The sequence below is a fragment of the Oncorhynchus gorbuscha genome, linkage group LG07, assembly GCF_021184085.1.
Source record: "Oncorhynchus gorbuscha isolate QuinsamMale2020 ecotype Even-year linkage group LG07, OgorEven_v1.0, whole genome shotgun sequence".
In the NCBI taxonomy this organism is placed as follows: Eukaryota; Metazoa; Chordata; class Actinopteri; order Salmoniformes; family Salmonidae; genus Oncorhynchus; species Oncorhynchus gorbuscha.
This window is the reverse complement of record NC_060179.1, coordinates 78,137,526-78,209,614: the sequence shown is the minus strand read 5'-3', so window position 1 is coordinate 78,209,614 and position 72,089 is coordinate 78,137,526. Positions and strand designations below refer to the sequence as shown.

At 44.4% G+C, this 72,089-nt stretch overlaps 1 protein-coding gene, 3 non-coding genes and 1 pseudogene across 4 annotated transcripts; 3 read left to right on the top strand and 2 right to left on the bottom strand.

The window, feature by feature from the left end:
- Nucleotides 1-2,239: 2,239 nt before the first annotated feature.
- On the top strand, nucleotides 2,240-2,355 carry LOC124040517. The gene has a single exon (XR_006839750.1). It is a non-coding gene; the product is annotated as a U5 spliceosomal RNA (small nuclear RNA).
- Nucleotides 2,356-16,337: 13,982 nt separating this feature from the next.
- Nucleotides 16,338-28,322, top strand: LOC124040405 (annotated as a pseudogene).
- Nucleotides 28,323-30,225: 1,903 nt separating this feature from the next.
- LOC124040516 lies at nucleotides 30,226-30,341 on the bottom strand. The gene has a single exon (XR_006839749.1). It is a non-coding gene; the product is annotated as a U5 spliceosomal RNA (small nuclear RNA).
- A 5,682-nt stretch (nucleotides 30,342-36,023) lies between these two features.
- LOC124040518 lies at nucleotides 36,024-36,139 on the bottom strand. The gene has a single exon (XR_006839751.1). It is a non-coding gene; the product is annotated as a U5 spliceosomal RNA (small nuclear RNA).
- Nucleotides 36,140-39,437: 3,298 nt separating this feature from the next.
- Nucleotides 39,438-44,133, top strand: LOC124039374 (chromobox protein homolog 2-like). Its single transcript, XM_046355337.1, has 6 exons — nucleotides 39,438-39,552; nucleotides 39,783-39,990; nucleotides 40,076-40,119; nucleotides 40,811-40,876; nucleotides 41,212-41,281; nucleotides 41,493-44,133. The coding sequence occupies exon 6, from the start codon at nucleotides 42,013-42,015 to the stop codon at nucleotides 43,138-43,140; it is 1,128 nt and encodes a 375-aa protein (XP_046211293.1). The 5' UTR covers nucleotides 39,438-39,552; nucleotides 39,783-39,990; nucleotides 40,076-40,119; nucleotides 40,811-40,876; nucleotides 41,212-41,281; nucleotides 41,493-42,012; the 3' UTR covers nucleotides 43,141-44,133.
- The last annotated feature ends 27,956 nt before the right edge of the window (nucleotides 44,134-72,089 follow it).

Below are 72,089 nucleotides of genomic sequence, written 5' to 3'. Positions count from 1 at the left end.
ACTCCCTGGTGATGGCCAATGTGTTTGTGTCAAAAACATCTCTCTGTCTCTCTCTATTTGTAAAACAATATTTGGAAATTGATCAAATATTTTGGTAGGCTACATACAGTCTTCACTTTTCATCAGGAGCCATTTGCTTTCCAACCTGTGTTTTCCATCGGTTGTATTTGAAATATTGCAAAAGGCCTGTTTTGTCTGCATGCTGTTTTTCACCCACAGATTTGTTCCCGACTGTATGCTATTCCTTGTTATTTGGCTACACTCCACAACTGGGCTTTTTAAAACGTATTTTAAGAAGCAATTGATCCTCTGTGGCTAAATTATAGTCCTTCTCATGGTGTAGTGGTCTCTTCTGAATTATTTATTTGATTTCTGAACAGACAGTAGTAATTCTATAATTTTGTCTGATGTATTTCAATTTATCAGGGGTGCTGCAGGTCCTTCAGAACCCTTCGCACGGCTATGATTATAAGCTATAAATTATGAAGTGCAACGCTGGAGAGATGACAGTTGCAAGCTCATGTCTATCAGAACAGAGAGGGAGAGATATCAGAGAAAGTGAATCTCATTCTAGTTATGTGAGAGATACTGGCACGTTTCTCACACAGACACGGACAGGCTTTGGTCTCAAACATAGGTTACAATGTTGTACAAACCATAAACCTAGGAAGGCTCAACCCAAATCAACTCTTATAATAATGGGGCCGAGCTGAAAATGTTTTTTGTTTTTTCAAATAATGTTTTTTTGTGGGGGCAGGAGAATAAACAAAGAGGCAACTCGAGTGAACTTTGGTCGCTTTTATTATAGTTGTTGCATCGCAAAAAGTGAGAGAAAAAAATGTCATGCCAGTGGTAACGAGGTAACAGATCCGGCCGAAATAGGTTCCGGAAAAAAACAGTCCAAAACGAAGAGGTGACAGATCCTGTTCCAGCAGCATCCGGCTGAAATGACGAGTTGGTGGACTGCTGTGTGAGGCGATCAGTGTGGTGAACTGCGCCTCCTACTGGCTATCCCCGCTACTACAGACAGGGCTGGAGCCCTCCGTACTGCTGAATCCAAAATCTACATGATCCACCAAAATACCAAAGAAAATGTCTCATTTGTGTAACATGTCATCCCAGTCTTTAATTTTTTTCTTTTGGAAAAGTTTTATTTTCACAATTGCTTTTAAAAAACAGCTCATACATTCATTTAATCATTTATACTGTAATGACCCGACTAGATCATAAATGAACAATTGTCCAGACAGAGGCTTGAGTTTACGAATTGACGGTTTATTACACCAACTTTACACAGGCTACTGTTTGGGCCGTAGCACACGCCAAATAGATGACACAAGCCAATCGTGACCTTCTCTTGTGAAGCCCAGACGTAAGAGAGAGAGAACAAAAGCTGAACCTGGTCTTAACTTCCAATGCTCCACCCCCTGCCCAACCCACCTCCACGCCACTCCGCCAACCACCAGGATGCCCGGCATCAGAACATTCCAGGCATTCCCGTGATTGGCAGATAGCAGGTTGATTGACATGTCGGACCCCGCGAACACCGGGTACTGGTCAGTACAACACAACCACCTCCTAGCCTAACACATAACACACAGCTGTCTGTGCGGGTCGCTACAATACATATAAAAACGGCAACAAGGCATAAAACACAGCATTCGAATTTACATTTAAATTTGTTAAAAGTACGTGTTGTTAAGACCAATGACAACAACTATAGATAAAAGTACTTTCTTTGTAAAAACATCAAATCTGTAAAAGCCATTTGAAACATGTTAAAAAGTCACTTTGTTAATGCTGTAGTTTAACGACGTGGAATGAAAACAATCAGGAAGTAGTTGATTCCACTAGTTACCACAGCCACAAAGTAAACACGTGTGGTCTTCATTCAAGGTTAGGGTTAGGCATACATGTATCCGTGTGGTAAAGGTTGGAGCTAGGCTAAACATTACATTTCTAGAAGCGAAATTGTATAAATGGGCGGGGCTTGTGACTTTGTGACCCAGGGTCCCTTTCGCGTTGTCTATATACACTTTATAGAAACGATATTTTAATATTTGCCGTAATTCCACCAAAAACACTCACATATAAAGCGAAAGGAACATGGTCGTGAAAACCTTACTTATGCGGCTCTGAACAGACCATATTATTGGGCACAAAAATATTTAGTTTATGCCCGTTACCGAGATTTATAGTGCTGTGAATGTGGTGGGTGTCGACCCCTCCAATCGGTAGTACACTCTGGTTTCTCTTCAGATCGCATAAATCTTTCGCCTTTTACTAAAGATTTCCGTGGAGAGGAACATTATGAGTATCAACTAATTTTTTGATGCCCGGCCTCAAGGCTGGGCTTCCTACACTTGTGGAAAGTAAGTAATGTTAATGCAGCACATATCTGTCTGGCATTGTCCATTTTGAAACATCTAATTTGCTTGTGATTTAGACCTATGCAGCATTGATACAGTATCTTGTGGATGAAAATAGAGGGAGTGCTCAAACAGCACCTTTAGTTTCCAAATCCAGAGTGTACAAATCAAGTGGATCGTTCTGCAGCCCATCAATTTCAACTCCTCTGCCCCTCTGCCTCCATCTAAGCAAGCTTTCAACCTTGAAGAGTACAACTTTTCACAATCTACCTTAGAGCAGGTGAGCACTCACTTGTGAACCTTACCTTGAACCTCGTGATGTTACACTTCCTGTTTGAACCTTACCTTGAACCTTGTGATGTTACACTTCCTGTTTGAACCTTACCTTGAACGTCATGTGATGTTACACTTCCTGTTTGAACCTTACCTTGAATGTCATGTGATGTTACACTTCCTGTTTGAACCTTACCTTGAATCTCATGTGATGTTACACTTCCTGTTTGAACCTTACCTTGAACCTCATGTGATGTTGCACTTCCTGTTTGAACCTTACCTTGAACCTCATGTGATGTTGCACTTCCTGTTTGAACCTTACCTTGAACCTCATGTGATGTTACATCAACTGCAATGCGAACCCCATCAACTTCCTAGTTCTCTAAAGTAGTTCTCCTTTCTGTTCATGGAGTTTGCTAAGGAGCATGAGAAAGAGGAGGAGGAAGTGGGTTCCCTCAGCACCACGTTTCAGTGGCAGCGTCTCCGCCAGGGAGGCCCTGCGCCTGTCGACCAAACAGACAGCATTGTGCACCAGCTCTGAGTTCTGCTGGGGGGGACGGGGGGGGGGCTGACTGTCTGTGGGGCACAGTGTCTAGGCACCCAGGCTGCCTGACTACATGGCACTAACCTCATCCCCAGTGGCTGGGAACATTTGACTAGTGCACTCAACCCTCGCCTCACCAGCTCAAACCCCCACCTGTCACCAGCCCAAACTAGTGAGACGAGATGGTTGTCACAGGACGGATAGACACCTCTATGGGAATTGCCCTGGAAGGGTGGAAGCCTTGCACTCACACTGAAAGTCTGTGTGTGGGATGGTTCTTCCCCTCTCTTTGAGTTGTGTGTTTTCTGACTTGCGTTGGTATATATTGATATACAGTATATAGTATTTCTTGATTTCTTATCCTTTCCATCCATTTCTCTTTATGGGGTAACCTTGTCCCACCCTGGGGTAGCCTTGTCCCTCCTTGGGGTAACCTTGTCCCACCCTGGGAGAAAGAAAGAAAGAAATAATTAGACAGAGCATACTTAAGTTTGCACAGGACACCGGATAAGACAGGAGAAGTACTCCAGTTATAACAGACTGACCCTAGCCCCCCGACACATAAACTACTGCAGAGCCTTCTCTCTCTGTCTGTAGCCTTCTCTCTGCCTGAAGCCTTCTCTCTGCCTGTAGCCTTCTCTCTGCCTGTAGCCTTCTCTCTGCCTGAAGCCTTCTCTCTGCCTGTAGCCTTCTCTCTGCCTGAAGCCTTCTCTCTGCCTGTAGCCTTCTCTCTGCCTGAAGCCTTCTCTCTGCCTGTAGCCTTCTCTCTGCCTGAAGCCTTCTCTCTGCCTGTAGCCTTCTCTCTGCCTGTAGCATTCTCTCTGCCTGAAGCCTTCTCTCTGCCTGTAGCCTTCTCTCTGCCTGAAGCCTTCTCTCTGCCTGAAGCCTTCTCTCTGCCTGAAGCCTTATCTGCCCCTAGCCTGCCCCTAGCCTTCTCTCTGCCCGTAGCCTTCTCTCTGCCCCTAGCCTTCTCTCTGCCTGTAGCCTTCTCTCTGCCTGAAGCATTCTCTCTGCCCCTAGCCTTCTCTCTGCCTGTAGCCTTCTCTCTGCCTGAAGCCTTATCTCTGTCTGTAGCCTTCTCTCTGCCTGAAGCCTTCTCTCTGCCTGTAGCCTTCTCTCTGCCTGAAGCCTTCTCTCTGCCTGTAGCCTTCTCTCTGCCTGTAGCCTTCTCTCTGCCTGTAGCCTTCTCTCTGCATGTAGCCTTCTCTCTGCCTGTAGCCTTCTCTCTGCCTGAAGCCTTCTCTCTGCCTGAAGCCTTCTCTCTGCCTGAAGCCTTCTCTCTGCCTGTAGCCTTCTCTCTGCCTGAAGCCTTCTCTCTGCCTGAAGCCTTCTCTCTGCCTGTAGCCTTCTCTCTGCCTGTAGCCTTCTCTCTGCCTGTAGCCTTCTCTCTGCCTGTAGCCTTCTCTCTGCCTGTAGCCTTCTCTCTGCCTGAATCCTTCTCTCTGCCTGTAGCCTTCTCTCTGCCTGAAGCCTTCTCTCTGCCTGTAGCCTTCTCTCTGCCTGAAGCCTTCTCTCTGCCTGTAGCCTTCTCTCTGCCTGTAGCCTTCTCTCTGCCTGTAGCCTTCTCTCTGCCTGAATCCTTCTCTCTGCCTGTAGCCTTCTCTCTGCCTGTAGCCTTCTCTCTGCCTGAAGCCTTCTCTCTGCCTGTAGCCTATTATTCCTTCCGGCGACGTTTCACACTCCCCAGTCCGGGGTCTCCAGCGACGGTCCCCAGTCCGGGGTCTACAAAGATGGTTCAGAGTCCGGGGCCTCCGGCGATGATCAACGGTCCGGTTCTACAAAGGCGGAGGGATCAGCGTGAAGAGGCGGGGCGGTGTCCAGAACCAGAGCCGCCACCGAGGGTAGATGCCCAACCATAATCTCCCCTATAGGTACAGGTTTGCGGCCGGGAGTCCGCACCTTTTGGGGGGGTACTGTCTCGCCCTTACCTGAGATATCTCTGTTTTCTTTATATTTTGGTTAGGTCAGGGTGTGACTAGGGTGGATACGCTAGTTTTTATATTGTCTAGGGGTTTTGTATGTCTAGGGTTTTTGTATGTCTAGGGTTTCGTAGGTCTAGGTATGTTTATGGTGGCCTGATATGGTTCCCAATCAGAGGCAGCTGTTTATCGTTGTCTCTGATTGGGGATCATATTTAGGTAGCCATTTCCCTTTGGTGTTTGTGGGATCTTATTCTATGTTTAGTTGCCTGTCTGCACTATTCGTATAACTTCACGTTTCGTTAGTTTTGTTGTTTTGTTAGTTTGTTCAGTGTTATTTGTTTAAGAATGTACGCATACCACGCTGCACCTTGGTCCCATTCGTATAACGAACGTGACACGGGGCAGGGTTGTCCCACTCAGGGCGTGTTCCATCTGGCGTAGCACCAGCCGTATCTTAAGCCATTCTCTCATCCGCGGAGCAGGAGAAAAACTCCCGGCTTTTGTTTTGAAAAAGGGTGCTGTGGCCATTGTTTGTGATAATCTTCACAGTTGAATCGTCCGGTTGGAAAACATAACCCATATTGCCGTCACTTATATGCAGCACTCCTTTAAAACAATCAGGGACTTCCCAAAGAATGTCTTCGATGGTTTTGTCATTGTGTTCTTGACACGAAGGACACCGTACACCTACAATTTGTCAAGGAGACATGTTTATTTTCCTCTTTAGTGTTCTGGGTTTATTTCAATTTTGTATTTAGTGTTCTGGGGTTTATCGAGATTGCTTGTAGTGTTAACAGCGCTTACTTATACCCCTGGACATGACTGTTTTCATATACAACAGCCAGGCCCGAAGTTCACTACAGCAGGGGGAGGACTCTTTGAAATGTTCAAACACATTCCACAGTTAAACGAGGTCACTACACATCAATCATCATGACAGCTTTAAGCTTTAACATAAACAGATGCAATATCTGGTTCAATAAACACTCACTCGAGAGCACGAGAACTGAAGGACAGGATGTACATACAGTGGGGAGAACAATTAGTTGATACACTGCACGATTTTGCAGGTTTTCCTACTTACAAAGCATGTAGAGGTCTGTAATTTTTATCATAGATACACTTCAACTGTGAGAGACGGAATCTAATACAAAAATCCAGAAAATCACATTGTATGATTTTTAAGTAATTAATTTGCATTTTATTGCATGACATAAGTATTTGATCACCTACCAACCAGTAAGAATTCCGGCTCTCACAGACCTAGTTAGTTTTTCTTTAAGAAGCCCTCCTGTTCTCTACTCATTACCTGTCTTAACTGCACCTGTTTGAACTCGTTAGCTGTATAAAAGACACCTGTCCACACACTCAATCAAACAGACTCCAACCTCTCCTCAATGACCAAGACCAGAGAGCTGTGTAAGGACATCAGGGTTAAAATTGTAGACCTGAACAAGGCTGGGATGGGCTACAGGACAATAGGCAAGCAGCTTGGTGAAAAGGCAACAACCGTTGGCGCAATTATTAGAAAATTGAAGAAGTTCAAGATGACGGTCAATCACCCTCGGTCTGGGGCTCCATGCAAGATCTCACCTCGTGGGGCATCAATGATCATGAGGAAGGTGAGGGATCAGCCCAGAACTACACGGCAGGACCTGGTCAATGACCTGAAGAGAGCTGGGACCACAGTCTCAAAGAAAACCATTAGTAACACACTACGCCGTCATGGATTAAAATCCTGCAGCACACGCAAGGTCCCCCTGCTCAAGCCAGCACATGTCCAGGCCCATCTAAAGTTTGCCAATGACCATCTGGATTATCCAGAGGAGGAATGGGAGAAGGTTATGTGGTCTGGTGAGGTAAAAATATAGCTTTTTGGTCAAAACTCCACTCTCTGTGTTTGGAGGAAGAAGGATGAGTACAACCCCAAGAACACCATCCCAACCGTGAAGCATGGAGGTGGAAACATCATTATTTGGGGATGCAAAGGGGACAGGATGACTGCACTGTATTGAGGGGAGGATGGATGGGGCCATGTATCGCGAGATCTTGGCCAACAACTTCCTTCCCTCAGTAAGAGCAATGAAGATGGGTCGTGGCTGGGTTTTCCAGCATGACAACGACCCGAAACACACAGCCAGGGCAACTAGGAGTGGCTCCGTAAGAAGCATCTCAAGGTCCTGGAGTGGCCTAGTAAGTCTCCAGATCTGAACCCAATAGAAAATCTTTGGAGGGAGCAGAAAGTCCGTATTGCCCAGCGACAGCTCCAAAACCTGAAGGATCTGGAGAAGGTCTGTATGAAGGAGTGGGCCAAAATCCCTGCTGCAGTGTGTGCAAACCTGGTCAAGAACTACAGGAAATGTATGATCTCTGTAATTGCAAACAAAGGTTTCTGTACCAAATATTAAGTTCTGCTTTTCTGATGTATCAAATACTTATGTCATGCAATAAAGTGCAAATTAAATACTTAAAAATCATACAATGTGATTTTCTGGATTTTTGTTTTAGATTCTCCCCACTGTATATGGGCATAAGCACTTACTCATACCGTGAGAATGGAAGGACGGGATGTACATATATGGGCGTAACCACGTGACCCATAAAATAGGTCATAAATCCCTTGTTTGGTGGATGCCGTCTACTGTATTCTCTCTGTGGCATTTGATAGCCCACGAGTTTGGACTTGGTTATGCAGCTGTAAAGAAAATAAGCAAAGTCATAGTGATTCCTTCCTTATCTCAGCTCATATCTGTAATGCTCCGGGTGTCGTGGGTGTGGAGTCAAATGCAGGAGACAGAGTTCAATGCTGTGCGTCTTTTAATAGCACCAACAGGGTGCTCACAAAAGTTACGTTCCCAATCACAGGGAATCAAAAAATACAATGGAAAAAATCATGACCAGGCACTAACACGTACCTCTATAACAGAGCCGAAGGTTACATAGAAATAATCCTGCACAACAACCAGGCGGGCCGGCTGTCTAATAAAGACAAACTAATCAACATAAACAGGTGCTACCAATAAACATACAAGGAGGGGGAGGAAAACAATCAGTGGCAGCTAATAGGCCGGTGACGACGACCGCCGAGCTCCACCCGCCCGGGAAGGGAAGGACTCGTGACAATATCAGAGACATGAGAGGAGAATGACAGGTAAATTAAAAGGGAGAGTAGCCCATTAATGCCAGGTGACTTGCTGTGTATAAATAATATGTATTTCCTTGCTCCAGCAAATGTATTCAAAGTTAATAAAACAGAGTGATAGGAAAACATACAATAAGATTGTCACATAGGCCTACAGTGTCATAGGGCTGTAGCCTAATGTGATTAGTGGGAAATTAGCTTTACGTAAAGTAAATACATGCTGATGTGCTAATATTTTGTCCTGCAGTTATGTCATAGACCCAGTACTTTTCCCCCCCACTTTAGTTTCAGAGATTGCTGTCAAGGAGAGACACAAAGATATAGAGCAGGACACAGATATAGACCCAGACATAGCAGAGATGCTGAAGGAGGACACAGATATAGACCCAGACATAGCAGAGATGCTGAAGGAGAACACAGATATAGACCCAGACATAGCAGAGATGCTGAAGGAGGACACAGATATAGACCCAGACATAGCAGAGATGCTGAAGGGAGGACACAGACATAGCAGAGATGCTGAAGGAGGATACAGATATAGACCCAGACATAGCAGAGATGCTGAAGGAGGATACAGATATAGACCCAGACATAGCAGAGATGCTGAAGGAGGATACAGATATAGACCCAGACATAGCAGAGATGCTGAAGGAGGATACAGATATAGACCCAGACATAGCAGAGATGCTGAAGGAGGACACAGATATAGACCCAGACATAGCAGAGATGCTGAAGGAGGATACAGATATAGACCCAGACATAGCAGAGATGCTGAAGGAGGATACAGATATAGACCCAGACATAGCAGAGATGCTGAAGGAGGATACAGATATAGACCCAGACATAGCAGAGATGCTGAAGGAGGATACAGATATAGACCCAGACATAGCAGAGATGCTGAAGGAGGACACAGATATAGACCCAGACATAGCAGAGATGCTGAAGGAGGACACAGATATAGACCCAGACATAGCAGAGATGCTGAAGGAGGACACAGATATAGACCCAGACATAGCGAGATGCAGAGATGCTGAAGGAGGACACAGATACACAGATATAGACCCAGACATAGCAGAGATGCTGAAGGAGGACACAGATATAGACCCAGACATAGCAGAGATGCTGAAGGAGGACACAGATATAGACCCAGACATAGCAGAGATGCTGAAGGAGGACACAGATATAGACCCAGACCTAGCAGAGATGCTGAAGGAGGACACAGATATAGACCCAGACATAGCAGAGATGCTGAAGGAGGACACAGATATAGACCCAGACATAGCAGAGATGCTGAAGGAGGACACAGATATAGACCCAGACATAGCAGAGATGCTGAAGGAGGACACAGATACACAGATATAGACCCAGACATAGCAGAGATGCTGAAGGAGGACACAGATATAGACCCAGACATAGCAGAGATGCTGAAGGAGGACACAGATATAGACCCAGACATAGCAGAGATGCTGAAGGAGGATACAGATATAGACCCAGACATAGCAGAGATGCTGAAGGAGGACACAGATATAGACCCAGACATAGCAGAGATGCTGAAGGAGGATACAGATATAGACCCAGACATAGCAGAGATGCTGAAGGAGGACACAGATATAGACCCAGACATAGCAGAGATGCTGAAGGAGGACACAGATATAGACCCAGACATAGCAGAGATGCTGAAGGAGGATACAGATATAGACCCAGACATAGCAGAGATGCTGAAGGAGGATACAGATATAGACCCAGACATAGCAGAGATGCTGAAGGAGGATACAGATATAGACCCAGACATAGCAGAGATGCTGAAGGAGGATACAGATATAGAACCAGACATAGCAGAGATGCTGAAGGAGGACACAGATATAGACCCAGACATAGCAGAGATGCTGAAGGAGGACACAGATATAGACCCAGACATAGCAGAGATGCTGAAGGAGGACACAGATATAGACCCAGACATAGCAGAGATGCTGAAGGAGGACACAGATATAGACCCAGACATAGCAGAGATGCTGAAGGAGGACACAGATATAGACCCAGACATAGCAGAGATGCTGAAGGAGGATACAGATATAGACCCAGACATAGCAGAGATGCTGAAGGAGGACACAGATATAGACCCAGACATAGCAGAGATGCTGAAGGAGGATACAGATATAGACCCAGACATAGCAGAGATGCTGAAGGAGGACACAGATATAGACCCAGACATAGCAGAGATGCTGAAGGAGGACACAGGTATAGACCCAGACATAGCAGAGATGCTGAAGGAGGATACAGATATAGACCCAGACACAGCAGAGATGCTGAAGGAGGACACAGATATAGACCCAGACATAGCAGAGATGCTGAAGGAGGATACATATATAGACCCAGACATAGCAGAGATACTGAAGGAGGACACAGATATAGACCCAGACATAGCAGAGATGCTGAAGGAGGATACAGATATAGACCCAGACATAGCAGAGATACTGAAGGAGGATACAGATATAGACCCAGACATAGCAGAGATGCTGAAGGAGGACACAGATATAGACCCAGACATAGCAGAGATGCTGAAGGAGGATACAGATATAGACCCAGACATAGCAGAGATGCTGAAGGAGTACACAGATATAGACCCAGACATAGCAGAGATGCTGAAGGAGGACACAGATATAGACCCAGACATAGCAGAGATGCTGAAGGAGGACACAGATATAGACCCAGACATAGCAGAGATGCTGAAGGAGGATACAGATATAGACCCAGACATAGCAGAGATGCTGAAGGAGGATACAGATATAGACCCAGACATAGCAGAGATGCTGAAGGAGGACACAGATATAGAACCAGACATAGCAGAGATACTGAAGGAGGATACAGATATAGAACCAGACATAGCAGAGATGCTGAAGGAGGATGATGCACAGATATAGAACCAGACATAGCAGAGATGCTGAAGGAGGACACAGATATAGACCCAGACATAGCAGAGATGCTGAAGGAGGAAACAGATATAGAACCAGACATAGCAGAGATGCTGAAGGAGGATGATGCACAGATATAGAACCAGACATAGCAGAGATGCTGAAGGAGGACACATATATAGACCCACACATAGCAGAGATGCTGAAGTATGAAACAGATATAGAACCAGACATAGCAGAGATGCTGAAGGAGGATGATGCACAGATATAGAACCAGACATAGCAGGGATGCTGAAGGAGGACACAGATATAGACCCAGACATAGCAGAGATGCTGAAGGAGGACACAGATATAGACCCAGACATAGCAGAGATGCTGAAGGAGGATACAGATATAGACCCAGACATAGCAGAGATGCTGAAGGAGGATACAGATATAGACCCAGACATAGCAGAGATGCTGAAGAAGGATACAGATATAGACCCAGACATAGCAGAGATGCTGAAGGAGGATACAGATATAGACCCAGACATAGCAGAGATGCTGAAGGAGGACACAGATATAGACCCAGACATAGCAGAGATGCTGAAGGAGGATACAGATATAGACCCAGACATAGCAGAGATACTGAAGGAGGATACAGATATAGACCCAGACAGAACAGAGATGCTGAAGGAGGACACAGATATAGACCCAGACATAGCAGAGATGCTGAAGGAGGATACAGATATAGACCCAGACATAGCAGAGATGCTGAAGGAGGATACAGATATAGACCCAGACATAGCAGAGATACTGAAGGAGGATACAGATATAGACCCAGACATAGCAGAGATGCTGAAGGAGGACACAGATATAGACCCAGACATAGCAGAGATGCTGAAGGAGGATACAGATATAGACCCAGACATAGCAGAGATGCTGAAGGAGGACACAGATATAGACCCAGACATAGCAGAGATGCTGAAGGAGGACACAGATATAGACCCAGACATAGCAGAGATGCTGAAGGAGGACACAGATATAGACCCAGACATAGCAGAGATGCTGAAGGAGGATACAGATATAGACCCAGACATAGCAGAGATGCTGAAGGAGGACACAGATATGGACCCAGACATAGCAGAGATGCTGAAGGAGGAAACAGATATAGAACCAGACATAGCAGAGATGCTGAAGGAGGATGATGCACAGATATAGAACCAGACATAGCAGAGATGCTGAAGGAGGACACAGATATAGACCCAGACATAGCAGAGATGCTGAAGGAGGAAACAGATATAGAACCAGACATAGCAGAAATGCTGAAGGAGGATGATGCACAGATATAGAACCAGACATAGCAGAGATGCTGAAGGAGGACACAGATATAGACCCAGACATAGCAGAGATGCTGAAGGAGGAAACAGATATAGAACCAGACATAGCAGAGATGCTGAAGGAGGATGATGCACAGATATAGACCCAGACACAGCAGAGATGCTGAAGGAGGACACAGATATAGAACCAGACACAGCAGAGATGCTGAAGGAGGACACAGATATAGAACCAGACACATCAGAGATGCTGAAGGAGGAAACAGATATAGACGCAGACATAGCAGAGATGCTGAAGGAGGAAACAGATATAGACCCAGACATAGCAGAGATGCTGAAGGAGGATACAGATATAGAACCAGACATAGCAGAGATGCTGAAGGAGGATACAGATATAGAACCAGACATAGCAGAGATGCTGAAGGAGGAAACAGATATAGACCCAGACATAGCAGAGATGCTGAAGGAGGATACAGATATAGACCCAGACATAGCAGAGATGCTGAAGGAGGATACAGATATAGACCCAAACATAGCAGAGATGCTGAAGGAGGATACAGATATAGACCCAGACATAGCAGAGATGCTGAAGGAGGACACAGATATAGACCCAGACATAGCAGAGATGCTGAAGGAGGAAACAGATATAGACCCAGACATAGCAGAGATGCTGAAGGAGGACACAGATATAGATCCAGACATAGCAGAGATGCTGAAGGAGGACACAGATATAGACCCAGACATAGCAGAGATGCTGAAGAAGGACACGGATATAGACCCAGACATAGCAGAGATGCTGAAGGAGGAAACAGATATAGAACCAGACATAGCAGAGATGCTAAAGGAGGATACAGATATAGACCCAGACATAGCAGAGATGCTGAAGGAAGAAACAGATATAGAACCAGACATAGCAGAGATGCTGAAGGAGGAAACAGATATAGAACCAGACATAGCAGAGATGCTGAAGGAGGATGATGCACAGATATAGAACCAGACATAGCAGAGATGCTGAAGGAGGATGATGCACAGATATAGAACCAGACATAGCAGAGATGCTGAAGGAGGACACAGATATAGACCCAGACATAGCAGAGATGCTGAAGGAGGAAACAGATATAGAACCAGACATAGCAGAGATGCTGAAGGAGGAAACAGATATAGAACCAGACATAGCAGAGATGCTGAAGGAGGATGATGACACAGATATAGACCCAGACACAGCAGAGATGCTGAAGGAGGACACAGATATAGACCCAGACACAGCAGAGATGCTGAAGGAGGAAACAGATATAGAACCAGACATATCAGAGATGCTGAAGGAGGAAACAGATATAGACCCAGACATAGCAGAGATGCTGAAGGAGGATGCAGATATAGACCCAGACAGAACAGAGATGCTGAAGGAGGAAACAGATATAGACCCAGACATAGCAGAGATGCTGAAGGAGGACACAGATATAGAACCAGACATAGCAGAGATGCTGAAGGAGGATACAGATATAGACCCAGACAGAGCAGAGATGCTGAAGGAGGATGAGGATGTCATCATAGACATTAATGTATCCTTCGATGGCACAAGAGAGGATTCACTCCAGCTACGGGATAGGTTTGTGCATTGGTGCTGGTACCAGCTACCCATAGAAAATCCACCTTGTCACCAGAACCTTAGAGGCCATTCATTTTTTTCATAGAGGTTGCACAGAAAATGGAATCTGTACATTTGAGGATGTCAAATGTTAACGTTGTCAAAAGAATGTATCACGGAGGAACCCAGAATGCAAATGAATGTCTGAACTCTGTAATATGGTCGTGATGCCCCAAAACTGTCTTCACGGGCAAAAGCTACATTGACAACTCAAAGGGCCGTACATATGGAGCTGATTCATGTTCTGCACATTTCAACTGCCGTACAAAATCCTTGTATGTGACAAATTGAGCATGAGAATTTACCCAAAACTGCATATTTGTCCAACAGACCAGTATTCAAAGCATATGCTCTATTGCAAATGTATTAAACGTGCTAATGTATTTATAAAAGGTATATTTTATGTGTATTTTTCAGTTCAGAAGTGATATATGAATAAGAGTTAATTTAATGTGACATGGTCATATTTATGGAAAGTACATTTGCATTGCATTAGCCTCTCTTTCTCAAAATGACATGTTCCCTGTGCGCCAATTCATTTTTCTCAGTCTTCAAAGGACGTAGATTCTCTTTATTCCACACACAGGTTCCCAGGTCTTATAGTCAGACTTTTACAGAGGCTTTTCTTTTATATCTTGTGTTGTTTTGATTTTAAGTGTCATTGTACGTGTAAATAAATGCTAAATGTGTATCCGTCATACATAGTGAATAGTGTTTTTTAAATAATTCCATGAAATGACAATATTTAGATAAACTGATCTGTAAAAGTCTGACCATGGAGTCTCATCACAATGAAACAAAAAACAAAAACATTCTTCCTTGAAGCAATTTGTTGAAAAACAGATTCTCGTCATATGCAAATTATCACACATTTAAGAATGGTGTGCCTCATTTGCATATTTTAATTGTAAAATAAATCAAACTTGTAATAAAATAATATCTTGTATTTATGTATACTTTCAACTGGTAAAGGGGGAAAAAAGTCCCTACTAGCCTGTGATGCCTGGAATGAGGATACAGAGCTTTATTTATTTAGAACAGCCACACCTTTTTCTTCAAAACAACCCAGGAGGAAGAGAGATCACTATCATATTAACTTCGTGAAAAAATACCACACAATAAAATCTTGCTTACGGACTGCCATTCCACACCCTGTTGTGTTTGGGTTTTTGATAAGAAGTATGCTTTGGACAACCCAACGATGACCCAACGATGACATCATCCAATTGAAGTTGACATTTAAAACAGTTAACCCATAATAGTCTAAGCCCTGTGCGTGTTCCTTTCCACAGAGGGGTCATATTAGTGTGTCACCCAAACTGTTTAGAGGCTACAGACAGAAGTTGGCAAATCGTCTGTACCGACTTCAGACTAGTCCCAAGATGCTTGTTGGGGGTCACAGATCAAACCGTTCCGACGCTACAGGCGATTTTGTGAGAAGACCAATTTTCAGGATGTCTCATGGTCTGACAACCACCGCTCTCGCTCTGTCACCTTCCACAGCAGATGAGGAAGTGAGGCATCGGCGGAATGAGACTCATCCAATACGAACATCCAGATCTGTCTAGTTTAAACTAACAGGTGTTTATTAGATTATCATGGAGGCCCAGACGTCGACTTTAGGGGGTTCTAAGGTAAGGGTTAGGATTAGGGTTTAGTGTAGGTTCTTGTCTTGTGCCTCGGTGGCAAAACTTAGTCAGTGCTCCTAGACATGGAAAACTTAGTCAGTGCTCCTAGACATGGAAAACTTAGTCAGTGCTCCTAGACATGGAACACTTAGTCAGTGCTCCTAGACATGGGAAACTCACAGTAAGTATTTGGTGTGTTGATTTTAGTCTCATGATCATAAAGAATTCCAGACACAGGAACTCGCTCTCTCCTTCACAATTTCATGCACTGCTTTGTTGTCGGGCAATGAAAGATAGCACTGTTAACATCTACACGTAACATTTATAAGATAAAGTTGTAAAATTACAACTAAATCACAGAAGTAAAATGATTCTAAGTTGTCAATGATGTGATAAAAATAGTGCCAACATTCTAACTCTGTAATGGAAACCAAAGAGCTAGGATTAGATTACAGCATTAGTTATGCATGCTTAGAAGGAAGTGGGGATTTTGTTTAAGGAAAGGTATGTAAGAGACTTATCACGTGTGTAACTAGCAGGTAATGTGGTGTGTGGAAGGGAGGAGCTGAGAAAAGACAACAGAAGAGAGGGATGCTTAGGAAGGAAGATTGACTCCAGGGTACCAACAAGAAAGCATGGCCTTCCTCAGCACTCTTTGCGTGGTGACCATAATGGTGACATTCCTGTCAAACGGTAAGTAAATACAATTCTCAATGTATCGTTCTCCATTTATACTCACCTGGTTTAAAGAAGTTCGCCACTAAGTTCATTTCAACTTGTATAAAAAAAGAAATTTGGACTGAATGAATTAACTGAACTCAAATCGATTTAAAACTGCAATATGTCACTTCTTGGGCGACCCCGAACAAATTCACATAGAAATCTGAGTTATATATATCTCATTCTCTTTGAAAGTAGGTCTAAGAAGCGTTTTGGAGTCTTTTACTTTCGGGTTTATACACCAACATCAAACCGCTGAAAATATTATAGTTTGGGTTATGGTTATGGAAAAGCTATTCACAGCAGTTTAGATGGTACAATGATTCTCCACACATTGTCTGCTTGTTTTGTCAAATAAACTGAAATAAGGTGAACTACAAGAATTTTTGCAACCAGGAAATGTTGGAGCGATTTCTGAGAAATATAAGAGTTACTGGGTAGGAAGATATGTTTCCGTTGTCCTGTAAGTAGTTGGTGACAGGAAAGCATACCTAGCAGGCTCAACTTTCAAGTTCTTCTAGTTAATTAGCCACGTTTGCATGCGGACAGGTATGTGTTTTCAAAAGTATTGAGTGAAGCAGAAATACTAATTGATGACATTGAGGAAAGAAGAAAGGTAACAAGTCCCACATCTAGATTCTAGTTTACAGGTAGGCCTATGCGTTTTCAAAAGTATCGAGTGAAGCAGAAATACTAATTGATGACATTGAGGAAAGAAGAAAGGTAACAAGTCCCACATCTAGATTCTAGTTTACAGGTAGGCCTATGCGTTTTCAAAAGTATCGAGTGAAGCAGAAATACTAATTGATGACATTGAGGAAAGAAGAAAGGTAACAAGTCCCACATCTAGATTCTAGTTTACAGGTAGGCCTATGCGTTTTCAAAAGTATCGAGTGAAGCAGAAATACTAATTGATGACATTGAGGAAAGAAGAAAGGTAACAAGTCCCACATCTAGATTCTAGTTTACAGGTAGGCCTATGCGTTTTCAAAAGTATCGAGTGAAGCAGAAATACTAATTGATGACATTGAGGAAAGAAGAAAGGTAACAAGTCCCACATCTAGATTCTAGTTTACAGGTAGGCCTATGCGTTTTCAAAAGTATCGAGTGAAGCAGAAATACTAATTGATGACATTGAGGAAAGAAGAAAGGTAACAAGTCCCACATCTAGATTCTAGTTTACAGGTAGGCCTATGCGTTTTCAAAAGTATCGAGTGAAGCAGAAATACTAATTGATGACATTGAGGAAAGAAGAAAGGTAACAAGTCCCACATCTAGATTCTAGTTTACAGGTAGGCCTATGCGTTTTCAAAAGTATCGAGTGAAGCAGAAATACTAATTGATGACATTGAGGAAAGAAGAAAGGTAACAAGTCCCACATCTAGATTCTAGTTTACAGGTAGGCCTATGCGTTTTCAAAAGTATCGAGTGAAGCAGAAATACTAATTGATGACATTGAGGAAAGAAGAAAGGTAACAAGTCCCACATCTAGATTCTAGTTTACAGGTAGGCCTATGCGTTTTCAAAAGTATCGAGTGAAGCAGAAATACTAATTGATGACATTGAGGAAAGAAGAAAGGTAACAAGTCCCACATCTAGATTCTAGTTTACAGGTAGGCCTATGCGTTTTCAAAAGTATCGAGTGAAGCAGAAATACTAATTGATGACATTGAGGAAAGAAGAAAGGTGACAAGCACTGATACATCTAGATTCTAGTTTACAGGTAGGCCTATGTGTTTTCAAAAGAGTTGAGTAAATTGGAGCCGAGGAGATCTTTGTCAAGTAATTCAGCATCTAGCTAAGATGTTTGGTGCAGTATTTCTCAAGTGGAAAAATGTGCATGACAACTAGTCATTTATCATTCAATGACAGCAAACACTTCCCACTGGGCAAAAACTGGTTGAATCAACATTGTTTTCATGTCATTTCAGCTCAAACTGCCAAAGTGATGTTGATCAATGTAAAAAAGTAAGCAACATTAAGGGAATTTCATATTTTTTTTCACCCAACTTCGAACCTTAGTCCAATGACATGGTGATGTTTTTGTTGATTTCACGTTGTATTCACGTTAGTTGACAGTTCAACCAAAGTAAATCCAAACTAGACATTGATCTGACATCTGTGCCCAGTGGGTTCAGGTTTCCACTCCTACTAGGAGGAGTACGTTTTACCAGTCACCGACAAAAAGGGCGTAGACTTCAACTACCGAACTTCGACTTGCCTCAATCATTTTTTGGTGTGCCGAAAAAAGAATGCCAAACACCAAAACAAAAACGTCATAATATATGCGCAAACTGTTTTGGCTGGGAAGCATACGGTAAGCAAACCTCTATGGGATTGGTGTGCCCCCCACGGGACGGTTGAGCTAACGTGCACTAATGTGATTAGCATGACGTTGTAAGTAACAAGAACATTTCCCAGAACATAGACATGTCTGATATGGGAAGAAAACTTACATTCTTGTTAATCTAACTGCACTGTCGAATTTACAGTAGCTATCACAGTGAAAGAATACCATGCTATTGTTTGAGAAGAGTGCACAGTTATGTACTTGAAAATGTATCATTAAACTAATTAGGCACATTTGGGCAGACTTGATACAACATTTTGAACAGGAATACAATGGTTCATTAGATCAGTCTAAAACGTTGCACATACACTGCTGCCATCTAGTGGCCAAAATCGAAATTGAGCCTAAACTGCAATAATACATTGTGGCCTTTCTCTTGCATTTCAAAGATGCATGTTTTTTTCTTTGTATTATCTTTAACCAGATCTATTGTGTTATATTATCCTAGATTTATTTCACACACAAACTTCAAACTGTTTCCTTTCAAACGGTATCAAGAATATGCATATCCTTGCTTCAAATCAAAGTTTATATGTCACATGTGCCGAATACAACAGGTTGAGTACAACATGAAATGCATACTTACGAGTCCTGACCAACTGTGTAATTTTTAAGTTAAAAAAATGGTATTTGATAAACGATAGATAAGTAAAGAAATAAATTGACAGTGAAAATAACAGTAGCGAGGCCATATACAGGGGGTACAGCTACAGAGTCAATGTGCGGGGGCACCGGTTAGTCTGGCTAATTGAGGTAATATGTATATGTAGGCATAGTTAAAGTGACTATGCGTAGATAATAAACAGAGAGTAGCAGCAGCGTAAAAGAGGGGTTGGCGGGTGGGATGGCAGGACACAATACAATGTGCGGGGGCACCGGTTAGTTAGGCTATGACAGGGATTTTGGCCTTGTCGGGTGCCTGAAGTACATACTGTGTGTCCAAGTTGTTGAAGAAAAAACCCTTGTCTAATCCGAGGTGAGTGATCACTGTCCTGATATCCAGAAGCTCTTTGTCTAATACGAGGTGAGTGATCACTGTCCTGATATCCAGAAGCTCTTTGTCTAATCTGAGGTGAGTGATCGCTGTCCTGATATCCAGAAGCTCTTAGTCTAATACGAGGTGAGTGATCACTGTCCTGATATCCAGAAGCTCTTTGTCTAATCCGAGGTGCTTCTGGGACAGTATGTTCACTCTGATCAGTATGGGACAGTATGTACACTCTGATCAGTATGGGACAGTATGTTCACTCTGATCAGTATGGGACAGTATGTTCACTCTGATCAGTATGGGACAGTATGTATACTCTGATCAGTATGGGACAGTATGTTCACTCTGATCAGTATGGGACAGTATGTTCACTCTGATCAGTATGGGACAGTATGTTCACTCTGATCAGTATGGGACAGTATGTTCACTCTGATCAGTATGGGACAGTATGTACACTCTGATCAGTATGGGACAGTATGTTCACTCTGATCAGTATGGGACAGTATGTTCACTCTGATCAGTATGGGACAGTATGTACACTCTGATCAGTATGGGACAGTATGTACACTCTGATCAGTATGGGACAGTATGTACACTCTGATCAGTACGGGACAGTATGTACACTCTGATCAGCATGGGACAGTATGTATACTCTGATCAGTATGGGACAGTATGTTCACTCTGATCAGTATGGGACAGTATGTACACTCTGATCAGTATGGGACAGTATGTACACTCTGATCAGTATGGGACAGTATGTACACTCTGATCAGTATGGGACAGTATGTTCACTCTGATCAGTATGGGACAGTATGTTCACTCTGATCAGTATGGGACAGTATGTACACTCTGATCAGTATGGGACAGTATGTTCACTCTGATCAGTATGGGACAGTATGTACACTCTGATCAGTATGGGACAGTATGTTCACTCTGATCAGTATGGGACAGTATGTATACTCTGATCAGTATGGGACAGTATGTTCACTCTGATCAGTATGGGACTGTATGTACACTCTTAGAAAACAATTGTTCCAAAAGGGTTCTTTGGCTGTCCCCATGGCAGACCCTCTGAAGAACCCTTTTAGGTTCCAGAGAGAACCCTCTTGGGTACCATATAGAACTGTCTGTGGAAGGGTTCTACCTGGAATCCAAAAGGGTTCTTCAAAGAGTTCTGGTGTGGGGACAGGCTAAGAAATCCTTTTAGGTTCTAGATAGAACCAAGTGTACCCAGTGAAAATGCCAGGGTTTGGATACAGAGAGTAAGGGAAGGATTAAGGGATTTCCTTTTCTTTCTGTCTTGTATTTCAGGCTCTCATTCACAGCTGAGTGGTAAGTCCTTTTCACCACTTACAGATATTCTCTAAATCTTAACATTTAAACCTTTTATCATGCACTGTCACACCAATGTGACCTCTTCGACACGAACTTTCCAAATAACCCATCATTCTCTATCGCTGTTAGTGTGCGGAACCCCTCCTCTTAACACTAGGATCGTGGGGGGTCAGGATGCTCCTGCAGGGAGTTGGCCATGGCAGGCCAGTCTTCACAGTTCAGGCAGCCATTTTTGTGGGGGATCCCTCATCAACAAAGAGTGGGTGCTGACTGCTGCTCACTGCTTTTCCAGGTGAGGATTTGCAGGATTGTGGGACACATTTAACCCGAATGTCAAACCGAATCGAGACTAAACTGTTCCACTCTTTAAAAAACAATACTGTTACCTTTTTATATATTTATTCTCTCAGTATCAGTACATCAAATTTGTTGGTCTACATGGGTCGTCTGAGCCAGCAGGGCTCCAACCCCAACGAGGTGACACGGACAGTCACTCAGATCATCCTCCACCCCAACTACACCAGAAGTACCAGTGACAACGACATGTGTCTGCTGAAGCTCTCCTCCGCTGTGACTTTTACAAACTTCATTCGGCCAGTCTGCCTAGCTGCACCAGGCAGCTCCTTCCATGATGGGGCTACTAGCTGGGTCACCGGCTGGGGCAGAATCAGCAGTGGAGGTGAGTGTTGTAGCTTGCTTTAAGTACTGCTGATGATGGATCAGAATTCTGATAGGTATTATGTATGTTGAGGAATACCTGTTTTGTTGCTCCTCAGTGTCCCTGCCCTCACCACAGACCCTACAGGAGGTGGATGTGCCAGTAGTGGGGAACAGGCAGTGTAACTGTAACTATGGAGTTGGTTCCATCACCGACAACATGATCTGTGCTGGTCTATCAGCAGGAGGAAAGGATTCCTGTCAGGTAAAATCTCTTGGTTATCTTCTTTGTTTATTACAATGTGGGCTAATGACACATTCGTAATCTGTGTCTGGTTTCTCAGACCCAGATTATACCTAGCCTGGTCCTAAATTGGAAAGCACTTTCAATACAGATTATCCATTAAAAGTACTTTTTAGTCCAAAACTTTTTGAAATTGGTGACTGAAAAACTGACCCATTATGTTTCATAAGAAAATCTAATCTCGGTGTCTGTAAATCTGTCGATGGATAGGGGGACTCGGGAGGTCCAATGGTGAGCAAACAGGGTATTCGCTGGATCCAGTCTGGGGTTGTGAGTTTCGGCAACGGGTGTGCCCAGGCAAATTTCCCAGGAGTGTACGCAAGAGTGTCTCAGTACCAGACCTGGATCAACACCCAGATCACCAGTGACCAGCCAGGATACGTCACCTTCTCCTCCAGTGGGACTGATTCTGACCTCAGTGTCTCCTGTAATGGTCTTCCAGCCCCAGCCACCACCACAACTGCCCCTACGACCACCACTACCACCACAACTGCCCCTACAACCACTACCACCACAGCTGCCCCTACAACCACTACCACCACAACTGCCCCTACAACCACTACCACCACAGCTGCCCCTACAACCACTACCACCACAGCCGCCCCTACAACCACTACCACCACAGCTGCCCCTACGACCACCACTACCACCACAACTGCCCCTACAACCACTACCACCACAGCTGCCCCTACGACCACCACTACCACCACAGCTGCCCCTACAACCACCACTACCACCAAAGCTGTCCCTACAACCACTACCACCACAGCTGCCCCTACGACCACTACCACCAAAGCTGCCCCTACAACCACTACCACCACAGCTGCCCCTACGACAACCACTACCACCAAAGCTGTCCCTGGGGCCACAACTACAACCAAAACTACCCTTGTGACCAAAGCTGCCTCTACGACCACCACAACTGCTCCATCCATTACCACCACAGTTTCCCCTACCACCACAACTATGACCTCAACTGCCCATACGACCACCACTAGCACCATAACCACAACTACTCCTAAAACCACCACTACAATTGCCCCTAAAACCACTCCTGAACGTAAGTGGATTTACTTCCTTCTGTGAAAATTGCTGCCCCTCCTGGAGCCACACCCATCTGTTACTCCTGTTGTAGCTTTAGCCACACCCATCTGTTACTCCTGTTGTAGCTTTAGCCACACCCATCTGTTACTCCTGTTGTAGCTTTAGCCACACCCATCTGTTACTCCTGTTGTAGCTTTAGCCACACCCATCTGTTACTCCTGTTGTAGCTTTAGCCACACCCATCTGTTACTCCTGTTGTAGCTTTAGCCAACCCATCTGTTACTCCTGTTGTAGCTTTAGCCAACCCATCTGTTACTCCTGTTGTAGCTTTAGCCACACCCATCTGTTACTCCTGTTGTAGCTTTAGCCACACCCATCTGTTACTCCTGTTGTAGCTTTAGCCACACCCATCTGTTACTCCTGTTGTAGCTTTAGCCAACCCATCTGTTACTCCTGTTGTAGCTTTAGCCAACCCATCTGTTACTCCTGTTGTAGCTTTAGCCAACGTATCTGTAAATCTGCATTTGACCACATCCAAACTTTAGTGTTTATCCCTCTCTTTCAATCTACACTCAGCCAAAAGTCAGCCCTGACTTCTGTAGTGCTTCTGCTCCCTGTTTCTGCAGCCGTGGTGTGTGGCAGTGCCTCTTTGAACTCCCTTCCTGATGGGGCTTGGCCTCGGGGGATCCTGGCCCTGGATAGCCAGTCTACAGACAAACGGAACACACGTCTGCGGGGGAACAATGGTGGCAGAGGACTATGTCATGAGCGATGCTGGGTGCTTCTCCAGGTAACACACTCCACTTGTATGTAAACGGGTGAGTTGGTCAGATGCATATGGTCAGATCTCCATCCCTTGGTGCTCAAGTTGAACCAAGGACCTATTACATAGAAGGTATTTGCAATGCCAAGCTATAAAGTTCCCCAACTTCACTATTCCCACGTCCCAGTCAGTCCGACGCCTCTCAGTGGACCGTGATCATGGGTCGTCTGAAGCAGAACGGCTCCAACCCCAACGAGGTAACCCTTAAAGTCATCAACATCACCATGAGCAACTTGACGGCGAACAACGTGGCCATCCTCCGACTGGCCAGCCAACCCAAGTTATCTAACTACATCCAGCCTATCTGTGTGGACCAGGGAAGCAACACCTTCAGCATTGGGACTCAGTGCTGGGTGGCTGGCTGGGACAAGGACCAGGGTGGAGGTGAGTCAGTGTGTAATACTGGAACAGACTAACACTGCCTCCTAAACTAAGCAGGGTTGGTCCTGGTTGTTCCCTGGATGGGAGACCAGATGCTGCTGGAAGTGGTGTTGGAGGGCCAGTAGGAGGCACTCTTTCCTCTGGTCAAAAAAAGAATATCCCCAATGCCCCAGGGCAGTGATTGGGGACATTGCCCTGTGTAGAGTGTTGTCTCTTGGATGGGACGTTAAAGTCTCTATAGTCATTAAAGATCCAATGGTACTTATCGTAAGAGTAGGGGTGTTAATCCTGGTGTCCTGACTAAATTCCCAATCTGACCATCATGGCCACCTAATCATCCCCAGCTTCCAATTGGCTCATTCATCCCCTCTCCCCTGTAACTATTCCACAGGGCATTGCTGTATATGAGAATGTGTTTTCAAATCAAATCAAATCAAATTTATTTATATAGCCCTTCGTACATCAGCTGATATCTCAAAGTGCTGTACAGAAACCCAGCCTAAAACCCCAAACAGCAAACAATGCAGGTGTAAAAGCACGGTGGCTAGGAAAAACTCCCTAGAAAGGCCAAAACCTAGGAAGAAACCTAGAGAGGAACCGGGCTATGTGGGGTGGCCAGTCCTCTTCTGGCTGTGCCGGGTAGAGATTATAACAGAACATGACCAAGATGTTCAAATGTTCATAAATGACCAGCATGGTCAAATAATAATAAGGCAGAACAGTTGAAACTGGAGCAGCAGCACAGTCAGGTGGACTGGGGACAGCAAGGAGCCATCATGTCAGGTAGTCCTGGGGCACGGTCCTAGGGCTCAGGTCCTCCGAGAGAGAGAAAGAAAGAGAGAATTAGAGAGAGCATATGTGGGGTGGCCAGTCCTCTTCTGGCTGTGCCGGGTGGAGATTATAACAGAACGTGGCCAAGATGTTCAAATGTTCATAAATGACCAGCATGGTTGAATAATAGTAAGGCAGAACAGTTGAAACTGGAGCAGGAGCATGGCCAGGTGGACTGGGGACAGCAAGGAGTCCTCATGTCAGGTAGTCCTGGGACATGGTCCTAGGGCCCAGGCCAGTTGAAACTGGAGCAGCAGCATGGCCAGGTGGACTGGGGACAGCAAGGAGTCATCATGTCAGGTAGTCCTGGGGCATGGTTCTAGGGCTCAGGTCCTCCGAGAGAGAGAGAAAGAAAGAGAGAAGGAGAGAATTAGAGAACGCACACTTAGATTTACACAGGACACCGAATAGGACAGGAGAAGTACTCCAGATAAACAAACTGACCCTAGCCCCCGACACATAAACTACTGCAGCATAAATACTGGAGGCTGAGACAGGAGGGGTCAGGAGACACTGTGGCCCCATCCGAGGACACCCCGGACAGGGCCAAACAGGAAGGATATAACCCCACCCACTTTGCCAAAGCACAGCCCCCCACCACTAGAGGGAAATCTTCAACCACCAACTTACCATCCTGAGACAAGGCCGAGTATAGCCCACAAAGATCTCCGACACGGTACAACCCAAGGGGGGAAACCCAGACAGGCCGACCACAACAGTGAATCAACCCACCCAGGTGACGCACCCCCCAGGGACGGCACGAGAGAGCCCCAGCAAGCCAGTGACTCAGCCCCGTAACAGGGTTAGAGGCAGAGAATCCCAGTGGAAAAAGGGGAACCGGCCAGGCAGAGACAGCAAGGGCGGTTCGTTGCTCCAGAGCCTTTCCGTTCACCTTCCCACTCCTGGGCCAGACTACACTCAATCATATGACCCACTGAAGAGATGAGTCTTCAGTAAAGACTTAAAGGTTGAGACCGAGTTTGCGTCTCTGACATGGGTAGGCAGACCGTTCCATAAAAATGGAGCTCTATAGGAGAAAGCCCTGCCTCCAGCTGTTTGCTTAGAAATTCTAGGGACAATTAGGAGGCCTGCGTCTTGTGACCGTAGCGTATGTATAGGTATGTACGGCAGGACCAAATCAGAGAGGTAGGTAGGAGCAAGCCCATGTAATGCTTTGTAGGTTAGCAGTAAAACCTTGAAATCAGCCCTTGCTTTGACAGGAAGCCAGTGTAGAGAGGCTAGCACTGGAGTAATATGATCAAATTTTTTGGTTCTAGTCAGGATTCTAGCAGCCGTATTTAGCACTAACTGAAGTTTATTTAGTGCTTTATCCGGGTAGCCGGAAAATAGAGCATTGCAGTAGTCTAACCTAGAAGTGACAAAAGCATGGATTAATTTTTCTGCATCATTTTTGGACAGAAAGTTTCTGATTTTTGCAATGTTACGTAGATGGAAAAAAGCTGTCCTCGAAATGGTCTTGATATGTTCTTCAAAAGAGAGATCAGGGTCCAGAGTAACGCCGAGGTCCTTCACAGTTTTATTTGAGACGACTGTACAACCATTAAGATTAATTGTCAGATTACCTGATAAAATAAATGTGTTCTTTCTGTTTTGGTCAACTTGTGATTTTCTTCCTCTATTTCTCTATTCTGTCTCATTCCTCAGCCGAACAGAACTTGCAGCAGTCCCAGACCTCTGTGGTAGATTGTGAGAGCTCTGGCTCCTCTGATAACATCTGCACGGCTGCCTTGGACCTTCGACAGGTACCGATTGGTCCGACAAAAAAAGCAATAATGGGTTTCAAATGTCGACTCAGAAGTGTCAACTGGTGTACAGCAAGGATGGTTGCATTATGTCTGTTTAGTTATTGAGGATATCTCTGCAACTGTTGGGATGTGATCTATTTGACTTTGGCATCTCCAGAATTGGCGTCAGCAGAGCCTGTCTGATAGTAGGACATTTAAATCCACCTAGTGAGGACAGTCCCAAGTTTCATCATGATCTTCCAGTTAAGGAGCTTGGTTGGCAACCAGTCTGTCTGCCTGCCTGACATGACAGCCCCCCGTGTGTTCATTCTTCTCTCTCCCCACAGGGTGAAGGAGGTGGTCCTCTGATGTGTAAGCAGGGTGATGCATGGTACCAAGCTGCTGTGTTGACTGTCGACAGCAGCAACAAGACCAGCTCCAGCAAAACACGATGGAGCCGGAGTCCTCGCTCCTCCAGCATCCAGGTCTTCACCAAAACCGCTCGCTTCCAGAGCTTCATTCAGACCACTGTGGGCCCACTCCCTTTACCTGTCACAGCCAGAACCCCAGTCAATGACACCAACACTGCCAACGGCACAACTGTCAGCGCAACTACCGCTGTCGTGACTCCTGGCAGTGGGGCAACTCTGGCCCACTCATCCCTGGTCCTACTCTTCTTGTCTCTCCTCTCTCTCCTACTGTCTCTCTGTCAAGCCTGATGACGCTGAGGAGTCACCTTTATGTAAACCTCTGGCAATAGGGTCTAAATGTGCTCTGTTTGAAGTATGTACCCCTGCACTTAATATCTTGCTGCTCTAGAATATTTTGGTGAGTTTAATATTGGTTAACCCAGAACTAAAATCTTGCATAATTTGGTCAGCTGTGTGATTTAGTTCTGGGTCAATGTGTTTCAAATTGAGAGTTTGGGTCTGCGAAGTCTCCACCCTTTTGCAAAAGGAAACTCTCAGCCAAAGCACTGACATTTAAGCACTGCCTTCATCCAATCCCGACACGTCCAAATGATCAGTGAGAAAAAGCTAAACATTGTAGCTACTGCTGCTCGTTATCCTATGCATCCCATTCCGTCTCAACAGATGATTCGGTTTAGGTGCAAGGACTTGTCCACAAACAATGCCTGGTCTAACGCTGTCAGCCACAGTCTACTAAAAACAGAAGGTTTATCTCATCTAATTGTTTATTTATTCTGACTGGATTGAAATATGAAACTGTCATTGTAATCAGTTTAAGCTCACAAGTATTCTCTCTTTGTAGTCTATTATCAAATCTATGCAGGTCAGTATTTCATGTTATGAGACAGATCAGGAAATGATTTATTTAAATTTAATGACTTGATCTACTGTTGCATCTGGAAATTAAAATGATGAATGAATTGTCTAGTTCATTTTTTTCTTCTTCCAATAAACAGCAGAATTTATATAGACTAGACACCACACAGCGTTTGTGTAAATGTTGTAGTCTGGCCAAACGCTGTTGTACAATCTGAGTGATTACTATAGGTATATTCAACTTGAAAATGTCATCTTTAATTCCATACTTAGAGTTACATTACAGTATATACTTTATATAAACAAAAATCCTAAATCATTTTAACAATTGAAGTGAAAAATCTGTCTCGGTCATATCCTTTATCTGTCTCGGTCATATCCTTTATCTGTCTCGGTAATGTCCTTTATCTGTCTCGGTAATGTCCTTTATCTGTCTCGGTAATGTCCTTTATCTGTCTCTGTAATGTCCTTTATCTGTCTCTGTAATGTCCTTTATCTGTCTCGGTCATATCCTTTATCTGTCTCGGTAATGTCCTTTATCTGTCTCGGTAATGTTCTTTATCTGTCTCGGTAATGTCCATTATCTGTCTCAGTAATGTCCTTTGACAGCTGTCTCAGTAATGTCCTTTATCTGTCTCGGTCATATCCTTTATCTGTCTCAGTAATGTCCTTTATCTGTCTCGGTAATGTCCATTATCTGTCTCAGTAATGTCCTTTGACAGCTGTCTCAGTAATGTCCTTTATCTGTCTCAGTAATGTCCTTTATCTGTCTCAGTAATGTCCTTTGATAGCTGTCTCTGTAATGTCCTTTGATAGCTGTCTCGGTAATGTCCTTTGATAGCTGTCTCGGTAATGTCCTTTGATAGCTGTCTCGGTAATGTCCTTTGATGAGCTCCAGCCTGTGTCGGATCCATGGTCGTTCCAGTCAAAGGAAGAGAAGTCTCCACACTGTAGGAGCTAAGTGTGGGAAATGTCCACCTCTTCCACACACACACACACACACACAAAATAAGAGAAACACACAGAACACAAATAAGAAAGACAGACACACACACAATATATGATAAAAGTGTGCAGGCACACACACACACACACACACACACACACACACACACACACACACACACACACACACACACACACACACACACACACACACACACACACACACACACACACACACACACACACACACACACACACACACACACAAACGTTGCCTCACATGTTCAGTGTTGCAGCCTATTGCTTTGATCCTATTGCTCTGAAAGTCATCAACTAAAACAAAAAAAACAATGTACTTCTATCGATTTCAAAATGTATATAATTACTCTACCACTATTAGTCAGTATCATCTTCTAATATACAGATGTAAGTCCCTTTCTTTCCAATATATTTATCCCTCTCATTGATTATTAAAGCATTAAGGCATGAGAACCTGGGGATTACCGTGTGATAACTCGATTTCACCTTGGGCCTAAGAACAGCCTTTATTGGGGAGTTATCGCACGATAATCCCCGGATTTGAGGGCATTATTGCTTTATAAAGGGGTTGGCAACATAAAGTGAGCTCCAACAGTATTGGAACAGTGACAAATATTTAGTTTTGGCTCTGTACTCCAGCACTTTGGATTTTAAAATGATGTAAAGTACAGACTGTCAGCTTTAATTTAAGGGTATTTGCAGAGCTTTTTGTACATAGTGTGTGCTGTTTGTTTTGGTTGCATCTCCAAATAATTTTGTGCCCAATAGAAATTAATGGTAAATAATGTATTGTGTTACAGTAACTGAAAAAGTTTGGGAACCAGTGGGCCCACACCTACCACACATTTTCAAACCAAATTAGATTTCGATGCAACTGCTTTCAACTGAGAGTAAACCCCTTTCGACTATTTTTCTCCAAATATATAAATACTGGAAATGTCTATATACAAGGAAATGTCTATATACAAGGTACCACAATCCTCTACCATATCTGTTTCAATTTTTTTCTATACAAGTGTAGGAAGCCCAGCCGTGAAGCCGGGCATCAAAAAATTAGTTGATACTCATAATGTTCCTCTCCACGGAAATCTTTAGTAAAAGGCGAAAGATTTATGCGATCTGAAGAGAAACCAGAGTGTACTACCGCTTTAACGAAACCATTCCGACCGAGTTTTCTGCCTTACTCTTCACAGTCGTGGTTGAATTAAAAACAAAGCAAAGCTATATACTGCGGATATATCACACTCATACATTACAGTTCACCACTGCAAATAAATAGTGACGTTTGACAAGTTTCAATGCTTTGTAACTTCATGAATTCTTCACAGAAACGAAATGCACGCTGGGCATTATTGATATAATTTCCTGGTTTGATCCATTAATTCGTAAAACGTATTTCATCTGCAACGCCAGTGGAATTTCAGCAACTAAGAAGAGCAATGTTGGCGTAACAGTTTAGCCACCATCAAAAGTCTACTATCAAAATTGGAAACGATGTTACATTTATTTATATTTACCGACGGGACTAAGTACAAGGCTTCTACGTGGAGCATGCGCCGTCGAGACCAGCAAGCAATTTCTTCACAAGCCAGGCGAGAAGCAAGGAGCAGGGGTGGCAAAAATGATATTCAAATCGGCATTTAATCGCTGGACTTTACACAATTGTATGTAACCACTGTCTGCAACAATGTATCAACCTAGAAGTCTACAAGTAACTCCACGTTTTGGTGTAAAATATTCTAGCAACATGGCTTAACATTTGCTTGACTTCTGGATTGCTCTGCTACTGGTGATCAGTGGCGATTTTAGCATGCAAATCTTAGTTGGGCAAAAATAACAATTTTTTTATAGATACAAAGCCACTACACACCATTTTATTAGGACTATGTGGTCGAAAAAGGAAGGGAAAATCCACTTTTATTGACAATATACCGACGCACGGACAGCGCATTGAGCAAAAACAAAACAATCCAATATCAACTGAAATTACATGGGTCTATTACTGAACTTTTTGTTGAAAACAAAAATATTTGAATGGGAAGAGACTGTCACTGGCAAACATGGTTACAGACCCAAAACATTATATAGTATCTCCTCCTCGTGGAGAAAAGCACATGATATGATTATAATACACAAAGTAAGCAATATAACAAACTATGGCACAAGGGAACGATGAGTGGATGAGAGTGATGCCGTCATTTTGATAAAGACATGAGTTAGTAGTCGATATAACTATTTGTTCAGCACTTTTGAAATGTACAGCGGCAGAATTCAGAACATGGACTGTTTTTACAGTGTTCTCCCTGTTACGTCAAGTCAGAAACATAGGATAAATAACGGGGGGCATATAAGCAGACAATGAAAGAACTTACAATATTTGTTGATGACATCTCTCTTAAACAGGCAGTAAAAAAGTTTCTCAACTTTATGCAAATCACCACCGGTGAACGCTGGGTGACCAATCACATTGACATATGAACCTCCGCTATCATAGCTGGTTGTATTGACTTCAATACACAGAATGGCATCAATGAAGCCTATGGATTGATTAGAATATAACTTTATTGTTCCAAGGATGCAAGTGGTATATACATGTAGTTATTACCACGCATGAGATGCCCACAGTGTAGCCTGTACATTGAATATATTCACTGATCATGTACTCTTCCTTGGCAAATAAAGGTGCAGTTCAGGTATGAATCTCTGAGACATTCTTTTTCAGTCATATCCATTACCAGGTGTATCAAACTCCATTCTTTGAATGATGCCATGACTGCATGTATGTATTACAGATATACACTTCAACAGTGTTTACCACTCCTGGTACTAGGACATCAATGGTTACACATTGTAACTCTGCAGTAGACTAGAACACATTATTTAACTAGTTAAAGGCTGATTTGTAATTCATATATACGGGACCAGCTTTTTTTTAAACAGTACACTACACTTCCTTTGCGTCATTAAATACTCAAAAACAGGTTAATCTCACTTCCTTCAGCTGAACTCATCTGAGGACACAGGAGTGTTTGTGTTTCATCAAATGAGAGACTTCAATTTCAACCAGTAGAGAATGTGAAAAGTTTTATTGAAAGTTCATTATCCAAGTGTTATGAATACATAATACATGCATTATAAATATTATAATCTGTACTTCAATGCACATCTGGTCTGCATTATAAAAATAGGGAGGAAGAAAGATGAGGTGGGGAGAGGTGTTTATTTATTTTACCTTTATTTAACTAGGCAAGTCAGTTAAGAACAAATTCTTATTTTCAATGACGGCCGAGGAACAGTGGGTTAACTGCATGTTCAGGGGCAGAACGACAGATTTGTACCTTGTCAGTTCGGGGATTTTGAACTTGCAACGTTTCAGTTACTAGTCCAACACTCTAACCACTAGACTACACTGCCTATAGCAGCAATCTACCTCACCAAGCAAAGTAAGAAGAATAAAAGCACCACATTGAAGCTGCCCAGCAACACCCGTTGGGGTGGTGTTGTCATCATGTTTGACAGTCTCCTGGAGGGGAAGGAGTCTCTCCAAGAAATGGCCAATCATAGTCTGCTGATATGGACAGCCCCATCAAGAGGATCCTCCTGGATGATGTATTTTGGGAGAGAGTGGTAAGCAGCCTTAAACTCCTGAAACCTATAACAGTAGTCATTGCACGGATTGAGTGAGACAATACCATCCTGTCTGATGTTCCGACTCTGCTTGCAGATGTAAAAGAAGAGATGCGTACTGCCTTGCCCACTTCACTGTTGCTCCAAGCAGAGGAAACTGCAGTTCTGAAATACATCAAAAAGCGCAAAGACTTCTGCCTGAAGCCCATACACGCCCCAGCGTACATGTTGGACCCAAAGTACGCTGGCAAGAGCATCCTGTCTGGTGCAGAGATCAACAAGGCCTATGGTGTCATCACTACCATGTCTTGCCACCTTGGCCTGGGTGGGGGCAAGGTTCTTGGCACTTTGGTAAAGTACACTTCCAAGAAAGGGCTTTGGGATGGAGATGCAATATGGCAGTCGTGCCAACATTATCTCATCAGCCAGCTGGCGGAAGGGACTTTCTGGATCTGAGTATCTTTCCCCTGTTATCTCCATCATCCTCCAAATCCCACCAACATCAGCCGCCTCAAGAGTGCAACTGGTCCTTGTTTAGGAACACACACCAAAGCACGCAACAGGCTGACCAATACAAGGGTTGAAAAATGGGTGGTATCTGGGCAAATTTGAGGCTTTTTGAGCCTGACAACAAGCCATCCTCAACAAGGTTGGAACATGACAGTGAAGATGAGGCCTCAGAGTCTGATGTTCAAGAGGTGGACATTGAGGTCACGGGAGAAGACATGGAAGCCTGAGAGGAAGACACCCAAAGCTTTAGTTCCTAGACTATCATTGAAATAGCCTGGCCTATTTATTGGTAAAATTACTTCACCACCAGAGCACTACACAGATGATTTTAAAAAAACTCATCAGAAAACTTTGATTATTTGAATCAGCTGTGTAGTACCAGGTAAAAAACCTAAACATGCACCCAGACGGGGCCCCTGAACCGAGTTTGGGAAACCCTGTTCTAGAGCGTGTGTTATGTGATAATGCCCGAGAAGCCGGTGTTGAGGAAATATTGTTATGCCCAAGACGAAGTCCAAACACTGGCTTCGAGGGCTAAATGTTATTCGAAAAGAAATGTGAGATAATGTCTAGATGCTTTTTATAGTGGAGATCAAGTTCATAAATTGCCTGGCCGGGCTGTTGAGACAGTGAATTGCACAATCAGAGTAAATGGGCATTTTAACGTCATAAATTTAGCCAGTAGTAACTTAAATCCCTGTGCGATTCCGGTATCTTGGAGATCTCAGAAAACTGCACTGCAAGTGTAACTAATGATACTTATGTAACATTTCATTATGTTTCTCCATGAAAACACAAATCCAAAATTATGTAGGCCTATGCCATTGCGAAATCAAATGCTTCTAACCGCAAGACTCATGTAATTAGTGTTGGATTGATTGAATACGCATTTGTGTCTAGCTGTAGGACAGTTGTCTAGTGATATTGGTGTCCTGGGGACAGTAAGACAGAGACTGGGTTTCTGGGGACTACGACAGCTGACTTTTTAGGGCAATGTTTTAATCATTAAAGCTGTGATTTTACCTGTGCTTTTATTAATCAGTTCTGTTTTTATCCCCCCTCAAAGGAGTATTTTTAGACCTGGAGCGGATGCTTTTTTACTTCCTGTGGGGAGGCAAGTGGGAGAGGCTGAGGAGGGAGGTGGTCAAGAGGCCCAGGTCCAAGGGGGGGAAAGGCTTGCCTGACCTCTACTTGTTCCTGGGCAGCCGCTACACAGCGCTACATCTGACTCTTGCCACCTCCCCGGTCAACAACAAGACTCAGGCCCTCGCACGGTTCTGGCTGGGATCTTACCTCAGGACTCTGAGGCTGATCCCAGTCGACCTGCAAGCCCCAGTGTCCTTCCTGCTCCCCACACACTACGTCCAGCTCCAAAAGTTTTTAAGACATTTTAAACTGGAAAAAGAAACAGTTACAGTTTTAACTAAACACCGCTCTCTTCTCTCTCTTGTGCAGGATCGGGAACCAGTGCGTGGAACGGTCTGGCGCAACGTGACCCATCCTGCTCTCCTGAATCGGCATCGGGACCTGTCCTGGATGGTCGCCCACGAGATCCTCCCGGTCAGGGCCGTTATGCACTCACGGGGCATGGCGAGGACATCCGCGTGCCCCCGACCAGGCTGCGGCCAAGAAGAGTCGGTGAGGCACATGCTCTGGGAGTGCAGAGCCGCCAGGGACCTGTGGAAGGAAGCAGGCCCCCTGATCACCACGTGTCTGCCAGCAGGGGAGGACCTAACACCTCAGCTCGTGCTGTATTGGGTGGGCCGGAGGCCTATTCCATCGAAGGCCTTCACCAAGTTCTGGCCCACCCTGCTTGAAGGAAGCACTGTGGTCCTCCTGCAACCTGCTGGTAGGGAAAAGCGTAGAGACCACCCCCCAGGGAGTGGCCATGGTAGCCACGGAAGCCCTGAAGTTCAGATACGCCCCAAAAAATTATAGAAGTAGTACTGTAAAGTATTTTTTACAACACTGTAAATTAGCGTCACTTAGAGCCGGGGGCTTTACAAGTAGGCCATCAATGTAAGTAAGAATGTGTACTTAACTGACTTGCCTAAACAAATGTTGGCCTTACTAGATAGCCTGCAGGGATGAAAATAGATATCTTCCTGGTATGGCGAATGCACCTTTAAAAAGTATGGGCATAACAGGCCAGCCATGGACCTTCAGCTGCCCTATGGAGGCAATAAATTGCCACCCCTCCTATTTGCCTAAACTAGAATAGTGGTTGGCAATAGGTTACTCAGCTAATAGTCGGCAGAACAGAACATAATAGCAGCCCAATTCATAGGCCTAAGGTACAAATTAAACACAATGTTTAACACATCTGGTTAGTATACTATATAATCAGTGCAATGTCAATAACCAACACAATAACATATCCTAAAATGTAAAATGTAAATACACTGATAAAATCAACAATGTCTATTAAATTTGTTTGTTCTTATGTGTCTGCCACTGCCGCACGCAAAAAGGTAACTTTATCCACACCCTAAATAAATATAATTCACCACCTACCAATCATTTTCAAACCACGTTAGGAAAAGCAGCCCGTTTTCAACACCAACCCAACCATAACAACTTGACTACTCTATTTTCCTCCCGGTCTAAGAGGGATCCAATAGATCAAGCCGCCCAATTCTACACAATTCTCTGCCATATGAAATTGACTTTAAACAAGTGTAGGAAGCCCAGCCGTGAGGCCGGGCATCAAAAAATTAGTTGATACTCATAATGTTCCTCTCCACGGAAATCTTTAGTAAAAGGCGAAAGATTTATGCGATCTGAAGAGAAACCAGAGTGTACTACCGATTGCTGAACACAGTTCAGTCCCAGTTCTCGGCCTTACTCTTCACATTCATGGTTAAATGAAGAACAAACCCTACGTAAAATCGCCGATACAACACAAACACACATTACAGTCCACCGATGCAGAGAAATAAATACATTTTACTAAGTTTCAATGCTTTGTAATTTAATTCAGTCTTCACACGAACGAAATGCACGCTGGGTATTATATAAATAACTTCCTGTTTGACCCATTCATTCGTAAACATTATTTAATCTGCAACGACAGTGTAATTTCAGAAACTAAGAAGAGCAATGTTGGCGTAACAGTTTAGTCAGCGCCAAAAGTTTACTATCAAAATTGGAAACGATGTTCAATTTGTAATATTTGCAGAAGGGACGAATACAACGCTTCTACATGGAGTAAACGCATGCGCCGTTGAGACCCGGAAGAAACTTCACAAGGCAGTCGTGAGAAGCAGGGACAAGGAGCGGCAAAAAATGATATTCATATCGGCAACATTTAATTGCTGGGTTTAACACAATTACATGTAACCACTATCTGCAACAATGTATCAACTTTGAAATCTGAACGTAATAGTTTGCAACATGTATTATGGTACTTGGGGTTAACTAGTCCCCCCTAAGAACAATGTCTAATTGGAGACACGAAAAAGTTAGGAAAGAAAATTGGTATGTGAATGATGGTCATAGGTAGGCAAATAAACTATAAAATGGAAATAAATGGCTACAGTTCACACTTGTTTATTTTTTTTAATTAAAAGTTTTAGAAATGGGACTTTTTTCTTTGTTGTTCCTTTGCCTTACAATATGTACAATTGCAAATATGATTTGAATAATCCAACATTTGAAATCCCAGCAGTCTTTAAAATGACATTCAAGTATTTATTGGAACGTAATATTGGATTAGAATATAACATGTAATGACAATAATTTAACTAATTAAATCAGTGTAACATTGATGTGGAAACTTTTATGCTCTGCTATTGCACAATTCTAATTTGTTCATAGGTCACAAATGAAGTTGTCCCCAGTAAAATTGGAGCACAACTCATGAGCACACCTCCTGTACTGCTCACACCTAATCCAGTCCCCACCTGGGACTGAAAACAGCACCTGGGACTGAAAACAGCTCCTTACAGAAAATGCACTCTGCATCCCCTTCTTTTGTGGCTGCTTGTGTTGCAACAACCTTCTTTGACAACAACCTTCTTCCAACACTTTTGATAAACTGGTCAAAATAGAAACAGGCCTATAACAGTTAGGATCAGCTTGATCTCCCCCTTTAAATAAAGGATGAATCGTGGCTGCATTTCAAGCAATGGGAACCTCCCCAGAAAGGAGAGACATGTTAAAAGAGTTGGCGATAGGTTTGGCGATGATAGGGGCAGCAACCTTAAAGAAGAAAGGGTTTAAACCATCTGACCCAGATGTTTTTAGAGGGAGGTCAATTTTAAGGAGCTCCTTTAGCACCTCGGACTCAGTGACTGTCTACAGGGTGAAACTTTGTCACGGGGCAGTGGAAAAAGAGGGAGAAGCATCGGGCATAGTCGCATTAGAAGGGGTGGGAGATGAGGAAATGTTGGACGGGCAAGGAGGCATGGCTGAGTCAAATAGGACTCCTGACTTAATGAAGTGGTGATTAAAGAGCTCAGCCATGTGCTTCTTGTCAGTAACAACCACATCATCAACATTAAGGGACATGGGAAGCTGTGAGGAGGAGGGTTTATTCTCCAGGTCTATAACCGTTTTCCAGAACTTCTTGGGTTTAGACCCATAGAGAGATAACTGCTCCTTATTAAAGTAACTAACTTTGGCCTTCCGGATAACCTGAGTGCACATATTTATCATTTGCCTGAACAATAGCCAGTCAGCCTGAGTATGTGTGTGCCGAGCCTTTTGCCAAATGGAATTCTTGAGGTGGAGTAACTCTACAAGATCACGGTCGAACCAGGGCCTGAACCTGTTTTTAATTCTCATTATGGGGCGTGTTTGTTAACAATACCACTGAACGTATCAAAAAAGAAGTTCCAAGCGTCTTCGACAGAGGGGATGAAGCTGATTCTATACCATTTTACAGAGGCCAGTTCATGAAGGAAGGCTTGCTCATTAAAGCTTTTTAGCAAGCGTCTATGACAAATCAGGACAGGTCGTTTCACTGAGCAGCCATTACGAACACAGGCTGTAAAACAGTGATCACTAAGGTCATTACAGAAAACACCAGATTGATACAGGAATATTTGTGACGATAATGCAGAGTATAGTAGCCGTATCAATGCCGACACAGGTACGGAAGGAATGAAGGACGTGAAAGGAATAAGAGAGTATTAGAAGGGAGGGAGGGTAAAGGGGTGTGTGGGGTGGAGTCAACACATTTAGGAAGACAGGTTTATACAGTATGTTGAGAGGGATGGAAAAGATAAAGAAAGCAAAGGAATAAGAGAGTATTAGAATGGAGGGAGGGTAAAGGGGTGTGTGGGGTGGAGTCAACACATTTAGGAAGACAGGTTTATACAGTATGTTGAGAGGGATGGAAAAGATAAAGAAAGCAAAGGAATAAGAGAGTATTAGAATGGAGGGAGGGTAAAGGGGTGTGTGGGGTGGAGTCAACACATTTAGGAAGACAGGTTTATACAGTATGTTGAGAGGGATGGAAAAGATAAAGAAAGCAAAGGAATAAGAGAGTATTAGAATGGAGGGAGGGTAAAGGGGTGTGTGGGGTGGAGTCAACACATTTAGGAAGACAGGTTTATACAGTATGTTGAGAGGGATGGAAAAGATAAAGAAAGCAAAGGAATAAGAGAGTATTAGAATGGAGGGAGGGTAAAGGGGTGTGTGGGGTGGAGTCAACACATTTAGGAAGACAGGTTTATACAGTATGTTGAGAGGGATGGAAAAGATAAAGAAAGCAAAGGAATACACATTTTACTGCAATGGGTCTATTTTACCTTGTTCACTAGTCTTTCTAACACTCTCCACTATTGATGGTCTTTCCACTTAAATCTCTCAGAGTTTTCTGTCATTCTACTCCCCTGTCTGTCCCCACAGGCCTCTGCACGGGATGTGTTGTTGGATGACTCTGTGATGCTCGCCAAGAAACTGCAGGATATCAGCCAACCAGTGACACTGAGGGTGGTGGAGGACCTCTCACATGGCTTCATCGGCCTATCAGGACTCGCTAGGGAGATACAGGTAGCTTCAGACATCTCTGCGTAGAGCGAATCAGAGAGTACTGGCAAGCGACCAAAGTTTGAAAGGACCAATCGTGGGACTGGCCCATCAAATGCAGGGGCTGAAGAGATGCCTATAACACCCAGGGGAAAAAATGAGTTTTGAGAAAAACTTTTACTTACTTTGACTGAGTTAACATGTGTGGTTGTCTTACCCAGCTACCTGAATCAACTAACTGTAAGTCGCTCTAAAATGTACATAATAACTTTGACCACTGTGAAATTTTGACAAATTTTGACAAGTGTGCTGAAATATTTTATATATTTTATTTATACAAATATCTTGCATGTGAAATGTAATAACTTATTGTCAAGTTATAAATGTTCGAAGTATTTGACTTTTATGGAGCCTAGAAAATATCGGATAATAATTGTAACACTGTAATAACGAGGCTCCTAAACCAAAAGCTATACAGGCGCTCTAGAACGAAGAAGTGAAAGTGACGTATCAGATGCACGTGTGCCTGAACTACGGATGCCGCTGGAGGGCAATATTTTCTCCCTGTTCCGCTTTTCCTTTCGTTAAAAAAAGGAGAGAGGTGCTGTAGCAATGGAGGGGGTAACTGTAGGGCACGTATTTGACGCCGAATGCATCCTCAACAAACGTCCACGAAAGGTATGAAATAACGTATCTTATCCTAATATGAAAACATGAGACCCTGTTCAATCGTTTAACTCTTTCCCAATCTTCTCCTTTGCAGGGGAAGTTTGAGTATTTGGTGAAGTGGAGAGGGTGGTCGTCCAAGTGAGTAGCTATTTAGCAAGCAGCTGGCTGAGCTAAACAATGACAACAATGTATCCCTTGAGCCCAGGCAACCACGGATTTCTTTCACTTCCGTCATATTTACAATCGGAGATTATTCCCGTGTTTTTTGGATAGACTGCATGTAGCATGGAAGAAAGACGATGGTGTTCGCCGTTTCTGTGTCTTGCTTTATTTTCTTTAGCCCGAGCAGTTTATGTTACGATGCCAAATCGGTATTCAGTAACGTGAGCAGGCATCACCCTACTACGGTAGCGAACTGTAGCAGCGGGAATATGGAACGCCCACTATTTGCATGCAGCCGTGCTTTCGTCGTGCTGGTTTACCAATAATGTTTCCATACAAAACCATCTTTGATGTTGCTGAATGTAAATCTCCGAGCAAACGCTCCAGTTTCATCCATTTAAATATACGCTATAGCCCAAAACAATGAACAGCTACTCTCAATATTTGCTATTATTCAGAAAATAGTCTTAATATTTTATTTAGACACAACGTGAATTATGTTTTATTTTTGTTTTTTAAACTATGATGCGACTATGTCTGACATTGTATCTGAAAAAGGCGATTTAAACTAGATCCACCTGAACAGAGAATTCATGGTTTGACATTATATGTGCAATGTCTCTACTGTGCACTAATAAACCGTTTTTTATTATTTTTTTCTTTACAGACATAACAGTTGGGAGCCTGAAGAGAATATTCTGGACCCCAGATTACTGGCTGCCTTCCACAAGAGGTGTGTTATTGATATCATATGGTGTAATAGACTTGCCCTGGTCAAATTCATCCTTCCTCCAATCCTTGAAGCAATCACTTATATCTGACTTAACCAAATTGGTTAAATTAAACTTTCACTTATTCAGTTATTAAGATCAGTAGTCTCTTCAAGTAAGGAAGGAGGCATTTTTAAAGAGGCAGAACATTGTCAGTGACTGTATCTGACTGTGTGTGTGTGTGTGTGTGTGTGTGTGTGTGTGTGTGTGTGTGTGTGTGTGTGTGTGTGTGTGTGTGTGTGTGTGTGTGTGTGTGTGTGTGTGTGTGTGTGTGTGTGTGTGTGTGTGATTTCTACAGAGCACAAGAGAGGGAGCTACTCTTCCGTAAGAGAGGGAAGAGGCCAAGGGGACGTCCACGGAAAATTCTGGTAATCATCACACTGTTGCTGCTATTCAAGCATATGCGATTTAGTCACTACTCACTACAACAAATGTAGCAAATTCACTTCCTTTAGTCATGTTAATTATACTTGTAATGTCTTCTCAATGATTGATCCATTATATTTACAACAGTAGCAGCAATTATTCATTTGTTTGTTTGAATGATGAATATAAAAAACTCTCTCTCTACGTCTTTAGGAACCAGAACCAACTGAAACCAAATCCGACCGCTCCTCCTCCTCTTCATCCGGCCTGTCCTCCTCTCCCTCCTCCTCTTCCTCAGAAGAAGAAGAAGAAGAGGAAGACCAGGAGGAAGAAGGCCAAACCAGGTCCTCGCCTCCGCAACCTCTACCCCGTCCCCCAGAAGAGGCCCCAGATTGTTGTGGCCAAAAATGAGCCCGTCCGGAAAAAGCGCGGGAGAAAACCGCTGCTCCCCGAGCTGAGGGCTTTGAGACAGGCAAAGACCCGGCCGCCCCTCCCGCCCCCTTCTCCTTCTCGCCACCAGCAGGTCCTCAGGCCCCCACGTGAGCCCTTCAAAGAGGAACCCAGAGGGGGGGTGAAGAAGCCTCTACAGCCAGCCAGTTTCACCTACACTGGCCTGAGCTCCAGCCGGGGCTCCAGAGATGAGGTGGCACACCAGGTGGCTGCTGGAGGGGCCTTCTACCAGGCAGGGGCCTCCAAACCTGGGCCGCTGAACTCCATTTGGTCAGGTCGCTCCATGTCGACCAACACCCCCACCCCATCCTCTCCATCCTCCTCTTCCTCTCTCAGCAGACCTCCCCCGCCTTACAGTAAGGGCTGGTCAGATCTGAAGCGCTCCCTCTCTGTCTCCGACGCCGGCAGCAGCAATGGCAGAGCAGAAGGGTTCAAGGTGGCTTCCTCTCTAAAACCAGGGATGTCTACATCCACACTCTGTCTCCACAGCTCCAAGACCTCCAGTGGGTGTGGGGGCTCTTCAACGGCATGTAGCCCAGCTCAGCACTTCCCAGCTGGGCAGAGGAGGCAGCAGGAGGGCCCAGGAGGTCAGGCAGGGATGGTGGTTCAGCAGCAGGGAGCCAAGCCCCCCTCCTCTACCCCTCCCTCGGCCAGAGACCGCATCAGTCAGGCCCTCAGCCTCCGAGCTCTCAACCTGCAGAGTGTCAAAAGAATTGTGCCCGGCAATGGTCCCCAGGGAAACGGGACCTCCAGCACCCCTGGAGTTGCAGTTTCGAGGTTGAGCCTGAGAAGCAGTGCCAGCCCGGCAGGAAAAAGAGCAGGGGGGAGCATTAAAGAGACACACACCTCGTCTGGGCTGAACCAGGGCCTGGTGTCGGGAGGGTTAGGGGGAGGGGCACTGCACTCTGGAAGCGTGCCACCAGCCAGAGTTGAGAGGGTGGAGAGAGGGAAGGACACTGGGGCAGAGACGGAGAGAGAGATGGACAACAAGGGACCAGGGGGTGTAGGGAGGGGGAATGGAAGGGTGGAGAAAGGGGGGAGTGTACAGGCACAGGGAGGCGTGTCCACGGCCCGCAGAGGCAGAGCTAACGGGGGGAGACAGGAGGACAGGAAGTCAGGACAGAGCCTTACCGTTAATGAGCGGAACTCCCGGACCCTTAACGAGCTCAGCACGGGTGACTCAGATGACACCAGCAGCAGCGAATCAGAAGAGTGTGACTCCCCCTATCCCGACAACAACAACAACAGGGCCCGCCTTGTCTCTATGGAGATGGAAACGGAGACGGACTGGCGGCCGGCGCGGAGCCTTCTAGAGCACGTGTTCGTCACGGATGTCACCGCCAACTTCGTCACGGTAACAGTGAAGGAGTCGCCGACCAGCGTGGGGTTCTTCAACGTCCGCAATCACTAAAGCCTGTCTGTGTATGTACAGGACACCCATAGACACAGGCCATTTCCCCTCCCAATGGTTAAAGGGACATTACGCTTTCAAATCAAAGTTTGACAGACATGTTGTAGACCTCTAAACTTGTCTCATGTCAAGATAAAACCCACTATAGCTGGATCTACATAAGCTATATTATGTGACATGGTTTCATTAGAATACTTTAGAGGTCTGAAAACATCTGACATTTTATTTATGAGTGAAATGTCTCTACAAGGTAAGAATCTGGAGGGAGCTTAAACTCACTAAACTGATCCTGTATCTGTGCCTAAGGGCAACCTATACCTGGAATAATAAGATACAACATGACATTAGGCTTGATTCCAAACCCATCCCTGGTTCCTTTAGCCCATTGATTGCCCCTCTGAAGATTTGCAAGGATTGGATCTGAGACATAACAGTCAATTAGGCTTGGGCCTAGTTCCATTTCTGCCTTCAACCCTTTCGCCTAGGTCCTTCACTTTTCAGCATATTTTTTCTTCTACATATCCAGTCTTTTTAGATCTGCGAGGGGGAGTCAACAAGGGATAGGGGAAAGAGAATGTTTTGGTATCGGACCCTCGTCAATTGAAGACTTTTGTGAAGACATAGCTGTCTGTATAGCTATGCCAGCATATCCCATCTTACTTTGTATTCTCTTTGGACCAAAAGAGTCATGAATGTGAATTGTGTATTTTTTGTTTTATCTGTTAAAAAATGGTATTCTGTCAGTCAGTATTTCTCTTGCACTACAGTATGTTATTGTAATCTTTTAAGCCAATTATATTAGACTGAAACATACCTTCTCATCTCAAGCAGGCATGACATTTTTTTGCAGTTATCTTCCAGTGTTATCCCTACCTGCCTACCTGCCTACCTGCCTACCTCCCTACCTGTCTACCTGCCTACCTCCCTACCTGCCTACCTCCCTACCTGCCTACCTCCCTTACCTGCCTACCTCCCTACCTGTCTACCTCCCTACCTGCCTACCTCCCTACCTGCCTACCTCCCTACCTGCCTACCTCCCTACCTGTCTACCTGCCTACCTGCCTACCTCCCTACCTGTCTACCTCCCTACCTGTCTACCTGCCTACCTCCCTACCTGCCTACCTCCCTACCTGCCTACCTCCCTACCTGCCTACCTCCCTACCTCCCTACCTGCCTACCTCCCTACCTGCCTACCTGCCTACCTGCCTACCTCCCTACCTGCCTACCTGCCTACCTCCCTACCTCCCTACCTGCCTACCTCCCTACCTGCCTACCTGCCTACCTCCCTACCTGCCTACCTCCCTACCTGCCTACCTCCCTACCTGTCTACCTGCCTACCTCCCTACCTGCCTACCTGCCTACCTCCCTACCTGCCTACCTCCCTACCTGCCTACCTGCCTACCTCCCTACCTGCCTACCTCCCTACCTCCCTACCTCCCTACCTCCCTACCTCCCTACCTGCCTACCTGCCTACCTCCCTACCTGTCTACCTGCCAACCTCCCTACCTGTCTACCTGCCTACCTGCCTACCTGTCTACCTGCCAACCTCCCTACCTGCCTACCTGTCTACCTCCCTACCTGCCTACCTCCCTACCTGCCTACCTGTCTACCTCCATACCTCCCTACCTGCCTACCTCCCTACCTGCCTACCTGCCTACCTCCCTACCTGCCTACCTGTCTACCTCCATACCTCCCTACCTGCCAACCTCCCTACCTGCCTACCTCCCTACCTGCCTACCTGTCTACCTCCATACCTCCCTACCTGCCAACCTCCCTACCTGCCTACCTGTCTACCTCCATACCTCCCTACCTGCCTACCTGCCTACCTCCTACCTCCCTACCTGCCTACCTGCTAACCTGCCTACCTGTCTACCTGCCTACCTGTCTACCTGCCTACCTGTGGCGAAGAATATTTCAATTGACTACAATCACAGTCATTGATAGTAAGAGCATCATAGGAGGTGGAGAAGTGTTTTAATTTAATTTATATTTGTACATATGTTTCTCTCCTGTTGATATGAATATGTATCTGTAACTCTGGTGCTTATTATAGCTTCACAGCTTCAGAAACTCGTAGCCTGTGTGCCTCCTGCCATTTCTAAGGTATTGAAATAAACCGTGAGTACTTGTAAAAGTGGGTGCTTAACCATACCAAAACGCTCGTTGTTGTTGTTATTGTTAAGTCAGTCCATCAAACATCTTTTATAAAGCCTGTTTTTACAGCAGCAGTTGTTAGAAAGTGCTTTACAGTCACCCAGCCTAAACCCCAAAGAGCAACCTAAGCAAAAGCAACAGCACAGCAGCTTGGAAAAAGACAAGGAAGAAACCTAGAGAGGAACCAGGCACCGAGAGGTGGCCCACCTTCTGGCTGTGTTTTCGTGATTGGTTGGTGCATCTCTGATCTGTACCAAATATGTACTATTATATTGACAAGATATTCAAGTGACCGCTCTAAATGGAAATGCATGTCTTTTTTTCCTCAAAATTTGCCGAAATGCCACGTGTGTCCACTTACATAAGTACATTCGTAATAACCTAACCATTACTAAATTTATAGCAATAAAAAAAAATGTCTAGACTAATTAACTCATTGACCGCTGATTTTGGGTGGAAAAAAACGCGCTTTGCCTCCACCTGTTCTTTTTTGACTCCACCAAAAACCTTGACATTTCCATCCCTAACTATAACGTTTTCCGACAAGATAGAACTGCCAAAAGAGGCGGTGTTGTAATCTATTGCAGAGATGGCCTGCAGAGTTCTGTCCTACTATCCAGGTCTGTACCCAAACAATTCGAGCTTCTACTTTTAAAAATCCAACTTTCCAGAAACAAGACTCTCCCTGTTGCCCCTTGAAATAGACCACCCTCTACCCTCAGCTGTGCCCTGGACACCATATGTGGACTGATTGCCCCCCATCTATCTTCAGAGCTAGTGCTGCTAGGTGACCTAAACTGGGACATGCTTAACACCCCGTCCATCCTACAATCTAAGCTTGATGCCCTCAATCTCTCACAAATTATAACTGAACCCACCCGGTACAACCCCAAATCCGTAAACATGGGCACCCTCATAGATATCATCCTAACCAACTTGCCCTCCAAATACACCTCTGCTGTTTTCAACCAAGGTCTCAGCGATAACACTTCAGCGAGCAGGCCTTCCTAATCGACCTGGCCCAGGTCTCCTGGAAGGATATTGACCTCATCCCGTCAGTAGAGGATGCCTGGTCATTCTTTAAAGTGCCGTCCTCACCATCTTAAATAAGCATGCCCCTTTCAGAAAATGTAGTACCAGGAACAGATATAGTCCTTGGTTCACTCCAGACCTGACTGCCTTTGACCAGCACAAAAACATTCTGTGGCGTTCTGCATTAGCATCGAATAGCCCCCGGTGATATGCAACTTTTCAGGGAAGTCAGGGAAGAGTTCCACGTAATTTTAATAAACTGAAACTCACCTAACAAAACAACAAACAACCAACCAAACAAAACATGACGCTACAGATGTGCAAGCTACAGAAGGCAACTATACATAGACAAGATCCCACAACACAAATTAGGAAAATGGCTACCGAAATATGATCCCCAATCAGAGACAACAATAAACAGCTGTCTCTGATTGGGAACCATATCAGGCCAATATAAACATACAAAAAAACCTAGACATACAAAAACCCTAGACATACAAAAACTAGAGTACCCACCCTGACCTAAAGAAAATATATAGAAAAACAGATATCTAAGGTCAGGGTGCGACAATTACCGACCACTTCTCCGCTGTGCTATCTGGTTTCAGAGCTGGTCATGGGTGCACCTCAGCCACGCTCAAGGTTCTAAACGATATCATAACCGCCATCGATAAGAGACATTACTGTGCAGCTGTATTCATCGACTTGGCCAAGGCTTTCGACTATGTCAATCACCACATTCTTCTTGGAAGACTCAACATGCCTTGGTTTTTCAAATGATTTCCTCGCCTGGTTCATCAACTACTTCAGGACACTGTGTTAACTAACCTCCAGACGAGCTTCAATGCCATACAACTCTCCTTCCGTGGCCTCCAACTGCTCTTAAATTTCCAGTTAAAACTAAGAGCATGCCCTTCAACCGATCGCTGCCCGCACCTGCCCGCCCGTCAAGCATCATTACTCTGGACGGTTCTGATTTGGAATATGTGGACAACTACAAATACCTAGGTGTCTGATTAGACTGTAAACTCTCCTTTCAGACTCACATTAAGCATCTCTAATCCAAAATTAAATCTAGAATTGGCTTCCTATTTCGCAGCAAAGCATCCTTCACTCATGCTGCCAAACATACACTCGTAAAACTGACCATCCTACCGATCCTCGACTTCGGCGATGTCATCTATAAAATAGCCTCTAACACCCTACTCAACAAATTGGATGCAGTCTATCACAGTGCCATCTGTTTTGTCACCAAAGCTCTACACTACCCACCACTGTGACCTTTATGCTCTCGTTGAATGGTCATCGCTTCATACTCATTGCCAAACCCACTGGCTACAGGTTATCTACAAGTCTCTGCTAGGTAAAGCTCCGCCTTATCCCAGCTCACTGGTCACCATAGCAGCACCCACCCGTAGCACGCGCTCCAGCAGGTATATCTCACTGGTCACCCCCAAAGCCAATTCCTCCTTTGGCCGCCGCTTCTTCCAGTTCTCTGCTGCCAGTGACTGGAATGAACTGCAAAAATCACTGAAGCTGGAGACTCATATCTCCCTCACTAGCTTTAAGCACCAGCTGTCAGAGCATCTCACAGACTAGCCTACCTGGTTAAATAAAGGTGTTCTCAACTAGCCTACCTGGTTAAATAAAGGTGTTCTCAACTAGCCTACCTGGTTAAATAAAGGTGTTCTCAAGTAGCCTACCTGGTTAAATAAAGATGAAATATAAAATCAAATTCTCTGTCTGTACACATCTTCCAAGAAGGTTGTTCCCCAGATGTTTGGAAGCACTATTAAAAGTTACCAGCAGATGTCACTGTTGCATCATACCCAAGCAGTAGACCAGGGGATCCAATTTTGCTAGGAATTTGTTTTTTCACACGACCCCATCATGTAATCAACAGCCAATGTTTACTTTTTTTTAAACTGGGGCTATGACAGTCTATTACAAATCAGTTGGACAGTATATTGGACAGCATTTCAATCTGAAGAGTATGGTTTAAAGTAACTGAATGGCATCAATAATATATATCAAGTATATTAACTAGACAACACAGTATATTACCTAGACAACCCAGTATATTACCTAGACAACACTCTATATTAACTAGACAACACAGTATATTAACTAGACAACCCAGTATATTACCTAGACAACAAGGTATATTACCTAGACAACCCAGTATATTACCTAGACAACAAGGTATATTACATTTACATTTACATTTAAGTCATTTAGCAGACGCTCTTATCCAGAGCGACTTACAAATTGGTGCATTCACCTTATGACATCGAGTGGAACAGTCACTTTACAATAGTGCATCTAAATCTTAAAGGGGGGGGATGAGAGGGATTACTTATCCTATCCTAGGTATTCCTTAAAGAGGTGGGGTTTCAGGTGTCTTCGGAAGGTGGTGATTGACTCCGCTGTCCTGGCGTCATGAGGGAGTTTGTTCCACCATTGGGGGGCCAGAGCAGCGAACAGTTTTGACTGGGCTGAGCGGGAGCTGTACTTCCTCAGTGGTAGGGAGGCGAGCAGGCCAGAGGTGGATGAACGCAGTGCCCTTGTTTGGGTGTAGGGCCTGATCAGAGCCTGGAGGTACTGAGGTGCCGTTCCCCTCACAGCTCCGTAGGCAAGCACCATGGTCTTGTAGCGGATGCGAGCTTCAACTGGAAGCCAGTGGAGAGAACGGAGGAGCGGGGTGACGTGAGAGAACTTGGGAAGGTTGAACACCAGACGGGCTGCGGCGTTCTGGATGAGTTGAAGGGGTTTAATGGCACAGGCAGGGAGCCCAGCCAACAGCGAGTTGCAGTAATCCAGACGGGAGATGACAAGTGCCTGGATTAGGACCTGCACCGCTTCCTGTGTGAGGCAGGGTCGTACTCTGCGGATGTTGTAGAGCATGAACCTACAGGAACGGGCCACCGCCTTGATGTTGGTTGAGAACGACAGGGTGTTGTCCAGGATCACGCCAAGGTTCTTAGCGCTCTGGGAGGAGGACACAATGGAGTTGTCAACCGTGATGGCGAGATCATGGAACGGGCAGTCCTTCCCCGGGAGGAAGAGCAGCTCCGTCTTGCCGAGGTTCAGCTTGAGGTGGTGATCCGTCATCCACACTGATATGTCTGCCAGACATGCAGAGATGCGATTCGCCACCTGGTCATCAGAAGGGGAAAGGAGAAGATTAATTGTGTGTCGTCTGCATAGCAATGATAGGAGAGACCATGTGAGGTTATGACAGAGCCAAGTGACTTGGTGTATAGCGAGAATAGGAGAGGGCCTAGAACAGAGCCCTGGGGGACACCAGTGGTGAGAGCGCGTGGTGAGGAGACAGATTCTCGCCACGCCACCTGGTAGGAGCGACCTGTCAGGTAGGACGCAATCCAAGCGTGGGCCGCGCCGGAGATGCCCAACTCGGAGAGGGTGGAGAGGAGGATCTGATGGTTCACAGTATCGAAGGCAGCCGATAGATCTAGAAGGATGAGAGCAGAGGAGAGAGAGTTAGCTTTAGCAGTGCGGAGCGCCTCCGTGATACAGAGGAGAGCAGTCTCAGTTGAATGACTAGTCTTGAAACCTGACTGATTTGGATCAAGAAGGTCATTCAGAGAGAGATAGCGGGAGAGCTGGCCAAGGACGGCACGTTCAAGAGTTTTGGAGAGAAAAGAAAGAAGGGATACTGGTCTGTAATTGTTGACATCGGAGGGATCGAGTGTAGGTTTTTTCAGAAGGGGTGCAACTCTCGCTCTCTTGAAGACGGAAGGGACGTAGCCAGCGGTCAGGGATTAGTTGATGAGCGAGGTGAGGTAAGGGAGAAGGTCTCCGGAAATGGTCTGGAGAAGAGAGAAGGAGATAGGGTCAAGCGGGCAGGTTGTTGGGCGGCCGGCCGTCACAAGACGCGAGATTTCATCTGGAGAGAGAGGGGAGAAAGAGGTCAGAGCACAGGGTAGGGCAGTGTGAGCAGAACCAGCGGTGTCGTTTGACTTAGCAAACGAGGATCGGATGTCGTCGAGCTTCTTTTCAAAATGGTTGACGAAGTCATCTGCAGAGAGGGAGGAGGGGGGGGGGGGAGGAGGATTCCGGAGGGAGGAGAAGGTGGCAAAGAGCTTCCTAGGGTTAGAGGCAGATGCTTGGAATTTAGAGTGGTAGAAAGTGGCTTTAGCAGCAGAGACAGAGGAGGAAAATGTAGAGAGGAGGGAGTGAAAGGATGCCAGGTCCGCAGGGAGGCGAGTTTTCCTCCATTTCCGCTCGGCTGCCCGGAGCCCTGTTCTGTGAGCTCGCAGATTACCTAGACAACCCAGTATATTAACAAGACAACAAGGTATATTAACTAGACAACACTGTATATTACCTAGACAACCCAGTATATTACCTAGACAACCCAGTATATTAACTAGACAACACAGTATATTACCTAGACAACAAAGTATATTATATTAACTAGACCAGACTGTATATTAACTAGACAACACTGTATATTACCTAGACAACCCAGTATATTAACTAGACAACCCAGTATATTACCTAGACAATCCAGTATATTAACTAGACAACCCAGTATATTAACTAGACAACAAGGTATATTACCTAGACAACCCAGTATATTAACTAGACAACACTGTATATTATCTAGACAACCCAGTATATTAACTAGACAACACTATATATTGATGTCATAAGTATATTTTAACTAGACAACACTTAAATGTAATGTAAATGTAACTAGACAACACTGTATATTAACTAGACAACACTGTATATTATCTAGACAACCCAGTATATTAACTAGACAACACTGTATATTAACTAGACAACAATGTATATTAACTAGACAACACTGTATATTAACTAGACAACACAGTATATTACCTAGACAACCCAGTATATTACCTAGACAGCCCAGTATATTAACTAGACAACACAGTATATTAACTAGACAACCCAGTATTTTACCTAGACAACACAGTATATTAACTAGACAACACAGTATATTAACTAGACAACCCAGTATTTTAACTAGACAACACAGTATATTAACTAGACAACCCAGTATTTTACCTAGACAACCCAGAATGGCATATATTTATTATTATTATTATTATTATTATTATTATATTATATTATTATTATAACACAGTATATTACCTAGACGAGCCAGTATATTACCTAGACGAGCCAGTATATTACCTAGATAACCCAGTATAATACCTAGACAACAAGGTATATTACCTAGACAACCCAGTATATTACCTAGACAACCCAGTATATTACCTAGACAACCCAGTATATTAACTAGACAACACAGTATATTAACTAGACAACCCAGTATATTAACTAGAAAACCCAGTATATTAACTAGACAACCCAGTATATTAACTAGACAACCCAGTATATTAACTAGACAACCCAGTATATTACCTAGACAACACAGTATATTACCTAGACAACACAGTATATTAACTAGACAACCCAGTATATTAACTAGACAACCCAGTATATTAACTAGACAACCCAGTATATTACCTAGACAACCCAGTATATTACCTAGACAACCCAGTATATTAACTAGACAACACAGTATATTAACTAGACAACCCAGTATATTAACTAGAAAACCCAGTATATTAACTAGACAACCCAGTATATTAACTAGACAACCCAGTATATTAACTAGACAACCCAGTATATTACCTAGACAACACAGTATATTACCTAGACAACACAGTATATTAACTAGACAACCCAGTATATTAACTAGACAACCCAGTATATTAACTAGACAACCCAGTATATTACCTAGACAACACAGTATATTACCTAGACAACACAGTATATTAACTAGACAACCCAGTATATTACCTAGACAACCCAGTATTTTACCTAGACAACCCAGTATTTTACCTAGACAACCCAGTATATTAACTAGACAACCCAGTATATTAACTAGACAACCCAGTATTTTACCTAGACAACCCAGAATGGCATATATTTATTATTATTATTATTATTATTATATTATATTATTATTATAACACAGTATATTACCTAGACGAGCCAGTATATTACCTAGACGAGCCAGTATATTACCTAGATAACCCAGTATAATACCTAGACAACAAGGTATATTACCTAGACAACCCAGTATATTACCTAGACAACCCAGTATATTACCTAGACAACCCAGTATATTAACTAGACAACACAGTATATTAACTAGACAACCCAGTATATTAACTAGAAAACCCAGTATATTAACTAGACAACCCAGTATATTAACTAGACAACCCAGTATATTAACTAGACAACCCAGTATATTACCTAGACAACACAGTATATTACTAGACAACACAGTATATTAACTAGACAACCCAGTATATTAACTAGACAACCCAGTATATTAACTAGACAACCCAGTATATTACTAGACAACCCAGTATATTAACTAGACAACCCAGTATATTAACTAGACAACACAGTATATTAACTAGACAACCCACTAGAAAACCCAGTATATTAACTAGACAAGACTAGACAACACCAGTATATTAACTAGACACCAGTATATTAACTAGACAACTAGACACAGTATATTACCTAGACAACCCAGTATATTAACTAGACAACACAGTATATTAACTAGACAACACAGTATATTAACTAGACAACCCAGTATATTACCTAGACAACCCAGTATATTACCTAGACAACACAGTATATTAACTAGACAACAGTATATTAACTAGACAACACTGTATATTAACTAGACAACACAGTATATTACCTAGACAACACAGTATATTACCTAGACAACCCAGTATATTAACTAGACAACCCAGTATTTTACCTAGACAACACAGAATGGCATATATTTATTATTATTATTATTATATTATATTATATTATTATTATAACACAGTATATTACCTAGACGAGCCAGTATTTTACCTAGACGAGCCAGTATATTACCTAGATAACCCAGTATAATACCTAGACAACCCAGTATATTACCTAGACAACCCAGTATATTACCTAGACAACCCAGTATATTACCTAGACAACCCAGTATATTAACTAGACAACACAGTATATTACCTAGACAACCCAGTATATTACCTAGATAACCCAGTATAATACCTAGACAACCCAGTATATTACCTAGACAACCCAGTATATTAACTAGACAACACAGTATATTACCTAGACAGTATATTAACTAGACAACACTGTATATTAACTAGACAACACTAGACAACACAGTATATTACCTAGACAACACAGTATATTACCTAGACAACCCAGTATATTACCTAGACAACACAGTATATTAACTAGACAACACTGTATATTAACTAGACAACACAGTATATTACCTAGACAACACAGTATATTACCTAGACAACACAGTATATTACCTAGACAACACAGTATATTACCTAGACAACACAGTATATTACCTAGGCAACACAATATATTACCTAGACAACCCAGTATATTACCTAGACAAAACAATATATTAACCCTCCCCACACACACACACACACACACACACACATATGCAATTCACTCACACTTTTTCTCACAAACACAGTGCCCTCTCCCACTTACACACACTCTGTTATGGTTTCGGGGAGAGAAATAGTGTGTGTTGATGAGTGTGTGAGTGACAGAAGCTATCATTCCACAAAGCTGCAGATTCCGTGATTTATGGTCAGGGCCTGTCCAGCTCTGTGGAATTTTCCCAAAATAAGTTTGTGTAAACAGAGTGCGACAGAGAGCCCCTCAGAGCAGACTGGTATGCATCAACAGTTTGAACAGTGTGGGGCAGTGTAACCCCTCCTCCATCGCTCACCTCCCCCTCTCTCCAGTCTACACACACACACACACACACACACACACACACACACACACACACACACACACACACACACACACACACACACACACACACACACACACACACACACACACACACACACACACACACACACACACACACACACACACACACACACACACACACACACACACACACACACACACACACACACACACACACACAGTAATACACTTAGGCAGGCACGCAGAGTCGCAGACATAATACACTGATGTTAAAAACAGACCTAGTGACATCATAGGCAGACAAATACTGTTTACCCTCACACAATACATACTGTTTACCCTCACATAATACATACTGTTTACCCTCACACAGTAAATACTGTTTACCCTCACACAGTACATACTGTTTACCCTCACACAATACATACTGTTTACCCTCACACAGTAAATACTGTTTACCCTCACACAGTAAATACTGTTTACCCTCACACAGTAAATACTGTTTACCCTCACGCAGTAAATACTGTTTTCCCTCACACAGTAAATACTGTTTACCCTCACACAATACATACTGTTTACCCTTACACAATACATACTGTTTACACACACACAATAAATATTGTATACCTCACACACAGTAATACATTTTGACCCTCACATGTAAACACACACACACACACACACACACACACACACACACACACACACACACACACACACACACACACACACACACACACACACACACACACACACACACACACACACACACACACACACACACACACACACACACACACACACACACACACACACACACACACACACACACACACACACACACACACACACACACACACACACACACACACACACACACACAGCATAGGGTAATGTTAAGTAACCCCCGTGTCTTGTCCCCCTCTAGTCTGTACCAGCAACTCTCTTTGTCTGCGGGAGTCTCCCTGATAGACACACACAGACTACAATCCATTTGTACTCTGACGACACACAACATTCCCTCCCTCCCTCCCTCCCTCCCTCCCTCCTGTCTCCCTCCCTCCTCCCTCCCTCCCTCCCTTCCCACCCTCCCTCCCTCCCCTCCCTCCCTCCCTCCCTCCCTCCCTCCCTCCCTCCCTCACAGTCTCTCTCAGAGTCTCTCTCTCCTTCCCTCTCTCGCTGTCTCTCTCCTTCCCTCTCTCGCTGTCTCTCTCCTTCCCTCTCTCGCTGTCGCTCTCTCCTTCCCTCTCTCACTGTCTCACTCTCCTTCCCTCTCTCGCTGTCTCTCTATCCTTCCCTCTCTCTCCTTCCCACTGTTGTGGTTTCTCGCTCCTTCCCTCTCTTGCGGTCTCTCTCTCCTTCCCTCTCTTGCGGTTTCTCTCTCTTTCCCTCTCTCGCTGTCTCTCTCTCTTTCCCTCTCTCGCGGTCTCTCTCTCCTTCCCACTCTGGCTGTCTCTCTCTCCTTCCCTCTCTCACTGTCTCTCTCTCCTTCCCTCTCTCGCTGTCTCTCTCTCCTTCCCTCTCTCGCTGTCTCTCTCTCCTTCCCTCTCTCGCTGTCTCTCTCTCCTTCCCTCTCTCGCTGTCTCTCTCTCCTTCCCTCTCTCGCTGTCTCTCCCTCCTTCCCTCTCTCGCTGTCTCTATCTCCTTCCCTCTCTCGCTGTCTCTCTCTCCTTCCATTACATTACATTACATTTAAGTCATTTAGCAGACGCTCTTATCCAGAGCGACTTACAAATTGGTGCATTCACCTTATGACATCCAGTGGGACAGTCACTTAACAATAGTGCATCTAAAACTTAGGGGGTGGGGTGAGAGGGATTACTTAACCTATCCTAGGTATTCCTTAAAGAGGTGGGGTTTCGCTGTCTCCCTGCTTCCCACTCTGGCTGTCTCTCTCTCCTTCCCTCTCTCTGTCTCTCTCTCCTTCCCTCTCTCTCCTTCCCTCTCTCGCTGTCTCTCTCTCCTTCCCTCTCTCACTGTCTCACTCTCCTTCCCTCTCTCGCTGTGTCTCTATCCTTCCCTCTCTCTCCTTCCCTCTCTTGCGGTTTCTCTCTCCTTCCCTCTCTTGCAGTTTCTCTCTCCTTCCCTCGCTCGCGGTCTCTCTCCTTCCCTCTCTCACGGTCTCTCTCTCCTTCCCTCTCTCACAGTCTCTCTCTCCTTCCCTCTCTCTCTGTCTCTCTCTCCTTCCCTCTCTCGCAGTCTCTCTCTCCTTCCCTCTCTCGCTGTCTCTCTCTCCTTCCCTCTCTCGCGGTCTCTCTCTCCTTCCCTCTCTCGCCGTCTCTCTCTCCTACCCTCTCTCGCTGTCTCTCTCTCATTCCCTCTCTCGCTGTCTCTCTCTCCTTCCCTCTCTCGCTGTCTCTCTCTCCTACCCTCTCTCGCTGTCTCTCTCTCCTTCCCTCTCTCGCTGTCTCTCTCTCCTTCCCTCTCTCGCTGTCTCTCTCTCCTTCCCTCTCTCGCTGTCTCTCTCTCATTCCCTCTCTCGCTGTCTCTATCTCCTTCCCTCTCTCGCTGTCTCTCTCTCCTTCCCTCTCTTGCTGTCTCTCCCTCCTACCCTCTCTCGCTGTCTCTCTCTCCTACCCTCTCTCGCTGTCTCTCTCTCTCCTTCCCTCTCTCGCGGTCTCTCTATCCTTCCCTCTCTCGCGGTCTCTCTATCCTTTCCTCTCTCGCTCTCTCTCTCTCTCCTTCCCTCTCTCGCTGTCTCCCTGCTTCCCTCTCTCGCTGTCTCCCTGCTTCCCTCTCTCGCTGTCTCTCTCTCCTTCCCTCTCGCTGTCTCTCTCTCCTACACTCTCTCGCTGCCTCTCTCTCCTTCCCTCTCGCTGTCTCTCTCTCCTACACTCTCTCGCTACCTCTCTCTCCTTCCCTCTCGCTGTCTCTCTCTACTACACTCTCTCTCTGTCTCTCTCCTTCCCTCTCTCGCTGTCTCTCTATCCTTCTCTCTCTCTCCTTCCCTCTCTTATGGTTTCTCTCTCCTTCCCTCTCTTTCGGTCTCTCTCTCCTTCCCTCTCTCGCTGTCTCTCTATCCTTCTCTCTCTCTCCTTCCCTCTCTTATGGTTTCTCTCTCCTTCCCTCTCTTTCGGTCTCTCTCTCCTTCCCTCTCTTTCGGTCTCTCTCTCCTTCCCTCTCTTGCGGTCTCTCTCTCCTTCCCTCTCTTACGGTCTCTCTCTCCTTCCCTCTCTCACGGTCTCTCTCTCCTTCCCTCTCTCGCTGTCTCTCCCTGATTCCCTCTCTCGCTGTCTCCCTGCTTCCCACTCTCGCTGTCTCTCTCTCCCTCCCTCTCGCTGTCTCTCTCTCCTTCCCTCTCGCTGTCTCTCTCTCCTTCCCTCTCGCTGTCTCTCTCTCCTTCCCTCTCGCTGTCTCTCTCTCCTTCCCTCTCGCTGTCTCTCTCTCCTTCCCTCTCTTACGGTCTCTCTCTCCTTCCCTCTCTCACGGTCTCTCTCTCCTTCCCTCTCGCTGTCTCTCTCTCCTTCCCTCTCGCTGTCTCTCTCTCCTTCCCTCACTAGCCACTTTAACTATGCCACTTTGTTTACTTTGTCTACACACTCATCTCATATGTATATACTGTACTCGATACCATCTACTGTATCTTGCCTATGCTGCTCTGTACCATCACTCATTCATATATCCTTATGTACATGTTCCTTATCCCCTTACACTGTGTATAAGACAGTAGTTTTGGAATTGTTAGTTAGATTACTTGTTGGTTATCACTGCATTGTCGGAACTAGAAGCACAAGCATTTCGCTACACTCGCATTAACATCTGCTAACCATGTGTATGTGACAAATACAATTTGATTTGTCTCTCTCTCCTTCCCTCTCGCTGTCTCTCTCTCCTTCCCTCTCTCGCTGTCTCTCTCTCCTTCCCTCTCTCGCTGTCTCTCTCTCCTTCCCTCTCTCGCTGTCTCTCTCTCCTACCCTCTCTCGCTGTCTCTCTCTCCTACCCTCTCTCGCTGTCTCTCTCTCCTTCCCTCTCTCGCTGTCTCTCTCTCCTACCCTCTCTTGCTGTCTCTCTCTCCTTCCCTCTCGCTGTCTCTCTCTCCTACACTCTCTCGCTGTCTCTCTCTCCTTCCCTCTATCGCTGTCTCTCTCTCCTTCCCTCTCTCGCTGTCTCTCTCTCCTACCCTCTCTCGCTGTCTCTCTTTCATTCCCTCTCTCGCTGTCTCTCTCTCCTTCCCTCTCTCGCGGTCTCTCTCTCCTTCCCTCTCTCGCGGTCTCTCTCTCCCTCCCTCTCTCGCTGTCTCTCTCTCCCACCCTCTCTCGCTGTCTCTCTCTCCTACCCTCTCTCGCTGTCTTTCTCTCCTTCCCTCTCTCGCAGTCTCTCTCCTTCCCACTCTCGCTGTCTCTCTCGCTGTCTCTCTCTCCTTCCGTCTCTCACTGTCTTTATCTCCTTCCCTCTCTCACTGTCTCTATCTCATTCCCTCTCTCACTGTCTCTATCTCATTCCCTCTCTCACTGTCTCTCTCTCCTTCCCTCTCTCACACTCTACCTCCTTCTGTTTCTCTCTGTATCTCTCCCTCTGTGTCTCTATGTATCTCTATTACCTAGACAACGCTGTATATTACCTAGGCAACACTGTATATTACCTAGACAACACATTAGATTACCTAGAACAGACTGTATATTACCTAGACCAGACTGTGTATTACCAAGACAACACTGTATATTACCTAGACCAGACTGTGTATTACCAAGACAACACTGTATATTACCTAGACCAGACTGTGTATTACCAAGACAACACTGTATATTACCTAGACAACACTGTATATTACCTAGACAACACTGTATATTACCTAGACAACACTGTATATTACCTAGACCAGAGTGTATATTACCTAGACAACACTGTATATTACCTAGACAACACTGTATATTACCTAGACAACAATGTATATTACCTAGACCAGACTGTGTATTACCAAGACAACAATGTATATTACCTAGACAACACTGTATATTACCTAGACCAGACTGTGTATTACCTAGACAACACTGTATATTACCTAGACAACACTGTATATTACCGAGACAACACTGTATATTACCTAGACCAGACTGTGTATTACCAAGACAACAATGTATATTACCTAGACAACACTGTATATTACCTAGACCAGATTGTGTATTACCTAGACAACACTGTATATTACCTAGACAACACTGTATATTACCTAGACCAGACTGTGTATTACCTAGACAACACTGTATATTACCTAGACAACACTGTATATTACCGAGACAACACTGTATATTACCTAGACCAGACTGTATATTACCGAGACAACACTGTATATTACCGAGACAACACTGTATATTACCGAGACCATACTGTGTATTACCAAGACAACACTGTATATTACCTAGACCAGACTGTATATTACATAGACCAGACTGTATATTACCTAGACAACACTGTATATTACCTAGACAACAATGTATATTACCTAGACAACACTGTATATTACCGAGACCATACTGTGTATTACCAAGACAACACTGTATATTACCTAGACCAGACTGTATATTACATAGACCAGACTGTATATTACCTAGACAACACTGTATATTACCTAGACAACAATGTATATTACCTAGACAACACTGTATATTACCGAGATCAGACTGTGTATTACCAAGACAACACTGTATATTACCTAGACCAGACTGTGTATTACCTAGACAACACTGTATATTACCTATACCAGACTGTGTATTACCTAGACAACACTGTATATTACATAGACAACACTGTATATTACCTAGACAACACTGTATATTACCTAGACCAGACTGTATATTACCAAGACAACACTATATATTACCTAGACCAGACTGTTGATTACCTAGACCAGACTGTATATTACATAGACCAGACTGTATATTACCTAGACAACACTGTATATTACCTAGACCAGACTGTATATTACCTAGACCAGACTGTGTATTACCTTGACAACACTGTATATTACCTAGACCAGACTGTATATAACCTAGACAACACATTCGCTGCTCCTGCTGCCGCTGCCTGTCACCACGCCGCTTTGTCCTGTTGTGGTGGGTGATTCTGTTACGGTTTTCTTCTGGTGAAAGAGAGGAGGACCAAAATGCAGCGTGGTTATTCATAAACATTTTTATTGAAAGATGAAAAATAGAAAAATATACAAAACAAGAAACGTGACTGGTGCAACAACCACAAAGACAGGAAACAATCACCCACGAAATACTCAAAGAATATGGCTGCCTAAATATGGTTCCCAATCAGAGACAACGATAAACACCTGCCTCTGATTGAGAACCACTCCAGGCAACCATAGACTTACCTAGAATAGTATACTACACACAACCCCATCAATCTACAAAACCCCTAGACAAGACAAACACATAATCACCCATATCACACCCTGGCCTAACCACAATAATAAAGAAAACACAAAATACTAAGGCCAGAGCGTGACAGTACACCCCCCCCCCAAAGGTGCAGACTCCCGCCCGCACACCTAAATCCATACGGGAGGGTCTGGGTGGGCGTCTGTCCACGGTGGCGGCTCTGGCGCGGGACATGGACCCCACTCCAACATAGTCTTAGTCTGCTTACTTAGCGTCCTTCGAGTGGCGACCCTCGCCACCGACCTTGGCCTAAGCACCCCAACAGAGGGCCCCACCGGGCTGAAGGGCAGCTCCGGACTGAGGGTCAGCTCGGGACTGAGGTAGCTCAGGACTGAGGGGTAGCTCAAGACTGAGGGGTAGCTCAAGACTGAGGGGTAGCTCAAGACTGAGAGGTAGCTCAAGACTGAGAGGTAGCTCAGGACTGAGAGGAAGCTCAAGACTGAGAGGAAGCTCAGGACTGAGAGGAAGGCATGTTGATGGCTCTGGCAGATCTTGGCTGACTGGCGGTTCTGGCAGATCCTGGCTGAATGGCAGATCCTGGCTGAATGGCGGTTCTGGCTGAATGGCGGTTCTGGCGGATTACTTAGACAATTCTAACACTTATTCTAACATTAACCCTAAACCCCTAGAAATAGCATTTGACCTTATGGGGACAAACAAAATGTCACCAGTTGGTCAAATGTTTTGTTACTATTCTTTACTATTCTACTGGGCCCCACAAGTAGAGTTAAACACACACAAAGATCATTGTATCACAGCTTGTATCACTGTTCAGGAATGCTGACCATAACTGAGGCATGTCTGATTTTGAGGTGGAGTTTTTTGAACACTTGATATGGAGATGCTGAGTCAGCCCTTCCATTGAGACACACACATACACACAGACTGGCTCCACCACTCCTATGACACCGCTATGACAGGTTATGACACCCCTATGACAGGTTATGACACCCCTATGAAAGGTATGGAGCAGCAGGGTTGGGAAAAGTCGGATGTCACAGCGAGACCTTCTAAAGTCGGAAGGTTACATACACCTTAGACAAATATAGTTGAAGTCAGAAGGTTACATACACCTTAGACAAATACAGTTGAAGTCGGAAGTTTACATACACCTTAGCCAAATGGATTTATTTTTCACAATTCCTGATATTTAATCCTAGTAAAAATTCCCTGTCTTAGGTCAGTTAGGATCACCACTTTATTTTAAGAATGTGATATGTCAGAATAATAGTAGAGAGAATGATTTATTTCAGCTTTTATTGCTTTCATCACATTCCCAGTGGGTCAGAAGTTTACACACACTTAATTAGTATTTGGTAGCATTGCGTTTAAATTGTTTAACTTGGGTCAAATGTTTCAGGTAACCTTCCACAAGCTTCCCACAATAAGTTGGGTGAATTTTGGCCCATTCCTCCTGACAGAGCTGTTGTAACTCAGTCAGGTTTGTAGGCCTCCTTGCTCGCACACGCTTTTTCAGTTCTGCCCACACATTTTCTATAGGATTGAGGTCAGGGCTTTGTCACAGCCACTTCAATACCTTGACTTTGTTGTCCTTCAGCCATTAAGCTCAAGTATGCTTGAGGTCATTGTCCATTTGGAAGACCCATTTGCCACCAAGCTTCAACTTCCTGACGGATGTCTTGAGATGTTGCTTCAATATATCCACATAAGTTTCATCCCTCATGATGCCATCTATTTTTTGAAGTGCACCAGTCCCTCCTGCAGCAAAGCACCCCCACAACATGATGCTGCCACCCCCGTGCTTCATGGTTGGGATGGCGTTCTTCGGCTTGCATCACAAACAGTTCTATTTTTGTTTCATCTGACAGGAGGACATTTCTCCAAAAAGTATGATCTTTGTCACCATGTGCAGTTGCAAACCGTGGCTTTTCTATGGCGGTTTAGGAGCAGTGGCTTCTTCCTTGCTGAGTGGCCTTTCAGGTTATGTCGATACAGCTCGGCATTCAACACCATAGTACCCTCCAAGCTCGTCATCAAGCTCGAGACCCTGGGTCTCGACCCGCCCTGTGCAACTGGGTACTGGACTTCCTGACGGGCCGCTACCAGGTGGTGAGGGTAGGCAACAACATCTCCTCCCCGCTGATTCTCAACACGGGGGCCCCACAAGGGGGCGTTCTGAGCCCTCTCCTGTACTCCCTGTTCACCCACGACTGCGTGGCCAGGCAAGCCTCCAACTCAATCATCAAGTTTGCGGACGACACAACAGTGGTAGGCTTGATTACCAACAACGACAAGACGGCCTACAGGGAGGAGGTGAGGGCCCTCGGAGTGTGGTGTCAGGAAAATAACCTCACACTCAACGTCAACAAAACTAAGGAGATGATTGTGGACTTCAGGAAACAGCAGAGGGAACACCCCCCTATCCACATCGATGGAACAGTAGTGGAGAGGGTAGCAAGTTTTAAGTTCCTCGGCATACACATCACAGACAAACTGAATTGGTCCACTCACACTGACAGCGTCGTGAAGAAGGCGCAGCAGCGCCTCTTCAAGCTCAGGAGGCTGAAGAAATTCGTCTTGTCACCAAAAGCACTCACAAACTTCTACAGATGCACAATTGAGAGCATCCTGGCGGGCTGTATCACCACCTGGTACGGCAACTGCTCTGCCCTCAACCGTAAGGCTCTCCAGAGGGTAGTGAGGTCTGCACAACGCATCACCGGGGGCAAACTACCTGCCCTCCAGGACACCTACACCACCCGATGTTACAGGAAGGCCATAAAGATCATCAAGGACATCAACCACCCGAGCCACTGCCTGTTCACCCCGCTATCATCCAGAAGGCGAGGTCAGTACAGGTGTATCAAAGCTGGGACCGAGAGACTGAAAAACAGCTTCTATCTCAAGGCCATCAGACTGTTAAACAGCCACCACTAACATTGAGTGGCTGCTGCCAACACACTCACATTGACACTGACCCAACTCCAGCCACTTTAATAATGGGAATTGATGGGAAATGATGTAAATATATCACTAGCCACTTTAAACAATGCTACCTTATATATGTTACTTACCCTACATTATTCATCTCATATGCATACGTACATACTGTACTCTATATCATCGACTGCATCCTTATGTAATACATGTATCACTAGCCACTTTAACTATGCCACTTTGTTTACTTTGTCTACATACTCATCTCATATGTATATACTGTACTCGATACCATCTACTGTATGCTGCTCTGTACCATCACTCATTCATATATCCTTATGTACATATTCTTTATCCCCTTACACTGTGTATAAGACAGTAGTTTTGGAATTGTTAGTTAGATTACTTGTTGGTTATCACTGCATTGTCGGAACTAGAAGCACAAGCATTTCGCTACACTCGTATTAACATCTGCTAACCATGTGTATGTGACAAATAAAATGTGATTTGATTTGATTTGATTTACAGCTCCCACAAGCTTCTTATTAGCAATTTATTTCAACCAATCATCAGTCATTTGTGTAACTGCGGTACATGTTGAGTGCCCTTCTCTAAAAGCATGCTGAAAGTCTGTTGTTGATTTGTTTACAGAGAAATAACATTATATTTTGTCAAACACCATTTTTTTGCAACAGTTTACCAACGAGCTGGCAGCAAGCTGAGAGGTCTGCTGTTAGAACCGGTAAAGGCTGCATTACTACTCCTGGGTAGTGGAATGACTCTGGCTTCCCTCCAGGCCTGAGGACCAACTCCTTCCTGTATAGTCAGATCAAAGATATGAACGTGGCCATAGTCAGCTACTATCCTCAGTAGCTTTCCAGCTAAGTTGTCAATGCCAGGAGGTTTGTAAGGGATTTCCTCCTCTTCTTCCGAAGAGGAGAGGCGGGAAGGATCGGAGGACCAATGTGCGGCGTGGTAAGTGTCAATGGTTCTTAATAAGAAATACTACACATGAACAACTAAATACAAAAAACAATAAACGTGGAACAAACAAAACCCAAAACAGTACCGTGTGGTGAACAACAGAGACACGGACACAAACACCCACAAACACACAGTGAAACCCAGGCTACCTAACTAATGACACCTGCTGTAACGGCGTTCGTCTGTTGAAAGAAGAGACATAAACACATAAACTAACATATAACAAAAACACAAAATACAATGACCAAGGCGTAACACCTGCCTCTGATTGAGAACCATACTAGGCCGAAACATACAAATCCCCAAATCATAGAAAAACAAACATAGACTGCCCACCCCAACTCACGCCCTGACCATACTAAATAACGACAAAACAAAGGAAATAAAGGTCAGAACGTGACAAGGTTTGTCATTATCGATCGATAATAATTTGTCCATCTCTCCCACACTAATGTTACAATGCTTTTCATCCACTATTTGTTTTTGTTATGCATGAATACGATTGGCTCACTGGCAGTTGTTGCCATTTCCTGCATAATTTGCCCACATTGCCAGTTAAGTAATCATTAAAATAATTGGCAACATCAAATTGTTTTGGGATGATTTACGCCAATTGAATTTGGTTTTAAGATCACAATTTCATTTAAAATACTCAAATGTTTTTTTTTCCATCATTCTTTTATATAATTGATCTAGGCTTTATAATAGAATTGGAGTCAGCATATTAAATCATTAGTTAGTTGGAGCCAGCATATTAAATAATTAGTTAGTTGGAGCCAGCATATTAAATAATTAGTTAGTTGGAGTCAGCATATTAAATAATTAGTTAGTTGGAGCCAGCATATTAAATCATTAGTTAGTTGGAGCCAGCATATTAAATCATTAGTTAGTTGGAGCCAGCATATTAAATCATTAGTTAGTTGGAGCCAGCATATTAAATCATTAGTTAGTTGGAGCCAGCATATTAAATAATTAGTTAGTTGGAGCCAGCATATTAAATCATTAGTTAGTTGGAGCCAGCATATTAAATCATTAGTTAGTTGGAGCCAGCATATTAAATCATTAGTTAGTTGGAGCCAGCATATTAAATCATTAGTTAGTTGGAGCCAGCATATTAAATAATTAGTTAGTTGGAGCCAGCATATTAAATAATTAGTTAGTTGGAGCCAGCATATTAAATAATTAGTTAGTTGGAGCCAGCATATTAAATAATTAGTTAGTTGGAGCCAGCATATTAAATAATTAGTTAGTTGGAGCCAGCATATTAAATAATTAGTTAGTTGGAGCCAGCATATTAAATAATTAGTTAGTTGGAGTCAGCATATTAAATAATTAGTTAGTTGGAGCCAGCATATTAAATAATTAGTTAGTTGGAGCCAGCATATTAAATAATTAGTTAGTTGGAGCCAGCATATTAAATAATTAGTTAGTTGGAGTCAGCCTTTTAAAGCATTAGTAGTGGGCATTCGCCTCCCTCTGAGGTCAGTAATAGAGTTCAGTAGGCATCCCAGGACCTGATGTTATAATTGTCTCAGTGGCTCAGAGGGATGGGAAGGTTTACCGCCAGATCCTGAGGTGAGGTTGTCTAGCATGTCGTCTTGTCTGTCACAGGGGGAGACAGACACAGTTATTAAGCCCACACAAAGCCCCTCGCTAAAGCCACAGGCTTCCAGGACACTCAATTTCCTCTAACTCTCTGACCCTTTCTGTTTCTATCTCACTGAACCTCTTTGTTTCTCTCTCTGACCCTCTCTCTCTCTCTCTCTGACCCTCTCTCTCTCTCTCTCTCTGACCCTCTCTCTCTCTCTCTCTCTCTCTCTCTGACCCTCTCTCTCTCTCTCTGACCCTCTCTCTCTCTCTCTGACCCTCTCTCTCTCTGACCCTCTCTCTCTCTGACTCTCTCTCTCTCTCTAACCCTCTCATTTTGTCTTTCTTACCCTCTGTTTCTCTCTCTCTGACCCTCCCTGTCGCTCTCTTTTTCTCTGGGTAGCAGTCCCTGTTACTCCTACAGCATTATCCTCCCTCTAGTGGCGATGTGCAGCTCTGTTAACATTATAACATTATAACATTATAACATTCCAATCACTTCCAATCACTTGAAATGACTAACAGTATATCAAATACGTTGAAGAACTAACTTAAACCTAATTAGTACAAAAGCTGTGTCTCTCTCTATCTCCCCACCACTACTCTAAGGTTCATTTCAGGTCGATCCAGTCGTGTATCTGTCTATTCTCTGGCAGAGAACGAAGTAATGGAAATGAAGTCCTAGAGAACACAAGCTCATTGTGACCGTGTGGTATATGGCGAGATTAACACAACGGAATATTGGAGAGAGACAATCGGGATGGGCAGGTGTGTGTGTGTGTGTGTGTGTGTGTGTGTGTGTGTGTGTGTGTGTGTGTGTGTGTGTGTGTGTGTGTGTGTGTGTGTGTGTGTGTGTGTGTGTGTGTGTGTGTGTGTGTGTGTGTGTGTGTGTGTGTGTGTGTGTGTGTGTGTGCGTGCGTGCGTGCGTGCGTGTGTGCGTGCGTGTGTGTGTGTGTGTGTGTGTGTGTATTTCGGTATCAGGGATAACAATAAGGCTAACATGCCAGTCATTGTGAGTAAATAACAACGGGCTGTAGCAGCTTAACGTCACCCTCGAGGTCAGAGAAGTATAATCACTGGGGTTCTGCTAGGGCAGGAGTCAAACCCACACCTCTGGTGTTGAAAGCACCATCCCTCAACCAACCGAGCCATCCACTTCATAGGGGCTGCGTAAAGGGCTCATAAGGGCTTCGTAAAGTGTTCATAGGGGCTTCGTAAAGTGTTCATAGGGGCTTCGTAAAGTGTTCAGTGGGGCTGCGTAAAGGGCTCATAGCTTACTTGTGAGAACTTCTCCCTAGGTGTGTGTCTGTCAGTCTGTTTGGGTCTGAAAGATGACAGTCTGCCCAGAGAGACTCAAACCCTCATTAATATTCTGAAGAGATAATTGCTTAGCGTTCTCAGCTCTGTGCAAAGAGAAGGAACGCCAGCTTTTCTCCAATATAAATTATTCATACAACTGGGAATGTTTGAAAATAGGTGTGTAGTAAGCAAATATTTTGGACCGTCCGATGAGCGCAGTTGAGGTGACTGACGTAGAGCTAGGAGAATATATGGTGGAGTGAGGCTACATGGTCAGTATGTGTGTGTGTGTGTGTGTGTGTGTGTGTGTGTGTGTGTGTGTGTGTGTGTGTGTGTGTGTGTGTGCGTGTGCGTGTGCGTGTGCGTGTGCGTGTGCATGTGCGTGTGCGTGTGAGTTTCCCTCTGTGTGAATTCCTCCTTTGCCACTAGATGTGACCGCCAGCTATAGAATGGTTAAAGGGAAACTCGGCTATAACGGCTATATTTTCCTACTGAACCGAAACAGTAGAGGTGCGTGCTTGAAGTAATATGAAGACACTGTCTGATGTCCGGAGAATAAATAAATATATATTTATATATATATATAAATACATTTCATCATCTGTGACCTCTTTTTATGTGTTATAATTATGTGAAAGGAACAATAAAACTTTATCTAATGAGAATTTAGGTTTTAATTGTATTCATTGAATGATCAGTGTGAGGAATGTCGCATGTAATGTATCACCTACCATGTTTAGTTTAAGTGTGTTTCAAAACTATACCATCATTTCCCTTTGCTTTGCATGAACAAATGAACGTTTTGAACACTTCTGTTCGTGATAAGGGTTACTTCTAAAAGTTTGGTGATAACATTCTATGTTATTTTGCCCTCTTCGCTGAGCTAAAGATGGCTCACTCTTGAAACCTCAGAAGACTGTCTGTTTTGCCATCTCTGGTGTATGAATGGAGCGCTGAGAATCCTGACACAGAAGCTGCCATGACGGATGGCATTCCCTATCAGACCTGGCAGTGCCAACCACCACACAACACAAGCGCACACACACACAAGCACACAGACATCAAAGCCTGGTCTGACCTCGGCCTGCATACCTGCCTAACCCTCCACCGATAACGGTCTGTTTGAAACCCAAGAACCCACCTTCTCCTCTATCACTCCTTCGCTTCCACCTCACTCCCTTCCTCTATCCCTCCTTCGCTTCCACCTCACTCCCTTCCTCTATCCCTCCTTCGCTTCCACCTCACTCCCTTCCTCTATCCATCCTTCGCTTCCACCTGACTCCCTTCCTCTATCCCTCCTTCGCTTCCACCTCACTCCCTTCCTCTATCCCTCCTTCGCTTCCACCTCACTCCCTTCCTCTATCCCTCCTTCCCTTCCATCTCACTCCCTTCCTCTATCCCTCTTTCGCTTCCACCTCACTCCCTTCCTCTATCCCTCCTTCGCTTCCACCTCACTCCCTTCCTCTATCCCTCCTTCGCTTCCACCTCACTCCCTTCCTCTATCCCTCCTTCGCTTCCACCTCACTCCCTTCCTCTATCCCTCCTTCGCTTCCATCTCACTCCCTTCCTCTATCCCTCTTTCGCTTCCACCTCACTCCCTTCCTCTATCCCTCCTTCGCTTCCACCTCACTCCCTTCCTCTATCCCTCCTTCGCTTCCACCTCACTCCCTTCCTCTATCCCTCCTTCGCTTCCACCTCACTCCCTTCCTCTATCCCTCCTTCGCTTCCACCTCACTCCCTTCCTCTATCCCTCCTTCGCTTCCACCTCACTCCCTTCCTCTATCCCTCCTTCGCTTCCACCTCACTCCCTTCCTCTATCCCTCCTTCGCTTCCACCTCACTCCCTTCCTCTATCCCTCCTTCGCTTCCACCTCACTCCCTTCCTCTATCCCTCCTTCGCTTCCACCTCACTCCCTTCCTCTATCCCTCCTCCTTCGCTTCCACCTCACTCCCTTCCTCTATCCTTCCTTCGCTTCCACCTCACTCCCTTCCTCTATCCCTCCTTCGCTTCCACCTCACTCCCTTCCTCTATCCCTCCTTCGCTTCCACCTCTCTCCATCCTTGATGATTGAAAGCAAAACAAGATGGGCTTTTGAAAGAGAGCTCCAATGACCTGGGCTATGAGTGGATTTGGGAAATAGGACAAAGAGACATCAGAGCAAGATTTCAGGTGCTTATTGTGGAAACTAATTGAAGTGAAAAACTATTTGATGAGGATGGAATTTAAAGTTTTAGATGTTATTGATAGCTAGATGTAAGAGTAAATTGCAACAGCATACAAAGGTAGGGAAAATTCCCTTGACTTGTTAACCTCATTCAAATGGTTGTGGACATAACAAGCTAGTTGACATCATCAATGAAATCACTGCAATTCTGTAAAAGTGAAGTTGGGGATAAAACAGGCTTTGAACTTTGAAGAGGCAATTAAAGGTGGAAGTAGTATTATTCTTATTCGATAGTAGTTTAGTGCAGTGGGGGAGGGGGGGGGTCATTGAGTCCGATCCAGGAATTGAAAGAGATATGATCCAATTAAAGAAAGAAAAAAGAAACCGAAAACATCATGACACAGGCCCTTTGGAGGGCATGTGCTCAACAAAAAAAAGAAAAAAAGGCAAATTCACACAACAGCGTCATTGACCAATGATTACAAGAAGAGGGGAAAGCAGCACCATCTGAGAAGTCAAATATTTGTGAACTGGAGTAAATTCAGCAATTATTAACAATAACCAACACACTTTCAGTCAAAATAGAAGATTTTAGGGAGAGGTTTGGGGGTGGGGGTGCTGCAATGTTTTCGCCGACATGGGGAAGCTATTATTAGTACACACAGCACCCCTACTTCCCAGGGTTGTGGTAAGAAATACTGTAGTCTATCATTACTATATCCAACCCAACTCAATTTGTTACACTCATGTATTCCAGTGGTTTGCAAAATGTTTGACTCCAAACCTGTGAAAATGAGTGGTTCAAAACTTGCGACCCCCGCACACGCACATGCACGTGTGCACAAAGCGCACTCGCGCTTATAATCTCCAGGCTCTGATCAGGCCCTACACCCAAATAAGGGCACTGCGTTCATCCACCTCTGGCCTGCTCGCCTCCCTACCACTGAGGAAGTACAGTTCCCGCTCAGCCCAGTCAAAACTGTTCACTGCTCTGGCTCCCCAATGGTGGAACAAACTCCCTCACGACGCCAGGACAGCGGAGTCAATCACCACCTTCCGGAGACACCTGAAACCCCACCTCTTTAAGGAATACCTAGGATAGGATAAAGTAATCCTTCTCACCCCCCTTAAAATATTTAGATGCACTATTGTAAAGTGGCTGTTCCACTGGATGTCATAAGGTGAATGCACCAATTTGTAAGTCGCTCTGGATAAGAGCGTCTGCTAAATGACTTAAATGTAAATGTAATAATTGTTGCGCTAATGTAGCCTGTCATTACAGCTATGAACGGTGACGTGTTTTCAAAACCCAAGATAGACGACAGAAATGAATTGTTTTAAATGAAATAGCTGTACTGCTGCATTTGGAGCTGAAAGTCATTCATGTTAGCAGCCAATATCAACAATGGTTATACTGTATCATGTCTCTTCTCTGGAATCCACAAGAGCAAAAAAAAAGCATACGACCTACTTGTAGCAGTGGTTGCCGGATCAGATGGATAGCAGGTTCTGTCTGCACCGCGCCCTCACACGTTGGAGGGCAGCCTATCTGCAGAGTGCTCGTTGCCAGCCGGGTAGCCCTGTTTTTCCTCACAAATATCATAATAAATTCGCCAGAATATGTTCATCCCATAATATTGATGGCAGTGCGATTTTACAGCTGCTTATCTTTAGACATATAGCCAGTAGCCACCCAAACGAGGCCTATCTGAAATAAGACAATTATAAATCAAATAACCAGGTAACCTGTAGTTCTGGCAAAGATGAGTCGGTAGTAGATTGCTAAACTGTATTTTATATGGATGATAAACGTAGGCCTACTCTGTTTTTGCAAAATTGGAAGAAATTAAACTAGTTATTTCTGGTCACTAGAGTGGATATGAGCGCCTGCCTTTGCATGCCAATGCTGATGACTGGCCATTGGTCAACAATCAAGATGCGCAACTTGTTGGTTCTGAAGCATCGATGGGAATTTAACGACGACTTGCAGGCAATAATCTCAGAACAATGGCAAAATCTATATAAAAACAACAAAACATGTTTTGGGGGGAGGGGGGGGGGATTATACCACCACCGAAAAGGGCACTTTGGAGATTGGAAGGGCATAGGGACATGTGCCCTATCTCCTATCTGTGCACGTGCCTGACGATCATCATGACACGGTGTTAAAGGATGTGGAATCAGCACTATTAAAACACGAGGACATGACTCTGAGCTCCACATTCCATTCCCATTAAAGATTTGTGTCAGAAAAGTACTCAACACTTTTAACACTGGCAAAAAAAACTCACTGTCCTCTCTCTCTCTGTCTCTCTGGCTGGTGAGGAGAGTGAAGTCGCCTCTCTCCCCCTCTCTCTCTCTTTCTCTCTCTCTCTCTCTCTCTCTCTCTCTCTCTCTCTCTCTCTCTCTCTCTCTCTCTCTCTCTCTCTCTCTCTCTCTCTCTCTCTCTCTCTCTCTCTCAGACCTGACATAACCCGAGCAGCAAGACTGTTTTAAAAAAACATTTAAATGTTTTACATGTGATCATCCCTCCAGCCCCAGTATGTATTTGAGGCGCCATGCAGCTTAAATGAAGGAATCTGAAAATGAAGGTATTTAATTTATAATCC

Coding starts and splice junctions, on each gene's coding strand:
- LOC124039374 (XM_046355337.1), top strand. CDS start 42,013: ATGTCGACCAACACCCCCACCCCATCCTCTCCATCCTCCTCTTCCTCT.